Consider the following 72,089-nt stretch of genomic DNA (forward strand, 5'->3'; position numbering starts at 1 on the left):
AGATTCATTGATGTTGTTTATTGTTGCATAGTATTGCATTGTGCGGATATACCATAATTTGTCTACCCATTCATCTTTTTGCTACTGTAAACAGTGCTGCAGTGAACATGGGTGTACATATGTCTATTCCAGTGAAGGCTCTAATTTCTTTAGGATATATTCCAGGGACTGAGATTGCTGGATCGTATGGTAGTTCTACTTCTAGCTTTTTAAGGAAGTGCCAAATCGATTTCCAAAGTGGGTGTACCATTTTACATTCGCATCAGCAGTGTATAAGTGTTCCAGTCTTCCCACAACCCCTCCAATGCTTATTATTTTGTGTTTTTGGATTAATGCCACCCTTGGCATTTGTTCTTCTTTTTCAGTAATGCTTTACTTATCTGGGGCCTCTCCCTTTCCATATGAAGTTGGTGATTTGTTTCTCCATCTCATGAAAAAATGCCATTGGAATTTGGATTGGGATCACACTGTATCTATAGATCGCTTTGAGTAGAATAGACATTTCATAATGTGGAGTCTTCCTATCCATGACCAATGTATGTTTTTCCACTTATGTAGGCCTCTTTTGGTTTCTTGCAGTAGTGTCTTGTAGCTTTCTTTGTATAGGTCTTTTATGTCTCTGGTTAGATTTATTCCTGAGTATTTTATCTTCTTGGGTCCTATTGTAAATGGTATTGAATTGGTGATTTCTTCTCCAATGTTCTCTTTGTTGGTGTAGAGGCATCCAACTGATTTTTGTATGTTTATCTTGTATCCTGATACGTTGCTGAAATCTTCTATCAGTTCTAGTAGTTTTCTTGTGGATTCTTTGGGGGTTTTCTGTGTATAAGATCATATCATCTGCAAGTAGAGACACTTTTACTTCTTCCTTACCAATTTGGATGCCTTGTATTTCTTTTTCTAGCCTAGTTGTTCTGGCTAGGATCTCCAACACAATGTTGAATAAGAGTGGTGGTAAAGGGCATCTTTGTCTGGTTCCTGTTCTCAAGGGGGATGCTTTCAGACTCTCTCCATTTAGGATGATATTGGCTGTTGGCTTCATACAAATGCTCTTCATTATGTTGAGGAATTTCCCTTCTATTCTTATTTTGCTGAGAGTTTTTATTGTGAATGGGTGTTGGACTTTGTCAAATGCCTTTTCTGCATCAATTGATAGGATTATGTGATTCTTTTGCTTTATTTATGTGCTGAATTATATTTTTTCTAACGTTGAACCATCCCTGCATACCTGGCATGAATCCCACTTGGTCATGGCGAATTATTTGTTTGATATGCTGTTGAATTCTATTGGCTAGAATTTTGTTGAGGATTTTTGCATCTAGGTTCGTGAGGGATATTGGTCTGTAATTTTCTTTTTTTTTGTGGTGTCTTTAACTGGTTTTGGTATCAGTGTTATGCTGGCTTCATAGAATGATTGTGGGAGTATTCCGCCCTTTTCTATGCTCTGAAATACCTTTAGTAGTAGTGGTGTTAACTCTTATCTGAAAGTTTGGTAGAATTCTCCAGTGAAAGTGTCAGGGCCAGGGCTTTTTTCTGTTTGTTTGTTTGGAAGATTTTTAATTACCTTTTCGATCACTTCTTTTGTTATAGGTTTATTTAGTTGTTCTACCTCTGTTTGTGTTAGTTTTGGTAGGTAGTGTGTTTCCAGAAATTTGTCCATTTCCTCTAGGTGTTCAAATTTCTTAGAGTACAATTTTTCTTAGAATTCTGCTATTATTTAAATTTCAGTTGCATCTGTTGTGATACCACCCATCTCATTTCCTATTCAGGTTATTTACTTTCTCTCCTGTTTTTCTTTTGTCAGCTTTGCCAGTGGTTTATTGATTTTACTGATCTTTTCAAAGAACTAGCTTTTGGTCTTATTAACTCTTTCAATTGTTTTTCTATTCCAGATTTCATTTAATTCTGCTCTAATTTTTATTTGCTTTCTTCTGGTGCTTGAGCGTTTCTTTTGCTGTTCTCTTTCTATTTGTTTGAGTTCTAGGGTTAATTCTTTGATTTTGGCCCTTTCTTCTTTTTGGATGTGTGCATTTATTGCTATAAATTGACCTCTGAGCAGTGCTTTTGCTGTGTTCCAAAGGTTCTGGTAGGATGTGTTTTCATTCTCATTTTATTCTATGAATTTCTTTATTCTGCCCTTAATTTCTTCTATACTCCAGTAATTTTTGAGCAAGGTGCTGTTCAGTTTTAATGGGTCTGATTTTTTTTTCCTTGCTTTTTCTGTTAATGATTTCTACTTTTATGGCTTTATGGTCAGAAAAGATACTTTGTAACATTTCGATGTTTTGAAATCTGTTAAGGCTTGCTTTATAGCCTCATATGTGGTCTATTCTAGAGAATGTTCCATCTGTGCTGGAAAAGAAAGTATACTTAGCTGCTGTTGGGTGGAGTGTTCTGTATATGTTTTCGAGGTCAAGTTGGTTGATCGTGGCGTTTAGATTTTCTGTGTCTTTATTGAGCTTCTTTCTGGATGTTCTGTCCTTCACTGAGAGTGGTATGTCGAAGTCTCCTACTATTATTGTGGAGCTGTCTATTTCTCTTTTCAAAGCTGTTAGAGTTTTTTAAATGTATTTTGGAGCCCTGTCTTTGGATGCATAAATATTTATTATGGTTATGTCCTCCTGTTTTATTGACCTTTTAATCATTATATAGTGTCCTTCCTTATCCTTTGTGGTAGATTTTACTTTAAAGTCTATTTTGTCAGAAATTAATATTGCCACTCCTGTTCTTTTTTGATTGTTGTTTCCTTGATATATTTTGTCCATCCTTTGAGTTTTAGTTTGTTTGTGTCTTTAAGTCTAAAATGTGTCTTTTGTAGGCAGCATCTGGAGGTTTTTTTTTTTTTTATCCACTGTGCCACTCTCTGTCTCTTTATTGGTGCATTTAGTCCATTTACGTTCAGCATTAATTATTCATAGGTATTAGTTTAGTGCTGTCATTTTCCTGTCTTTTTTGTTTGTTTGATTTGTTGACAGTTTTTTTTTCTTTGTTCCATTTATTTTCTGTGCTGAGTTGTTTTTCTTTATTTCCTTTTCCTCTTTTTCATTGTTGTTGATTTTGTATTTGCTGAGTATGTTTTCCTTGTATTTTATTTTGATGCGTAAGATTGTTAGTCTCCTTTGTGGTTGGAATCAAGATCAAACTTTTATTTCTTTATATCGCCTTGACTTCCTCTCCATATGAAAGATCTATGGCTATATTTTTTAGTGCCTCTTTTTTGTTTTAATGTCATGCTTTACATAATGATGTCTCTGTTTCCCTGTTTTGAGCCTTTTAGCTTTGATTTATTTTTGTGATTTCCCTATCTGGGTTGATATCTGGTTGCTCTGTCCTGTGTTCTACTTTTGGGTTATTGTCTGATGTTGTTGACTTTCTAATTGGAGGAATCCCTTTAGTATTTCTTGTAATTTTGGTCTAGTTTTTGCAAATTCCCTAAACTTCTGTTTGGTAATGTCCTAATTTTGCCATCATATGTGAGAGCTAGTTTTGCTGGATATATAATTCTTGGCTAACAATTTTTTTCCATCAAGGCTTTATATATGTCATCCCATTGCCTTCTTGCCTGCATGGCTTCTGTTGAGTACTCCGAGCTTAGTCTTATTGACTCTCCTTTGCAGGTGAGTTTTTGTTTATCCCTGGCCACTCTTAAAATTCTCTCTTTAGCTTTGGTTTTGGCAAGTTTGATGATAATATGTCTTGGTGACTTTCTTTTGGGATCTACCTTGTGTGGGTTTCGATGAACATCTTGGATGGATATCTTCTCATCTTTCGTGATATCAGGGAAGTTTTCTGCCAGTGAATCTTCAACAATTCTCTCTGTATTTTCTGTTATCCTCCCCCTGTTCTGGAACCCCAATCACTCATAGGTTATTTCTCTTGATAGAGTTCCACATAATTCTTAGGGTTTCTTTATTTTTTTTTTTTAATTATTTTATCTGATTTTTCCTCAAACATCTTGGTATCAAGTGCTTTATCTTCAATCTCACTAATTCTGTCTTCTGTCTCCTCAATTCTGCTCCTCTGACTTTCTATTGAATTGTGTAATTCTGAAATTTTATTGTTAATCTTCTGAATTTCTGTTTGTTCTCTATGGATCTTTGGAGCCTATTAAATTTGTCATTATGCTTTTCTCTAATCTTCTTAAGTTCCTCTAATGCTATATCTGTGCATTCTTTGGCTTGTTCTGCATTTTGCCTGATCTCCTTCCTGAAATTGTACTCTTCCTTGAAGAATTCTGTATATTAATCTTTTGTACTCTACCTCTGGTAGTTTCAGGAAATTTTCTTCATCTGGAAGATTTCTTGATTCCTTGTTTTGGGAGCTTACTGAAGCCATCATGGTTTGCCTTTTTATGTGATTTGATACTGACTGTTGTCTCCCAGCCTTCAATAAGTTATTGTATTTATTTATTTTACGTTTGCTTACTGTGTCCTAGCTTCTTGTTTTGATATGCCCAAATAGGCTGCTCAAGAGAGCTAGTTTGATTATTGGCACCTTTGAAGCTCTAATGTCCTGTCACCAGGTAGTTGGAGCTGCTACTAGGTATATGAGCCCAGGAGTCCATTTACTTTTCTTGTACGGATTCTGCTTAGGTGTCCAAGTATTTGGCCATCAAGTGTGTGGTGCAGGCCTCACCTACAATCTTAGGTGAGCAGAGATGATTGGTGTAGGCACAGGTATCTGGTTGCAGCAGGGAGTTACACACTGAGCAAGGCAGGAGACTGACAACCACCCCTGACTGTCTGTGAGGAAAGTGTGTCCCTGTTCCCTAGAGAACCTAGGTGCGTGTGTTTTGCAGCCGGACTATGGGTACCCAGTGCTGTTGGCTGTACAGACTTGGAGGCATCACTTATCCTTGGACACCTATCGAGGGTGGCTAGGTGGTGTGGGTGAAGCCACTAGTCCTCAGGCTGCTGCTGTTGGTAGGTGAGGACCCTGCTTAATAGACAGAGCAGCATCAAATGTCACAAACCTTTCTCTAGACCATAGAGCCAAAACAGTTGAAGTTAGTCTTCAGGTACGTACCCTGTTGTACTGTGCTACTGAGGGCCTACACTGTTGAAATGGGCACACACAGGTCTATGCAGGGGTGAAGGGCATTCAAAATCTGTGAACCACTTATGCCTGTGCCTAGGCAAAGGAGCTGTTTCTGCCCTGAGTTCCCAGCTTAGGGGAGTGGCAGATTGTTTTCCCCCCGGCTTGTTAATTTGTTCCTTCTCCAAGGCAACGGTCCTACTTCCACTGGAGCTGGCTCGTGAGCTGGTGCAGAGTGGGGAGAGGTCAGTCAAATGGGAGAGATTTTTTTTCCAAAGGGATGTTTTTTGGTCCTTGCAATAGATTAGACACAAGTACTTATCTTTTGCCGATGGAGCGTCACTTTTCACTGATTCTGGAGGTGGGAGTAAACTCTCCACTGCTCGGCCTCTCCTGATGCGTAAAACGCATCCCGAACTCCACTGCTTTCCTCACTGCTCTTGCACCAGTGGATCCAGCCTGTGGGGTGTCAGTTCCTGCTAGGTCAGGTCTGGCAAACCCCTTGCTGCTTCTGAACCATCTCTCCTTACCCCTGCCACTCATTCTAATTCTTCAACTTTGCCTTTGATATTCAGGGCTCCTAGACTGTCATATATCATTGATTCACTTGTTTTTTCAGGTCTTTGCTGTAAGAGGGACCACTGGAAGCATCCGACTACTCTGCCATCTTGGCCCAACCTCCTAAGTGACTCTTTTAGAATGAAGACTGTGCTCATTAAGGTTATGTGTCAGCTTGTCTGGGCCCTGATTCTTGGTGGTTTGGCAATTATGATGTAGTTTGACAGTAGTGTAATGATGTGATCACCTTGATGAGATTTCATATAATGGAATCATCTCTGTGATGGGATCTGCTGTGAGCAGCCAATCAATTGAAAGGGAATTTCCTTGGGGGTGTGGCCTGCATCCAATATAGGTGAACTTTCTGGCAAGTCTCATGGGTTTTTGCTCACTCTGGATCCTGCAGCTGGCTCCTATTCATCTGACCTCTGGTTCTTGGAACTTAAGTTAGCAGCTTACCTGCCATCTTGCCTGCTGATCTTAGAATTCATCTGTCTATGCAGCCTGTGAGCCAGGAGAAACCTCCAGTCTGACCCATGTACTTGGGACTTTCCAGCCTCTGCAACTGTGTGAGTCACTTCCTTGATATAAATCTCTCTGTACATACATTTATACATTTTACTGGATTTGCTTCTCTGGAGAACCCAGCCTAAGACCATGACAAATGCTAAAATATGGAACAGTAGATGTGCACTGGGAGCACCCAGGAGACAGCCTAGAAGGAACCAGTATCTGAAGATGAACCAGTGGAACTCCCTGAACTGATCACTGACCCCACAGACTCAGTGACCCATGTCGTGAAATCATAGTATTGTTTTCAATAGAAAGAGGAAAGGAAAGACAAAAGGAGAAGCTGTTTTTTTATTGAGAACAGTAAACGGAAAATTTCCCTACAGACTGAAACAAAAAGTGAGGGACAGAAGTTAGCAGAAAAGACTAATTTCTTTTAAATAGGAGAGGAACATTTGGGAAGGCTAATCCACCCCTTGATTAATAGGATCAGAGGTCTAAGTGTAGGAGTATGAAGGGGGGGGGGGAAGATGAGGAGGGCGAGTGCAATCCAGACTTTAGAAAGACCCGGCTTCACAGCCTGAGTCTCCACCTCTCTGTAGTCTGGAGCTTGAAGTCCATTGGACTCCTGGTTGTGATACTTATTAGCTTTGCCATTGCAAGCAAGTTAAATGGCCTCTCTGGGCTTTGGTTTTCTCAAATGCAAAACAAGAGGGGTATATCTCCTTAGCAGGAGTTACCTATAAAGTGAGTTTGGAACGTTTGTCACAGTGCTTTAGTGCTCAGTAGGGTCTTCAATTGTCTTTGTGTTTCCCACCTCACTATCCTTCCCAACCCCGCACATAACATACGGTGTGTGAAGCCGAAACGAGGTGATGTATGTAACATTCCTAGTGTTGATGTGGGAGTTGCTCAACATGTGTTTATTCCTGTCTCTTTCTAAGCAAGTCTTTTTCATCCTCTCAGCTCAAGAGAACTTCCTCAGTCACCAGACAATATTGCTTACCTATGGCAGTTATTGTCACTACTGTAAGGTTGTAACTTGCCCATCTTTAATTTACTCTCTTACTGAGTTTCAATTTTTTCATTGCTCTAACTAGACTGAAATGAACGTCTTTGTGTGTAAGCTTCCTCTGCATGATGAAGTCTTTCCTTAGGATTGAATCCCAGAAATATAAAGCATATAAATGTTTTTGACACATCAAATGGACTACCAAGAAGATTTTTACTCATTTTTAAAACTGCCTTTAATACACGAGTGTGCCTGTTACACTGCCACACGGCCAATACCAAGTATTCACATTTTGAAAAAAATGTTAATTTGATAGGCAACATATGTTCTCTGGTTTTTCTAATTTGCATTTGTTTGATTATCTGTGAGGTGATCATCGTTCTTACTCTTTGTAATTTATAAACAATAGTGCTAGCATTTCTCTTATTGATTTGTAAGTGGGAACTACCTTTTCTGAGGTGTTGACAACATTCAGGATTGTGTAACAGGTGGGGAGGGGGAGTGTGGGAAAGCACATGTTCCTGTGTTAATACCATCCCCTACTGGTTCCCAGAGGAAGACGTTTATTGTTTTTAACTGTTGTATTAAGATCGAACTGTCAAAGGTGAAACAAGGAACAGTATCTTTTTCAAATTTATTTTACAGCATCTAAATCATCAAGATAGAAAAGTAACAGATTACCTGCATAAAAAAGAAATCTGTGTCCGTATGTCAGACACTGGTAAGAATGTGCGCTATTTAATCTCCCAATTTACACTGCAAGTTAGGTGTTATTATATCCATTTTATGGGAGAGAAAACTGAGCCTTAGAGAGGTGTATGTCCCAGGGTATATACAATTTGCCCAAGATTTGATGACCGGTATGTGGCAGAATCAAAATCAAGGCCCCGTGAGTCTAAGGGCAGAGCTCAGTCTCTCTTTTAGTCATAATGGGGTTTTGTGGACAGGGCCGGGGGCCAGGACACAGAACTGGGGCCCAGTTCATACCAAGCAGCATCCATTGTATACGTTCTGTATAAAGTAGTAGTCACAAAGTGGGTTAATGTGTGATGATTCATTGTGGTACAAGAAGAAAATAGAAGAATAGATATTGATATATTTATAGTAAGGAAGAAAGAAACCTTTCCTGATTTTTAATATTCAGATTTTCCCTGCCACTCTGACCTGGTCTGGGTTCTCTGGATGAGCAAAACCATATAAATAGTATATAAGCGTATAGTGTGTGTATATATATAGACAGAGTGAGAGAAACTTACTTCAAGGAAATGGCTCATACAATTGTAAGGAAATGGCTCAGACAATTGTGGGGGTTGGCAAGACACAAATACATGGGTCAGGCGACAGGCTGAAGACCTCTACTGGCTCATATGGTTGCAGGGGCTGATGAACCCAAGATCTGCAGGTCAGGAGGCAGGCCAAGACTTCTGCAGGTTTATGTACCAAGAACCAGAGGTCAGGCAATGAGAATAGCACAGGGCCAAGAGAGAGGGAACTTTGCCAGAACATCCATTTATATACCGGAAGCAGGCCCTACCCCCAAGAAACCTTACTTTCAACTGATTGGCTGCTCACATCAGATCCCAAAGTGGAAAGCGATTACATAGTGTCTGCCAAACCACTGAGAATCACAACCTAGCTAAGTTGTCACATAACATCCATCACAAGACCCCTGAGCCTAAAAGCTTATTGAGCCTCGACGTATTAGCTAATGGTGTAGGAACCTGGCATGAACTGCAAGATATTAGAATATTGTTCATTTAATCTTTATCTCAACCTTCTAAAGATTTTGTTATTGGGTGCGTGGTTTAAAATGTACAATTTACAATTTAAAACATGCAATTTACAAATTAATAAATATACATATGGTAGTGTTGCCTGCTTAAAATCTTTTACCTTATTTTGCACACTCCTGCCATAAAAAGTGGCCTACAGACCACTAGTATGGACTTTGCTTTCTCTGTCTCCTAATAATTTTGAAGATAAATATCCTGTTATCAATTTTATTAGTGGTTTCCTTTAAATTAAAAAAGAAAGAGCTTGGAGTTACTGTTATTCTAACAACGGAATGAATAGAATTTGTCAGCTGCTCCTTGGAAACCCTGTGGGGCAGTTCTACTCTGTCTTATTGGGTCACGAGGAGTTGAAATCGGCTGCACAACAACTGGTGGTGTGTGTGTCACTCAGGTATTAAAGTGCTGGGCTGCCAACCAAAAGGTCAGCTGTTTGAAGCCAACACTTGCTCCTTGGGAGAAAGAGGTGGCATTCTGCTTCCGTAAAGATTTACAGCCTGGGAAACCCTATGGGGCAGTCCTATTCTGTCCTATAGGGTCACTAGGAGTCAGAATTGACTTGAGGGCAATGGGTTTGTTTCTTTTGTTATAAATAGAAGGACATCTGTTTACTTCCCCGTTAGATCAGAACTGAGCATTTTTCTTCTCTCTCTCTACCACTTCCCAGTTTTTGTTGATATAATTGGGGTTTTATATACGAATTATGATTACTGAAGCTAGTTTACTTCATGTGTTTAAACTTCCAGAAATTTAAAAATATTTGCATTACAAGTTGGTTCTCCCGCACATTGAGGGGAGTGGGGAATGTGCTGAAGTGGGGTCCAGGTCAAGCTTCTTTAGGAGAAAAAGGGGTCAGTGTAAGGATCCCCATGTACGGGGACTGGAATTGGATCTAGAAAACCTCAGGAAATTGGATGATGGGGACGTTTAGGTTGTTTACATCCTTCCTGTACTTTAAAGAAATATTGCAAGAACCATCTGTGTCAGTAGAATTTGTGTTTGGCAGCTAGTGATTGAGTGACCTAAACAAATTATGGGCTTGTTTTTCCTCTGTGTGCCCTGCCCCTCATCCCAAGTGTCCCAAGAAAAGATTTCACTTATAAGGAAAGTTCAGGATTGGAGGGTGCATGAGCCGTTTCTTGAGCAGATACAGATAGGTCCTGTAACATAGAATCTGAGGAAGAATTGTTTTCCTCTGGAGAGATTCAGTTACAAAGCAGTTGGAAAAGGCCAAGGAAGACCTTACTAATCAGATTCATGAGGGCCAGTTGAGGACAGAGACAGAGAAGTGCTTGTTTTAAATGTTCTGGGAAGTCATTGATTTCACCCCCATATATATGGCTCATAATGATGGGCTCTGTTCAGTTTGCTCTGCTGGCAGGGTGGGGGTGGTGAAGTGGTGATAGTTGAGAAGAGGAAGAACATCAGATCAATCCCTGTCGAGGCTTGACTAATTCATTGTATTACAGACTCATAGAGCCTGAGTAGGGAGGGACCATTTGAATTTCTGCCTCACCCTGACTGCCACCCCCATTGCACCACTGACTAATGGCACCCCTATCACTGAACATTCTCAATGAAGTGATCATCTGGTCTAGCATTTCTTGGAATGTTCATGTTTATGTAACTCAGACATTAATTTCTCATTAGATCTGGTCTGAACCTCACTTTCATAGCCTAGGATGGTCAAATCCACCTACTGTGTTTGGCAATCTTTGAACCCTACATTCTCTTAGTCCCCTCCCTGTACCTTCTCCATTACTAAAGCCCTCCTGTTGTTTCAGATATGCCCTATTTGGGTTTCATTAAATTATCCAGTTGAGCTAATCATCTCACCAGCTTAGTAATTTCACTGAACATCTGGGGGTTGTCACAGGAGGAATTACATTGTGTAGCCTCTGCCATCGGGTTGACACTCCCTCACTGACTGTTTCCTGTCAAACCCTACTTTCCCCTTCAAGTTACTCTTCCCACCATGCTTAGGGCCCTCATAGGGGAGTCCAGTCTCTTCACTCCAATTGCTGGTCTCTTGAAAATTTCCCAGCCAGGCCAGTCGCTCTCCTTCAGCCTCTTCAGAATCTGGGGGAATAAGGTATTCTCCATCTCAATACATCTTCTCAAAAAAATATCTGAAGCTTCCTAGAGATTCTCTCCCAAAAGGGTGGGGAAGACAAATCACCATATTTACTTATAGCACCTGTGTGGTCCTCGAAAAGAACTCTCCTCTAGGTCAATTTTTATGGTACTGAAACTTTACAGTCCTTATGTCTTGGCCCTCTCCTTGGGGCATAAGCTCATTAAATCTGCCTTCATCCGCCCAACCCAGCCCGGCAAACCTCCACCCTAGGGGATTTTAGCCTGGAAATGTGCACGTGTGGTTTGATCAGATTTGGCAGCATATGGAGTAAAGGTGATCTGCTGCCATGACCTCCCTCTTCAGAGCCTGGTGACACAGTCCTGCTCACTGGAGGAGAGCATCATTCGGTGGACATCCTGCCTGCATCAGCCTCTCTCCCCTGGGTCTTTTCCTCTTACAAGAGGAACGAAACAGTTTATATACAAAATTCTTTTACCTCTAAGTCTAGAACTACACACCACTCTGATTCCACTCTCATTTTTTGACCTTAATTTTGGACTCCCAGGGTGGAGTTTGTCTCTGGTCACAGTCTGCCGCAAGATCCCCTTTCTTGCCTTAACTGAAACAATAAGAGGGGATTTTTTTGCCTCCCAAAACCCAGGGTAATGCTTTGGTTTATCTGAATCTACACTACATATACCAGCATTTGCTGGGTCATAATACCTGTTGTGCTGTTGTGTATATGACAACTCTCTGCTGGTCACCACCTGGTGACCCCAGATACCTAAAGATTAATTAAAGATTAATTAGTTGGCAGTTTATATGACAATACTTACACATTTGGTCTAAGGATTCCTCTGTGACTACAACTGGTGAGCTGTTTTGCCCTCCACCCAGACACTTGCTTTTCAGAAACCTAACTTTAGGGGATCATCATAACTAAATTACTTCCCAATTCCTAAACTTGAACTGATATCTCCCACTCCAACCCAGTCATTTTGATCTACTTGAAAAATACCGCCACCATCTCTTCATTCTCCTCAAATAGCTTCACCAAAAACAGTAATATGGAGGGCCACCTGGTGAAATCCAGGACTCTTCAGTAAGGCTTCATTATACATTCTCCTACAATACCATGCTCTAGCCAGCCATCCCCTGGCCACTTCTGGTTCCTCACTGAATAAATTTTTCTAATCTCAATGCATGATGTTGCTCATTGGTCCAGTTGTGAGGATTTTTGTTTTCTTTATGTTGAAGCGCAATCCATACTGAAGGCTGTGGTCTTTGATCTTCATTATTAGTGCTTCAAGACCTCTTCATGATAAACAGAGAAAGATTGAAGTTGTCGAGGATTTCATTTTACTTGGATCCACAATCAACAGCCATGGAAGTAGCAGTCAAGAAATCAAAAGACACATTGCATTGGGTAAATCTGCTGCAAAGGACCTCTTTAAAGTGTTGAAGAGCAAAGATGTCACCTTGAAGACTAAGGTGTGCCTGACACAAGCCATGGTATTTTCAATCGGATCATATGCATGTGAAAGCTGGACAATGAATAAGGAAGACCGAAGAAGAATTGACGCCTTTGAATTGTGGCATTGGCAAAGAATATTGGATATACCATGGACTGCTAAAAGAACGAACAAATCTGTCTTAGAGGAAGTACAACCAGAATGCTCCTTAGAAGCAAGGAGGTTGCAGAGACTGTGTCTTACATACTTTGGACATGTTGTCAGGAGGAATCAGTCGTGGAGAAGGACATCATGCTTGGCAGAGTACAGGGTCAATGGAAAAGAGGAAGATCCTCAACGAGGTGGATTGACACAGTGGCTGCAACAATGAGCTCAAGCATAACAATGATTATAAGGATGGCTCAGGACTGGGCAGTGTATCGTTCTGTTGTGCATAAGGTCACTATGAGTTGGAACTGACTCGACCGCACCTAACAACAACAACAACATGGTTTCTAACACAGGACATTGCAAACTTTCTCCTAATCTTTGTCACTTCTCTTCCTCAAGGCCACACCATGGTGTATCTTCAGTCATTGGCACTGTATTTCTTCTTAATGTCTCTTTTTTCTGGTAACAGATTCCCTTCAACATCGGTTTTAGAGTCTGCTTGGTAGTTGGCCCTACAACAGTAAGAGTCCATCTTCAATAAACTCTGTCTCATCAAGAGAAGACCAACGTCTGTCACAGAACTCTTGCCCTTCCAGGAAAGTTACCAAATTCTTAAGAAATTGTGATTCTAATGGGTTAACACCATTTTCCAGCTGGAAGCTTCATGAGTAATTTGTTGGAATTTACTCATTCAAATATGCTCACATCACAATTTGTATGCTTGGTTCTCCACTAGAAACATCTCATTTCAAATGGCTCATGTCCTCAAAAGCTGTAATGCAAACCTCAGATAACTTTTCATACCTCACCCACAACTTAGAGGAGGTATCTATGGTCCATCAGACCTTGTGCCAAGTCTATCTGTACGTCTTAGCACTGCATACCTAGTAGTTTTGTTGTCGTGGTAGACACACAAATTTATCCTAGTTTGAGTGGCAATGTGAAATGAAGTGCTTAGTAATATGATGTCCTTCTCCAGGGACTGATCCCTTCTGATAACATGTCCAAAATATGTGAGATGTGATCTCGTCTCGCTATCCTTGCTTCTAAGGAGCATTCTGGTTGTACTTCTTCCAAGTCAGATTTGTTCGTTCTTTTGGCAGTCCATGGTATATTCAATATTCTATGCCAACACCATAATTCAAAGGCATCAATTCTTCTTTGGTCTTCCTTATTCATTGCCCACTTTCTCATGCATATAATGTGATTGAAAACAGTATGGGTGACATCTTTGCTTTTCAACACTTTAAAGAGATTTTTTGCAGTCGAGTTGCCCAGTGCAATGCATCTTTTGATATCTTGACTTCTTCTTCCATGGGCGTTGATTGCGTATCCAAGTAAAATGAAATCCCTGAAAGCGTCAATCTTTTCTCTATCATGATGTTGCTTACTGGTCCAGTTGTGAGGACTTTTGTTTTCTTTATGTTGAGGTATAATCCATACTAAGGCTGTAGTCTTTGATCTTCATCTGTAAGTGCTTCAAGTATTCTTCACTTTCAGCAATCAAGGTTGTGTCACATGCATATCACAATCACGGGTTGTTAATGAGTCTTCCTCCAATCCTAATGCCCCATTCTTCTTTATACAGTCCAGCTTCTCGGATAATTTGCTCGACATACAGATTGAATAAGTATGGTGAAAAGATACAACCCTGACACACGTTTCCTGACTTTAAACCATGCAGTATCCCCTTGTTCTGTTTGAATGACTGCCTCTTGACCTAAGTACAGGTTCCTCATGAGCACAATTAAGTGCTGTGGAATTCACATTCTTCACAATGCTGCCCATAATTTATGATCCATAAAGTCAAGTGCCTTTGTATAGTCAATGAAACACAGGTAAACATCTTTCTGGTATTCTCTGCTTTCAGCCATGATGCTTCTGACATTAGCAATAATATCCCTTGTTCCATGTCCTCTTCTGAATCTGGCTTGAATTTCTGGCAGTTCCTTGTCCATGTACTGCTTTAGCTGCTTTTGAATGATCTTCAGCAAAATTTTGCTTGCATGTGATATTAATGATATTGTCCAATAATTTCTGCATCCGGTTGGATCACCTTTCTTAGGAACGGGCATAAATATGGACCTTTTCCAGTTGGTTGGCCAGGAAGCTGTCTTCCAAATTTTGGGGCATATACTAGTGAGCGCTTCCAGTGCTACATTTGTTTGCAGAAACACCTCAGTTGGTATTTTGACAATTCCTGGAGCCTTGGTTTTCACCAATGTCTTCAGTGCAGCTTGGATCTCTTCCTTCAGTACCATCAGTTCCCGATCATACGCTACCTCTTGAAATGCTTGAACATCAACCAATTCTTTTTGATATAGTGACTTTTTTTATTCCTTCCATCTTCTTTTGATGTTTCCTGCATCCTTTAATATTTTCCTGGTACAATCCTTAAATATTGCAACTCAGGGCTTGAATTTTTCCTTCAGTTCTTTCAGCTTGAGAAATGCCGAGTGTTCTTCTCTATCTCCAGGTCTTTGTACGTGTCATTATAATACTTTACTTTGTATCTCTATATATCAACCAAAACCCAAACCAAACCCGTTATCATCGAGTCTATTCAGTTCACTAACTGTTCTTCTTGTGACTCTAACCACCTGGAACTAGGTCAGATCTTATAGGCAAAAGGGAACATTTTTCCAGACTGCCAAGTCTACCCAAGACTTCAGACACCAACCAAAGCTCAGGGGGTCCCCAGAACACCTGCACTTCTGACATGCTGGTTAAAAATTTGGGGGTTCCCACTATGCTCTCAGGTTTGATAATCCTTTACAACAATTTAAAGCACTCAGGGAAGTATTATGATTATATACTTAAGATTTATTATAGAGGAAACAAATCGGGACCAGCATAAATAAGAGACAGTATGTAGGCATGATTGATCGACTCACTGCCCACATTATTGAACTGTCTCTGGAGTTTGCCTCCTCTCCCTCCCCAAAGGTCAGGCTGATGACTGTGTGGGTCTTCTGAGCCCATCTCATTAGCATTAGCTATGATTTGTGGTCTGGAGTCCTCCATGAAAAATAAAAACACTCCAATAACTCAGGAAATTCCAAGATTCCAAGGGGTTCTCTCCCGGGAAGCTAGGACAAAGACCAAATTCTTTGGGTAAAATAATTCTTTGCCCCAAACCTTCTAAACCTACTAAGGCCTCTTTACTCAGTGTAGTCCGAGGACCAGCAGCATCGGTATCACCTGAGAGCTTGTTAGAAATGCAGAATCTCAGGATCCACCCAGATCCCTTGAATCAGAATCTGCATTTTAATAAGATGCTAAGTGATCCATAAACACACTAAAGTCTGAGAAGACCTCCATGTTAACGAGCAGAGCCTTTCTAACCCAAACTCCTTCTCTTAGTTTATTTCTTCCACTGGGAAGAGGGGAGTACTTCCTGGATTTCCTCAGAAGCCCACTGGATAGGATTCCAGTTTTAGGTTAAGAATGACTTATAATTACCCATAGTGTCTTCCTCATTCATTCATTCATCTCTTCATTCTTTCATTCAATCAATCAATCGTGATTGAGCAACTTCTAAATTCCAATACGTTTTCCACCTACATCCTTAGTCCTCCTGGCTATGACTTTTTTTTGTTACTTCTGGCATGATGGGCAGGATCTGGGACCTGGGTGTGACAGCCACCTACTTGGGCAGGTAGATATAGGCACATGGGCAGGAGAGATGATAACCTGGTGTCAGGTGCTAACCTTAGAGTTTCAAGCAGGTGGGGGAGTGTGAAGTACAGTCCAACTGTGGGGAGGCCCATAACAAGTCCAGTGTATGTGTCTCTGTGGGCGTGTGATGCCCCACTTGACAGAGCACCTCAGTAACCTCACCGGGATGATGGCAGTTGAGAAATCCACCTGCTGAAAGCGGGACATCCATGTTGGAGTTCAGGAGCCATCCTCCCCATGAGGAATGCTGGGATGTGTATGGAAGCAGGACTGAGAATAGTGGCCAAAGTCGCCTAAGAAAGCCAGGAGACCTGGTGGGGCCCTGGGTTGACAGCAATGTGTCATTAGACAAAAAGACTGCTAAGGCAGGGCTGTAAGTTGGAAAATAGGTGAGAGTCCAGAGGGGCCCTGAGTTCTGATCAGACTGAGAGTGTGAGCAACTTGACACCAAGGCTGCTGGAAGGAGCCCTGAGCAGTTTAAATCTTCCCACTTCAGTGCCTTTCCTCCCCAAGGATGGTGTTGGGGGTTAGAGGTTGAGACAGCAACTGGGGAGATGTGTAGATCTATCTGTGAGCAGCTGAGGACCCCGGAGTTGATACCACTTTCACCAAGGAGTAGATGACAGAGGAGTCCTAGGGGGAAAGAGGACATGGGTGAGGACGAGAGGATGGTGGATGTGGGAGAGGGCCTGCAAGTCATCAGACTCACCTGGTCCTCAAGAAGTCTTGGTGCAGAGGGCACTGTGGAAAGAAGGGAAACATTTGGCTGTGAAAGGCTCACTCAGAGACAGCCCTTCCCCTTGCATGTGGCTGTTGGTCTTGTCACAGCTCTGTCCTTGGAGCCCTCCCTCACTTGTGTGAAATTAGTTCAGTCATTCCTTTTGATCCTCTCCCTGCACTGCAACTGCTGTGTCTCCCTAAAATACTCAGCCTCTCATCTCTGACCAACCTCTTAATGTCACTTTCTACTCTGTTTCCCACTCTGAGCTGTCTAGGGGCTTTCAAAAGAAAGAAATCTACCTTTTTTTTTGTTGTTAGTTCTTTGATTATAGATTCATACTATGTGTTATAGAGAGGCAGTGTGGCTTGGAGCAGCAGCAGTGTGGTGGTTTAGAGAGCAGACTGCAGATCCAGACCACCTCAGACTGAACCCTGGGTCCACCTTGCCACCTGTGTGGTCTTGGGCAAGTCACTCAACGTCCCCTGCCTTGGTTTCCTCATCTAGATGAAGGGTTTCAAATTATCTACCTATAGAATTATTGAAAGGGGTATAGGGCTTTTATGTGTGCGTGTGTGTATGATTTCTAACAACCATCAGAGCCCTGGTAGCATAGTGATTAAGAGCTATGGCTGCTAACCAAAAGGTCGACAGCTTGAATTCACCAGCTGTTCCTTGGAAACTCTATGGGGCAGTTAGTTCTACTTTGTCCTATAGGGTGGCTATGAGTTCGAATCGACCTGACGGCAATGGATTTTTTTCCAGTGGGTTATCATGTAGTACGGTTCTGAGTGCTACAAATAAATAAATTGTAAATACACACACACATGCTACAAATATATACATTTATAGCACTTAGAACTGTAGCTGGCACAGAGGAACTGCTCAACACAAGATGTTAGAAATGATTATTATTCTACTATCTTAAAACTGGGGTGAAATGTGGCATTCTCCATACAGGGCTCTCTCCTTTTGACTTGGAATAAGCATCAAGCCTACCTGGAATTGTACTGAGAAGTAGAGAAGTGCAGTGGTTCAGAGCTTGGACTCTGGAGACAGACGGTCTGTGATTTACTAGCTATGTGATTTCAGGCAAGTCATTTAAGCTCTCTATGCCTCAGTTTCTTCATCTATAAAATGGGGATAATAACAGTGTTTACCTCAGAAGGATGAGTGTGAATGAACCGGTATGTGCAAAACACACAGTTCCTGACACATAGAGCATGCTCATTGTTAGGTATTATTATTGTTGTTGACCATCCTTGATGAGGAAGTCAATCTCGTCACAAGTTTGTAGAATATTGTATCTTTTTGCTTGGTCTTTTGCTTAGTGTGTTAGAGGTAGGTCATAGAACCAAAAATGGGGCACAAGCATAGTTCACTTGACTTTATACAAGAGAAACTGGAAACCCAGAGAAGGAAACAGAATGGCTAAAATTACAGCACTTTTTATAGAGCAAAGTCAGAAAGAAGAGTCTGCCCCAAAGAAACTTGCTTCCTTTTCTTGCTTCAAGAGAGAGGAAGGCAAGCAGGGGACCCCTCATTGTAGACCACCTACCATGAGTGAAGACCAATAACACAGCCAGGCCAGCATGTGCTCATCCTCACTATTGCTTAACACTTGCTGTTATAACAACAGCAGTTTCAGATCCATTTTCTCATTTGGTCCTCATATTAATTCTATGAAATAGTGTGGGCAGAGTAATGGCCCCTTAAAGATGACTTGAAACACTTACTGATGACGGTCAAAGACTACAGCCTTCTATATGGACTACACTTGTGCATGAAGAAAACGAAAATCCTTACAACTGAACCTAAAACATTGAAGTTGTCAATAGTTTCATTCTACTAGGATCAACAATCAATGTCCGTGGGAGGAGCAGTCAAGAAATCAAATGACACATTGCTTTAGGCAAATCTACTACAAAAGACCTCTTTAAAGTTCTAAAAAAGTAAAGATGTCCCCTTGATAACTACGGTATGCTGGACCCAAGTCTTGGTCTTTTCAAATGCCTCATATGAAGGTGAAAGCTGGACAATGAAAAGAGAAGACAGAAGAAGAATTGATACATTCAGATTGTGGTGTTGTTGAAGAATATTGCATATACTGAAACCCTGGTTGCACAGTGGTTAAGTGCTCAGCTGCTAACTGAAAGGTCAGTGGTTCGAACCCCCCAGCCATTCTAAGGGAGAAAGATATGGTAATCTGCTGCTTAAAGATTATGTCTTTGGAAACCCTATGGGGCAATTCTACTCTGTCCTATAGGGCCTCTCTGAGTCAGAATAGACTTGATGGCAATGAGTTTGTTTTCTTGATGGACTACCAGAAGAAGGAACAAATTAGTGTTAGAAAAAATACAACCAGAATGCTCCTTAGAAGTGAAGATGGTGAGACTTCGGCTCACTTACTTTGGACACGTCATTGGAAAAGACCAATTGCTAGAAAAAGGCAGCACGTTTGGTAAAACAGAGGGTCAGAGAAAATGAAGGAAACCCTCAGTAAGATGCATTAACACAAAAGCTACAGCAGTGAACTCAAACATATCAATGATCATGAAGATGCCACAGGGCCGGGCAACATCTTGTTCTGTTATACATAAGGTTGTCATGAATTGACTCAATGGCAACTAGCAACAACAACAACAAATACGTCCACATCCTAGATGGAAAAGAGGACTTTGTAAATGTGATTAAGGGAGATTATCCTGGATTATCTGGGTGAGCCCAACCAAATAATATGAATCCTTAATGTTGGAGAATCTTTCCTGGTTGTGGCCAGGGGGAGATGTGACTGGAAGAAAGATAGGAGGGGGTGAAACACTGCTGGCTTTGAAGATAGTGGGAGGGAGCCACAAAACAAAGGAAGCTGGTGGCCTCTAGAAGCTGAAAAAGGCAAGGAAGCAGATTTTCCCCTAGAGCTTCTCGAAGGCACACAGCACAGCTGACACCTTAATTTTATCCCAGTGAAACCTGTGTTGGACTTCTCATCTACAGAGCTGTAAGATAATAAATTTATATTGTTTAAGTCACCAAGTTTGTGGTAATTTGTTACAGCGGCACTAGGAAACTAGTATAAGTAGGTAAGGCATGATAGTACTATCCCATTTTACAGATGAGGACACTGAAGCTCTGAGAGGTTACGTGACTGCCCACAGGGATGATTCTGTTATTCAGGTGATACTGAGGCCATTTGTGGAGAACGGAGAAAGCTGGACTGTGTTGCAGGCTTGGGTTAAAACCGTGCAGCTCAGGTGGGTACAAGTTGAGAATCCTGAGTGACCAGTGTGAGTGGCAGCTATGTGTCTGGTTGGCCTAGTCCCGTTGAGGGGTTGGAGACTGAGACACCCACAGCAATAGGGTATCAAAGCCAAGACTTGGCCAGAACAGAGACCTCCTTGGCTCTTACCTGCATAGGTCTTTTTTCCTCTGCTGTTCCGGACTTCTGAGTAAATCACGTCTTCTCCTTTCAAATTTACTTGAAAAGAAGTTGAAGTTTCAGAAGACTCTAAGATTCTTGCCTCCTGTCTGGGCTACTTCCTGCTCCCCAAGGACAGCTTGTTCTCTGGAGTGACTAGAGCCCCCCAGGCCTCCATGTGGCCCCTTCCTCATCTCCTCCCCCTACCCTGTCTCCTGGACCAACCTTGGGGCCCCTGCTCAAATGGAGGCTCTCAGTTCTCACCATTGCTGTACACTGGCTGCAGTTCTATCCAGGTTGGTACATTGTGGTAGGTGGGCTCTTGGAGGTCCGAGGTAGAAGGAGTCCTGTGAGATACAGAAATGCCAATAGTTTCCAGGAAGCCTGGCAAAGTAGGCAGAATGATCACTCCCTCACAGTTAGTGAGTCATTATCACAGGATAGCTACCAAGCATGGAAACATACAAAACAAATAGCCTATGGCTATTACATTACAAATCATGATAGAATAATATTATCTGTGTTTCCAGACTTTATGGTGGCCTGGTATGTACCAGGCACTTCACTAATGTTTATAACAATATTATGGAGTTAGTTCTATTACTATCCCCACTTTATAGATGCTAAAATGAAGATTCTAAGAGGTGAAGAGACTTGTTCAAGACCATACAATCACAAAAGGGTAGAACCAAGATTTGATCCTGGCTCAAAAGCCTACACTCTCAGAGAGAGTAGGGTCTCAGAGAAATTAGTAATCAGAAGGGCTCAGAGGAATCCTGGATGGTTTTTACACTGCTACCACAGTGCCAAAGGCAGTTTGTGAACTGTGATGTGGTTCTTAAAGTGTGACTTTGGGATCTAAGATGGCAGCCCCTTCTTTACAGACACCACCTCCTCCCCTCTGCAGGCCAAATTGCGTGGTTCCATTTTCTCTGCTGTTGCCACCACAGGTGTTGGTTAGGTTGGGCTATGCCCAGAGCTTTGCAGTCTGATTAAACTAAGGTCATCTTAGGACATGGACAGATTCAGTGGTCATCAGACAACCAAAGCAATTAGAATGTGAGTTAATAAATAAAAAGCAATTAACACTTGATATGGGAAGAAAGTCTATACAGTTAAAGCAGTGGGTGAGAAGGTCCCGGGAACTGCCTTGAGATATCCCAAAGGACGAGGCAACATGAAGTGAGCACATCCCATCTCAGAGACATACAGTAGAAACTGGACTCTTGGCAGTAACTGGTCTCAACTCCATATTTCTACCCTGTGGGCGTTTTATTAACTGCACATGAAAAGTCAGTTGTAGGGGTACAGGCCACACCTTACCTGGTAGGGTCAGAGGTGGATTTTTCTCCTGTAAAGGAAAGCAGAGGGGCATTGAATCCAGGAGAAAGCCCTTTACGAGAAGCACAGCTTGTAAAGGCTCACTTAGAAACTGCCGGTCACTAAGGTTGGAATCCTTCTTTGTAACGTCTAATGGAGGTGGCAGATTGGGCAAAAACTATTGACCCTGGTCTCCAGAGGGTTATAATTATAAAGTGAAAAGGGAATCAACAATTCATAATCCTTTAACCTGGAATTTGTGAAGAACAATGGCCAATAACTGCAGGCAGGGAAATACATTTGATCGACTATGAAAATGCTATACATTTAAAAACTCAGAAAATTACCAACTCCTATTTGGTTTCTGGAAACCCTGGTGGCATAGTGGTTAAGTGCTACAGCTGCTAACCAAGAGGTCAGCAGTTCAGATCCGCCAGGTGCTCCTTGGAAACTCTATGGGGCAGTTCTACTCTGTCCTATAGGGTCGCTATGAGTTGGAATCGACTCGACAGCAGTGGGTTTTTTTTTTTTTTTTTAATTTATTTGGTTTCTATTTTTGCCCCAATTTTTTCAAATTCTTTCTCCTCTTCTTGACATTCTTTGGGAGCTGTATACAGCAGATGGGGAGATATACTGGAGTTTCTGATGTTGGATAAACTTCACCTCATCAAGACATCTTCTACCCACGGGGGTGGTTTGGAAAATTTTGCATTTAGTAAAGAGGAATTTGGGGGACCTAGTTTTTTTTAGAAGGGGAGGTGGGGGGCTGTGGGAGTGAGGCGGCTGGGAAGAGGTTGATGAGAGCCTGAGGGTGGTTACAAGGTCAGCACTAGACTAAGAGAATAGAGGCAGGATGGGCACGGACTCCAGCAAAGGGAGGCTGGGGAGTCACCCACCTGCTTTTGTCGGGAGCCAGTAATAGAACAGCAGTGCCACAGCAGCCAGGCCCATCATGCTGAGCAGCCCCCCGGTGACTCCTGTGGCCACAGAGCCACTTCTGCTTCCTGTTAGCCCTGAGGGGAAACCTGTGCATGAGCCAGGAAGAGAGGCTTGTGGTTTTGAATTGCCCTGACCCCTGAAGCTGATGCCTGGGCTTGGAAGAGAGGATGAATGTAGGGGACTAGGACTCCTGAGGGGTCTGTGGGCTAGGCAGTGGATCAGAAAGTCTCCTCTGGCTAAGCAGGTGCTGATGCCACACAGGAAATGACCCCTGTCTTTATGAGGGAGATTATTTCTGCGTCTGAGGCAAGGGTGAGCATTACTGTGGGCTGTGGCCAGTGAGAGAAGAGGCAGATAGCCAAGAGCTCCATATTTAGTGCTCCTTATTGGCCCCCACCCCACTCTCCAAATACCATCACTTCAGAAAATAACAGTTTAGAAAATGCCCGACTGTAAAAATGGCATGGAGGCATCATCCGACTTCCTTGTCTAACTTCACAAGAGGATCAGATGAACCCCCACATTGTTTTTACAGTTGGTGACAGGAGTGAGATTCATTGCAATGACTCCAGACTTATGGAAGCATTGGACTTTGTAAGAGAAAGAACGAAGTGGGGTGGGGGAGGGGGGGTGGGGAGAATGAGAAGTGGAAATTCTGATTCTTAGATGGTTACTTTGGTTGTTGTTACCTGTAATGGCCGAAGGGAAAGTAAGAGATGTTATGCTGCAGCTGAGGGGAGAAAAGCCACACCTGGAGCGGCATAAGGCAAAAGCCAAGTTGATTAAACAAGATGATGGATAGGGCATCAGGGTCTACTGGTTCCACCCAGCCAGAGACCCAAAGCCATATGAATATGAATGGGAAGAGAGCCACAGGTAGAGAACATGAAACTGGAATGTTTTAAAAAATGGTTATGTGTGTTTGAATGTGCTATAGATATTGAATATTTCTCCTATCTAGCATGGAAAAACAGACCTACATGTATGATGGAAATGAATATTGGGTATTATAGATTACAGAGAGCATGTAACTCTGCCCTCAGCCAATACTCGATTGGATATGCTAAAAGGGGAACTAGAATTTGCCTGAAAGAAACACCAGCTGATGGTTTGAATGCAGTAGCCCTGTGTATAGAGTATGGGTGGCTTAGGTGGAAAATTTAAGCCTCACTCAAAATCTTTCCAGTCAGGAAATTTGCATTTGAAAATACATGCAGACCCACCCAGAACTACTGAGAGAGCAGGAAATTTGCATTTGAAGGAAGGACATGCAGCAAAAAAATTAGTTTTCCTTTATGAATTTTGAGCAAAGGTTTGCTTGCATTTGGATGTATTGAGGCAGGAAAAGTCAGTAGCCATCAGAAGAACTCCCTTCTAGGACTGGAAGTTAAAGGGAGTCAGTGAGTACACAGCCTGGTATGCTCACTTGTGGTGACCACCTGGGTCCCCCCAGTGAGTGGAAGTGGGGGAAGTGCAGAAATGAAGAGATGGACTGAGCTTAGACATGTTCCATTGGCACCCATTGACCCAGCCCACTGGGGCAAGGGATGAAAGAGAGAAGGCCCTGGCTGGTCAGAAATTCAGGGAAGTGCATGGAGTCCTGAGTGTACTGGTGGTACCCACTGGCCTAGCCCACAGAGCCCAACCAAATGAAGAAAGAGATGTTTGACATTGCGTGGTGGTATAGATTGCTGCAATTTGATGGGTTGCTCTGGACTGGATTTTGCTTATGTATGTACTCAAAGTTCCAACAGGAACAGAAGATTCTTCAGATAAAGGAACATGCTTGTCTCCTCAGAGTACTGGTTTGATAAGAATGGGCAATTTAGAAATTTGCTATCTACAACAGGGGAAGATAAAGGCATGAAATGGCTGGCTTACATGCTTTCATGAGAGTGCTGGCAGTCAAAATGAAGGGGACAAGCGAGATACCCACTTAATAGTTTCCTCTTTTCCTGGTAGGTCTGGGGAAGATGCTGATACGATTATATGATTCAGCTGTGAAGTTTGATTGTTAACAGGGTTAATCGTGATTATAAAAACTATAATTTTAGAAGCTGTAACTGTGAAAGAGTGGACTAAGGTGGAGGAACTTCTGGACTGGAGTACAGTGACCAAACTTAAATTTCCTTAAAGGCTTTGCAATGCTTATACCTAGAGTGGCTCAGAGCAAGGGAATAATATTCTCTCAGTTAAATTTTATCAGATGCCAGAAAGGGGGAAGCCAAGATAACTTTTGAAGAACCTGACCAGATCAGATGGACACCTGGGGCAGACCTGAATGGCTGGTACCTGAGTAACCTCACCACAAGGACTCGTTGCCCTTCTGAAGGACTAATTGTTAATGACTGTTTTGGAATGATAGAATGATTGGGAGGGGGAACTTATCCTCTAAGTATGAAAGAGCCATGGCTAGAAATGACTGGGGGTGGCCTGCAGTGCAATGAATTGCTTTCATATGGCCTTTCACACCATGATCTTACAATTCCTACCAAATGATTGGGTGGGGCAATGAAAATATGGCACTTGTGGTTCACCAAGTACTTGGACAGCTTGCTAATAATGAAAGTAATGTGCATGGCACCCTTGTGGGTGTGGAACCATGTAAATAAGGTATATGGAACCCTAATGATGGGATTAGTGAGTTTTGCCATCCTGCTAAGCTTAAAATGAGCCATTCCAGAGGCAGAAAGGAGAGAACTCACTACTACCAAGAAGAAGAGATGAGAGCAGAGTGCGCCCTTTGAACCCAGGTCCATGAGCTGAGAACTTCCTAGACTCAGGAGACAGACAGAGAGAGCTGTAAGACCAGAGAAATGGCAGCAGCAGAACCAAAAGACAAGTGCAAGATGGTGCAACAGGCTTCCCAGCCCACAAAGCAAGGCATCTAAAATGGGCGTGCCAATCCATGGAGTAAGAGAGCTGACTGCCTGCGGGAAGGAGGCTTCCTGGCAGAGTGGGGTGCCTCTGGGCATTTGTCAGTGGGGCTAGGCTTGCTGATTCACAGAGCAAGAGAACTGAAAGCCTTCTAGCTGAGGCTTACTGGTGGAATAGGATGCCTCCAGACACTTACTGGAGGAGCTGAAGAGCTTTGTAACACTTGCAGAGCAGGGCAGGGGCCAAGAAGCCAAGGGAACAAAGGGCCGAGGGGCAGAGGGGCAGAGGGCCAGAGAGAGTCCCGTCTGCAGTCACGGCTGTAAAGAAGCGGTGCTGATCGAATAACTGTACATCCTAAATTGTTCCTAATTCTGAATTGTAACCTGTTACTTCCCTAATAAACCCCATAATTGTATCTATTGCAACAAATTATCAAACCCAGCAGGGAAACAGAGTGTTATGGGAGGGACAGCTGGTGTCAGAATTGGTAAAAATGTTGGAGGGTGGAGGTATGTTTGACCTCCACCTCATAGCTGATACTGACGGTGATTCTATGTTTTTAAGCCTAGTGGAGTGGCAAAACTGACCAATCCCCTTTGTTAGAGTTCCATACACCTTACTTGCATGGTCCCACCCAATCATGTGGTGGGAATTACAGGCCATGCTGAGAAAGGCCATATAAAAGTGATCTATCCCATTATGCCAACTATGTGTATCTGTCTTTGAAAAGCACTGTCTTGGCCAATTACTTTGGGGATTGTCATAGTGTCCTTGGAGGAAATCATTTGTCCACATCTGTAGCCTGCATATAAGAAACTTACCTCTGATGGAGAGTGTCACTGCCTCACTGCGCTGGGCCCCCAGGCCATTGTCAGCCTCACAGGAGAAGTTTCCAGAATGTTCTACGGTCACAGAGAGGTTGAAGGACACTCCTCCTCTAAAGGAGACAGAGCTGTTCCCCAGGATAACATCCTCATGATAGAACCGGTACAGGATTGGGGGAGAGCCTCTCCAGGCTTCGCAGTAAAACTCCACCATGTCCCCCACCACAGCCTGGGCCCCTGGAGCCCTGAGGATGAGGACTGGGGCAGACACTGGAACTGTGGAGGGAAACAGTCAGTAGTGGTTTCTACTTCTAATATATGGATAAAGGAACAAAAAATATTATATGCAAATGACAAATGTAAGATCTCAATCTTGGAAAAATATGTTGAAATACATAAGACAGGTAAAGCTAATTGCCATCATCTACAAATAACTTTCAATGCACTAAAAAAAAAAAAAAATCCAGTAGAAACATGGGAAAAGGGCATGAACAACCGAAAAATCTAAATAACCAATAAATACATAAAAAAGATACTCATCTTCATTGCTAATTAAATATATACAAATGAAAACAACTATAAGATACCATTTCTCCCATCTATCGGGTTGGCAAAGCTTAAAAAGATGGATAATAGTGATGAATTTGTAGATAAAACAGGCACTCTGAATTACTCTAGATGGGAATGCAAATTCAAGACATTTCCTTGAATGGCAATTTGGCAGGTGCAGATGGTTAATACAGTTGGCTGCTAACTGAAAGGTTGGAGGTTGGACTCCACCCAGAGGTGTCTTGGAAGAAAGATCTGGTGATCTAATTCCGAAAAATCAGCCACCGAAAACCCTGTGGAGCACAGTTCTCCTTGGTCACCCATGGGTCACCATGAGTTGGAATCCACTTGACGGCAACCAGTGTTTACCAAATTTAAATTGCACATAAACCTTGACCCAGCAAAAGTACTAGGAATATCTCTTCTAAGAATACTGACATAAGATATGCAAAGATACATGTACAAGAAACTCTGTTGTAGCATTTTTATAATATCAAAAATGAGAAGCAACCTAGTTGACTGGTAAATGAAATATGAAAGATGCACAAGATGTGTTTGTTAAAACTAAAGTCAAGATGATTTTTTAAGTGAAAACAGCAAGTTGCATAACAACATGAGACTCTAATTTTGTAAAAAAAAAATTCTGTGCTTTTATGTTTATAAGATATTTCCAGAAGAATACACGTAAATCTATTAACAGTGGTTATGTCTGGGAAATGTGTGGATGTGAATTTGTGAAGTAGCTGGTAGAAAATGTCCTTTTGTAGTATTTTTTTTTTTTAATCATGAAGATAAATTATAAAAAATTTAAAAGTTGTTTTAAAATGTGGGCAGAAGGGATAAAGGAAATGTCATAATGTAGACTAATGTTAAGAGTTGGATATGCCGTCTGGGGTCTTAAACGCTAGCAAGTGGCCATTTAAGTGGCCATCTAAGATGCATCAACTGGTCTCAACCTACCTGGACCAAAGGAGAATGAAGAACGCCGAGGACACAAGGTAATTACAAGCCCAAGAGACAGAAAGGGCCACATAAACCAGAGACTACATCAGCCTGAGACCAAAAGAGCTAGATGGTGCCCGGCTACAACCGATGACTGCCCTGACAGGGAACACAACAGAGAACTCCCGAGGGAGCAGGAGAGCAGTGGGATGCAGACCTCAAATTCTCGTAAAAAGACCAGACTTAATGGTCTGACTGAGACTAGAAGGACCCTGGTGGTCATGGTCCCCAGAGCTTCTGTTAGCCCAAGACAGGAAACCATTCCCAAAGTCAACTCTTCAGACAGGGATTGGACTGGACAATGGGAGAGAAAAAGATGCTGGTGAAGAATGAGCTTCTTGGGTCAAGTACACACTAGAGACTACGTTGGCATCTCCTATCTGGAGGGGAGATGAGAGGGCAGGGGGGTTAGAAGCTGGCAGAACAGACACGAAAAAGAGAAAGTGGAGGGAAAGAGGGGGCTGTCTCATTAGCGGGAGAGCAGTTAGGAGTATACAGCAAGGTGTATATAAATTTTAGTATGAGAGACTGACTTGATTTGTAAACTTTCACTTAAAGCACAATAAAAATTAAAAACAAAACAAAAAAGAGTTGGATATGCCGATGTTTCAAACCCGGCTTTACCATTGCAAGCTGTGTGACTGTAAGTTAGTTACACATCTCTCTGAGCCTCATTTTCCTCTCCTGTAAATTGGAGATAAAATATTGCCAATCTAATAGATGTATCTTAAATATTAAATGAGATATCTCATGTAAAGCACTAACTAGGTACAGGTCTGGTACCTGGTGAGGGCTCAGTTAAGTGTTAATGATGTTGGTGGCGATGATGATAATGATAAATGTCCCTTTCCTGGCAGTTCCTGATCTCCATGACCTATGTCCTAGTTCCAGAACTCAGACACAATTCATTCAGGCTGGACAAGAAGCCCTTTAGATGCACTAATAACAGTGGCAGAAATAACATGCATTTGTCTTTGGAAGTCATAGAGAGAAGGGAGTGGGGATGAACAGAGAATTATGAATAGAGCATAGAATTTATGGTGTGCTAGTTGGCTGTGTTGAAGGATATATGGAGCAGCACTAGATCAGCAGAACATGCCTGTGTGGTAGATCTAAGAGGCAGTGGTGTATCTACAGAAATTAGTTCCTATGGCAATTAGTTTTAAATTGCTGAATGATCTCTCACACCTGGCGATGGGAACTGTGAGGGACAATAGAAACTGTTCATTGGTGCCCCTGCCCCTCAAGCGGCACCCAGGGCATGCACCCTACCTGCTTTACCTTAGATACACCTCTGCTAAGAGGCAAGAGCCCTCAGGAATCTCAGAGGAAAGCTGGCTGAGGCAGGTGCTGCTGGAGGGGAAAGGAGAATGGGCTGGTTGAATGGGAAATATCAAAGCTGAAATCATCATCTCGTGGATGCCAACAAGATGGCTGTGCTGGACAGCTGATGAGATGCTGAATCCCAGGTTTGCATTCACAAATCAACATGCTCATGTGACTTCGTTTCTATTCCTTATGATACCCCGGGACCCAGGATACAACCAAGAGGGACGAGGATATCAGTCCTTATCTTGCTTTAGGCATCTCAGGGGGTGTTTTTGGACCATTTCGTGGTCTTCCATTTCACTGGGACATATCCTGGGAACAGTGATTTCCAGCTTCTCTTTTTTGCACTCCTCCTTCTAAAAACCCTTGAATCCTGGTACTCCATGTTCCCTCTCCACCAAAATCATAGACTTTAGGGCTAGGGATTTCCACGATTTTCATCTAGTCTGATTTTCACACTTTCTCTTTATAGGTGAGCAAATTGAGGTCAATACAGGGCAAGATGCTTTGCCAAGGCCATATAGCTAGTTATCTTCAGAACCAAGTCTAGAATGGTTATCTCAATAGCCCTCAGCATGCTTCTGCTAGACTGCCAAAAAAGAAAGAAAAACCCAAACTAGTTGCCACTGCCCAGTCAGTTCCTACTCACGGCAACCCCATGTGTTCAGAGTAGAACTGATCCATCGGGTTTTTAAGGCCGTGATCTTCTGGAAGCAGATTATTGGACCTTTCTTCTCAGGCATCCCTGGGTGGGTTCAAACCACCAGGCTTTTGTTAATAGTAGAATGCTTATCCATTTGCACCACCCAGGAACTCTGCGCTATACCACCTGTAAACTGGTTGCCGTTGAGTCAATTCTGACTCACAGTGACCAGATAGGATGGAGTAAAACTGCCCCCATAGGGTTTCCAAGGAGTGGATGGTGGATTTGAATTGCTGACCTTTTTGATTAGCAGCCAAGCTCTTAACCACTGTGTCAACAGGGCTCTTTGTTATACTACACACACACATACCCGTTGCCGTTTGGTCAATTCCAACTCATAGCGACTTTATAGGAGAAAGTAGAACTGCCCCATAGGGTTTTCAAGGAGTGGCTGGTGAATTCGAACTGTTCACCTTTTGGTTAGCAACCAAGTTCTTAACCACTGGGCCACCAGAGCTCCTTGCTATACCACAGGCCTCCCTAAAAAGGGATTTGGAGGTTTGGCTTATAGAGGTGTCATCCGCAAACAGATTCAGAGCATACCAGAAATTTTGCTTCAGAGAGTAAATTAATGGCAAGAAGTAAATGACAGCCTGGACAATGGAGGGATTAGATTCATTTCCAGCCCATGTTATCCTGCTACCCCCTTCCCTGCCCTGGCCCATTTCCCCATTGCTTTAAGGATCAATTTGTAATAACAGTGATCCTTGGACTGGCTGTCTCTCCTGAAAAGCTGTGCATATAATTCATGTTAATATAGGAGTTTAACGTGGAAATATGGGGCACATTTGTAACCCTGGTAATGAAAGAAGCTCAAGAGTAGATGCTTGTTGGGAGTTAGTAAGAATCCAGGCAAGGAATGGCTTGAACTGTTTTTGGACAGAGGAACCCTCACTCTGAATTCTTTGGTTTCTCTTTTGTATCATAATTGCAGATCAGAATATAGTTTGTATTTTAAAAAGTCTTTGCATTTTTAATGAGGGAAGACTGCTTGAGCTATACTCCTGGAAAGACCCCATTTCCTGAAAGTATAACCACAGGAAGGATCCCAGACCTCCAAATGGAGGTTACATTGGCAGGAACTATGCTCGATGTCACACCAGCAAAGAGCCACAGGAAGGATCCCAGACCTCCAAATGGAAGTTACATTGGCAGGAACTATGCTGGATGTCACACCAGCAAAGAGCCCTAAGGAATCCTGTAGCTCCACTTTTAGCTAGTAGAGAGAGAAGATGGGGCTACCTTACCTTTGACATTGAGTGTCACCACCTGACTGAGCTGAGCCCCCAGGCTATTGCTGGCTTCACAGGAATAATTCCCAGAATGTTCTTCGGTCAGAGACAGATTGAAGAATGCACCTCTTCCAGAAAGGACTGAGTTATTCCCCAGGGTGACATCCTCATGGTAAAACTGATATAAGATCGGGAGAGAGCCGTTCTGAGCCTCACAGTGAAGCTTCACCAAGTCGCCTACCACAGACTGGGTCCTAGGAGTCCAGAGAGTAAGGACAGGGCGAGACACTGGAACTGAAGGAGGAAAAACAGTTTACTGTCAGTTTCTACTATTTAAATATATTCCTTCTGTTAGAGGCATTTCTACTAGGAAAATGCTTTTCTCTGTTTTCAATGACCTGCTGACATCACTCAGAACTCCGATAAAATTTCTTCAAATCTGGAGAAACAATGACATTTGTGTAGTGCTGTGTATAGTTAGGAGTACTTAGATATACAATCTCAAATGTGTTTGGGGAATCTAAAAACAAAGATTAAATTAGAACTGACGCATTTGAGAAGTCAAAGGACAATTGGAGAATAGGAGCAATGTATTCAAAGGAAAGTGAGGAATAGGAGAGAACTTTTGCTTACATAGCCAGGGATGTAACTGAGCCTGGGCACATTGGGAGTGGAGTCCACAAAAGAATGAGTATTGAACAATTTATCTACTTCTTTTTTCATCAAAAATCAATTGAGCAATTTGTAAGACCCAGAAATTACGTTATATGCTGGGGATTCAATGGTGAGAAAGACAAGTCCCTGCTCTCAAGAAGCTAGAGGAACAATTAAATAATTATACAAATATAGAATTAATACATTTATAATCTATACGAAGTGAAGAACAAGGTGCTATAAAATGTGTAACACTGGGACCTGATCTAGGATGGGTTAGTCAGGGAAAGCTTCTTTATGTTAACCAGGAGAGAAGGGACGTAAAGAGTGTACCAGGTGAGCAAACAGCATGTGCATAGGTCCTGAGTTGGGAGGAAGTTGGGCACGTTTGAATTATTGAAACAAGATGGCAGGAGCTCCAAAAGCAGGGTCCAGAGAGTACCACGAAATGAGAGGCTGGAGAACTAGGCAGAGCTTCACGAGCGTGATAAGGGTTTTGATCCTTCTCTAAAGAGCAATGGGGTTCAATAAATGTATCTATACAGGGGTGTAAGATGACCAAATTTATCTTTTTAAAAGACCATTCTGACCTCAGTTTTAAAAGTAGCCTGTAGTGGGTCACAGTGGAGTGGATAGATAGGCAGGTAGGTAGCAATACAGTGGTCAAAATGATGGTGGATTTGACTAGTTAGTGGTGGTATAAATGGAAAGAAAAGATCCAAAAAATATTTAGGAAGTAAAATCAACAAGACTTAGTGATTAACTGGCCATGAGGGGTGAGGGAGAGAGACACAAAGGAAGAGAATGCCTTGGCCTTTTTATTACTTGACAGGTAGGGGAAACCACAACTAAAACTCTTTTCAGACGAGACACATGGAACTTTATAACTTCCTTTCTTTCTGATCATTGTTGAGCAGGATATAGTTAGTGTTTTGAAAAACCTACACTCCTACATTAGGGGAATGTGGGTTACAATGGCTGGAGAGTGTTGCTACAAGGAAAGGCAGAGCAAGCAAAGAGCAGGTCCAACTTCCTGAAAATGTACAACCCAGAACTCCCAGATGGAGGCTCTGGAAGCACAGGCCTGCCATGATGTCACACAGCGGATAGCCCTGTGGAGCCCTGTCGCTCCAGGTTCTGCTACGGTGGGAAGGTGGGAAAGATAGTGCTGCTGGTTGGGAAGGCCAACTTACCTCTGACATTGAGTGACATTGTATAACTGCTTTTGGCCCCCAGGCCATTGTCAGCTGTGCAGTGGTAGCTCCCAGAATGCTCTGCGGTCAGAGAAAGTTTAAAGGACACTCCTCCTCCAGAGCTGGCTGAGCTGTTCCCCAGGGTGACATTATTGTGATAGAATCGGTACAGGATTGGGGGAGAGCCTCTCTCAGCCTCACAGTGAAGCTCCACCATGTCGCCTACCACAGCCTGGGCCCTGGGGGCCCTGAGGGTAAGGACTGGGTGAGACACTGGAACTGAAAGAGGAAACGGGTTAGCAGATATCAGCATTTTTTTTTAATTAAAAAAACTTAGAAGCACCTCATTAAAAAAAAAAAAGTCAAAATCAAACTCTATAGAGTTGCACAACATAAAAATGAAAAGTTCTCCCATCTCCTTTATTTCCATTTTCCAGAGATCACGTCTGTTGAGTATTCGGTGGTACTTTCTAGATCTTTTTAATGTATATACACACACACACATCTCTACTCATAGCTAAATAGATAAAAAAAAAAAAAAAAACCCACATACATGGCGTCACAATACACACACTGATCTACAAGCTGCTTTTTCCTCTTTGCAACATATCATAGACATTTTTCTACAGCCTTACTTAGAGATCTATACCATTTGTTTTTTAAATTAACTTTATTGTAATTTACATACAATAAAATACAGTGCTTTTCAATGTACAAATTGATGATTTTTGGTGAAATTTATCCAATTATTTTTAACAACAGCAAAGCATTCCATTGCATGGATTTACCATAAAACATTTAGCCAATTCCTTATTAATGGAAGTTTAGGTTGATTTTTAAAATAATATCAAATAATACTGCATTAAATAACCCTATAGATATATCATTGTGTATGTGTACATGCATTTTTAGGATAAATTCATAGAAGTGGAATTTCTGGAATAAGGAATATAAGCATTTTAAATCATGATATACAATGCCAAATTGTTCCTCAGAAAGGACGAACCAATTTACACTTGCACTAACAGTATATAAGAGTTCCTATTTCCCTAGTCCCTGGTCAATTACAGTCCTATAAATGCAGTGTTTTAATTGAATTACCCTCTTTCCCTGGTTTTGGCCTCTATACTTGCTCCATCTGAACTATTCACTCACTCTATTTTATGTGACCTTACAGCCTACTAGTCCATTTTTCATGGGCTGTTAGTTACCTATAATCTATTAATGTTGAGTTACTGTCTGTAGAGTACTCAAATAATTTACAGATGAAAATGCTGAAATTTGTCATTATTTTAAAAAAAAAATTATCAAATCAATTCTTTATTCTCCAGAAAGATGTGACAGTCTGCTTCTGTAAAGATTTACAGTCTTGCATAGACACATCCAAACTCTCTGAGGGACCCAATTACTGGGCTGAGAGCTGGGGACCATGGTCTCTGGGCATCTAGCTCAATTGGTATAACATAGTTTATAAAGAAAATGGTCTAAATTCTACTTTGGTGAGTAGTGCCTGGGGTCTTAAAAGCTTGTAAGCAGCCATCTAAGATACATCTACTGGTCCCACCCCATCTGGAGCAAGAGAGAATGAAGAAAATCATAGACACAAGGGAAAGATTGGTTCAGAGAACTAATGGACCACAACTACCACAGCCTCCACCAGACTGAGCCCAGCACAACTAGATGGTGTTTGACTACCACTATTGACTGTGCAGACAGGGATTACAATAGAGGGTCCCAGACAGAGCTGGAGAAAAATGTAGAACAAAATTCAAACTTACACAAAAAAGATTAGACTTACTGGCCTGACAGGGACTGGAGAAAGACCAGATAGTATGGCCCCGGGACACTTTTTAACTCAAGTCATTCCTGAGGCTGACCCACAGTGGTTAAGTGTTCTACTGCTAACCAAAAGGGTGGCAGTTTGAATATATCGGCCACTCCTTGAAAACCCTGTGGGCAGTTCCACTCTGTCCTGTAGGGTTGCTATGAGTCGTAATCGACTCGACGGCAGTGGGTTGGTTGGTTGGTATGATAGTTACTTTCTATTCTATAACCATAATTCTTATGGTTGATTAGCTTCTGTTTCTATATCAAAATTAGTGGTTTTTAACCTGATTTGTACAATATTCTTACCTGAGGAAATGCTAAAACATACTGATTCTGGACCCTCCCTGAGAGACTTATCCGTGGCCTAGGAGGTATCTTAGAGGCTAGGCTGCCCAACTAGTCAGAATCACTGCTTTGGAAGTGAGTCACATAGCATTGGCAGTTGAGGCAGATGATGAGACAGTGAGAAGTTAGTATCCAGAATCCCAAGGCAGTGGATGCCGGGGTTAGCAGAAGTTATGAGTAAATAAAAGTCATGAGATTGAGGAAAGGAGAGTGGAAAGCTGTTAGGAAGGACACGGGAACAGGAGCAGGAAGACAGAGAAAGAAAATAATCGGCAGACATAGTAGTAGGAGTTGGTAGACACAGGACATAGTTCATTGGTGTCAAGATAACCTGCTTTAGAAATGCTACACTCTCAGAGATCTCTCAGTTCTTCATCTGTGAATCTGGCTATGCTGTTTTTCTTGTTCTTATTCCTTGGATAGTCTTACAGCAGGCCCACATCCACTGGGGACACCTGTGTGGGTCTCTGCTTTCTTGTAATGTAAAACAGCTGATGGACCAGACTCAAGATTTTTCTCTCCTTCCTTTTCAGTTTTCTATAAAGAAAATTGAGCATTCACTCCCTACTAAATGAAGGTCAGAGTAAACCAAAGCAATTTCTCTCTTAAAATGACACTTTTGGCATGGTTACATGGGTAACCATGAGCTGCACACTTAGGACTGTATACTTTCCTAAATGTGTATCATACTTCAACAAAAAGTTAAGAAAACATAATACAGTAAAATGACAATTATTTTAACAAGTTAGAAGACAGGGAATCAAGGAAACCCCATGCAAACTGAGGAGCTGGTTCCGAGGGAGCCGTCTCTTGCATTCCTTCTACCTCTGGTCCTTTCCAAGCTTACTATGAGGGCACTTACTGCTTGAGAACTCTTTGAAGAGTTTTTGCCCATATGACTGTGCTTGTAGCTAAGTTAATATGTAAGTACTAGTGCATAAAAGGAGCCCTGATGGCGCAGTAGTTAAGAGCTCAGCTGTTAACCAAAAGGCCAGCAATTCAAATCCACCAGTTGCTCCTTGGAAACTTAAGGGGGCAGTTCTACTCCGTCTAGCAGGGTCGCTATGAGTCGGAATTGACTCTATGGCAACAGGTAGCAGGTAAAATGAGAAACTTCCATGTATCTAGTTAAGAAAAACTGGCTTGGGGATTAAATATCTCCTCGCATACAAGGCATGAAAAGACAGCTTGAGAAAATAAATTCATTCAGTAAAAGCTGGGAGTTTATGGAGCTTTCTTAGGGATTTGGCTGAGCCAGGGCTAAAAAGGACTGAAGTCCGTAAGTAGTTGGTTTGCTGAGAAGTGGAAACAAGAAAGTGATTACGTTAACGAGGGCAGGAAACTAGAAAGCACATGCAGACTTCTGAAGAGGTCATTGGGAGAGAGATTTGGATGAGGGATGCCTGAGTGGTAGGAACCCAGGACTTACTAGTGACAAGGATGCTCACAGCCTCACTGGGCTGGGCACCAAAGCCATTTTCAGCTGTGCAGTAGTACTTCCCAGAATTCTTTGTGGTCAGAGGGAGCACGAAGGACGCTCCTTCTCCATCGGATTAGAGTTCCTCTTCAGGACGACACCCTCATGATAAAACTTGTACAGGATATTGGGAGTTCCTTTGTGGGCTTTACAGTAAAGTGATATTATGTCTCCCTCGAGAGCCTGTGCCCCAGGAGAACTGAGAGTGAGGACAGGCCGAGACACAGGTACTGAGAAAACAAAAAAAATTAGACAACAGTTGCATCATCTTTTTACTGTAGGTTTCCCTCAGTGGCCAGCGAATGTTCACATTCTCCAGCCACCACTAGGCCCTCAGGGTGGCCCTGGACCCTATATCTCTCTCTCTCTCCTGTGCTCCATGCTGATATTCTGTCTTTCCTCTCAGACCTCTGGCCCCTCCTCCTCTCCTGCGACCCCTTGTTAGATGACCTCAACCCCCCCGCCCCTATTTCTTGAGAAGAAGCCCCTTATGTTGTTGCCATCAGACTCACACCCTTCCCTGCATCAGCTCTTTCCTCCTACTCACTGACCTGTGACTGTGGAACAGCTGCCCCTCCTCCTGCCAGAGGTTAACTTCAGTGGGTATGACTTAGTTCTTATCATCCTGCCTTACCTGATTTGGTCCACTAGTTTTTGCTTAAAACATGCTCTTCCCTTGGTTTCTGTGGTACACACTCTCTGAGTTTCTTGTCGTCTCTCAGTGATGTCTTTCTTGGTGCCCTTCTCCCTCAGCTGGGACTGGGCTTGGGGTTCTATCGGACTAGACTCTCTCTTCCTGGGCTTTTGCCTCTGTTCCCAGCTGTTCTCCAGGCTGGCTCTTCTACAGTTCGTTCTTCACTCTACAGCTCCATTGATCTTCCCCAGCATTAAAACTTTTTCAGGCATCCCAGTTAACTTTTGGAATAAAGCCCAAACCCTGACCAGTGCTTCCAAAGATTGTATAACCTGGCCTTGCCTCCCTCCCCAACCTCATTCTTGCTGTCCCAAACATTTCACTCTATGCTGCAGTCAACTGGAACTGGCTTCCTTCCAGGTCCTGCACATGACCTCTTATCTTCATTTTAAGATTTTAGCATAAACCTCTCTCTGGACACAGCCTCTTTCTCCCCTCCCACTTGTTGTTAGCTGCCCTGGAGTCACCCTCACTCTCCCCACCCGGATTCACGGTGACACCACGCACAATGGAGTGAAAAGGGTGGAGGCCTGGAGGAGGCAGACAGTTGGCTCAGTGAATGGGGAAGCTGTAAAGGACATTGGGTTGATCCAAGGAAGAAACAGAGGAAACTGGAAGGTGAGCCAACATTTCTGAAGGGGTCGTTGTGAGAGGGATCTGGCCAGAGATGGGTGATGGAAAGAGAAATCCACTGTGTTACTGTGCTGGACCCCCGGCCATTGTCAGCTGAGCAGTGGTATTTCCCAGAACCTTCTGTGGTCAGAAAGAGTGTGACGGACGCTGTTGCCCTCCAATGGACTTCCATCTTCTTCAGGATGACATCCTTGTGATAAAACTTGTACAGGATTGGGAGAAAGCCTCTAGAGGCTTCACAGTAAAATGTTATCATGCCTTCCACAACAGCCTGGGCCTCAGAAGGCCTGAGGGTGAGGATAGGCTGAGACACAGGAACTGAGAAGAGAATAAAATTGCTTCTGTTTCCTACCGTAGGTTTCAATCAGTGGCCAGTGCCAATTCACAGTCTCTAGTCCCCACTGGACCCTCATGGTGTTCTAGCCACCTCCCAGGCTTTTCTCACCAGCTGTCTCTCCTAGGCTACATGCCGGCCATTTTGTCTTTTCCTTTACCATCAGGTCTCTGGCCCTTTCTCCTCTTCTGTCTCCTTTTTAAGATGACCTCAGCACCCTGTTTCTCAGAGAAAATGAGACCCCCGGGGCAAATGCCCCTCATCTTGCTGCTACCAGTCCCACATCCTTACCTGCATCAGGTCCTTCCTCCTTACCTCTTATCTGTGACCATGAAAGAACTTTCCCTCCTCTTGCCTAAGTCAGTTTGTATCTTTTTGCCAGTCCTACTTCTCCATTTCCCCCTTTACTGGGGTTGGTCTCAGGGCTCTGCCCTTGACCCTTCTCTCTTTCAGATTCTTCCAGGGCCTTCTCCTCTGCTCCTATACTCTCTCTGCATCCAACCTCTCTAGTTACAATTGAGACAACTGAGTCAAAGCTGGGCTAGGAGACTTGCCTATTGCTACTCTGTAGGCTCTTTCCAGGGCCAGCCTGTACCTGGGCTTATCTCCTGACTCTTGGTCCAATGCTGAATCATTGTCTCCTTAAAAGTGATCCTGGTATTTTTCTTGAGTGTAGGGGATGGCACTGAGCAGAGATTCAAGACTCCACAGAGCTGTTTACCCTCAACTACCACAACTACAACAGTTTGGGGGCAAGATGGCATTGAATTCTGGTAAAGGAGGCGATATTGTCTCAGTTTCTACCACCCTCACAGTTACATCTTTGGAGTAACTATGATATTGCTACTTGTCTCTGTATCCTACATGGATTTGCACGTTGCTTTTTTTTTTTTATTGCTAAGAATTAACTGTTAATTGAGACACAGATACCTCTGTATCACTGGGAAAGGTAAATGATTTTGGAAGCTACTGAGAACAGTAGATTGGTTAGGAACTTAAGCATCTGAGAATCTAGGGGGAAGGAGGAAAACATTTAATTCTACAGAAGCTGGGAACCAGAACAGAAAGAGAGATGTGAAGAAACATTTACGGGTGTGATGACATCTGGGTTGGTCAAGGAATGAGGTACATAAGGGGCAGATGCTTGTTTGGAGAACTGGGGGGCCTAGAAAGACATTAGGATGGCTTGGAGATGAAGCAGGAAGAGGGTAATTTGTTGGGTGCCAGTGAGAGAAGAGCCATAACCAGGAATAGCTGGACTTCTGTTTATTGACAGGCGAATCAAGAGCTGAGTATTATCTTAGCCAAGTAATGCTGAAATCCGTAATTTTTCTTTGGCCAGAGATTGCTGATCTGCCCTGAATTTGGATCCCTGCCTCCCCCCGCCCCCGCCAATCAAAAAAGTGTGAACACCAGGCTATGAGTTCCCTCCTAATGATCAAGAAGATTTCCTAGGGGGACAGATCATATTTAATCAGAGGAGGCATTCAGGCAATGGTTGGCAGTCACGCTTGAGTATCTACACAGTTTTAGAGACTTAGGCAAAAGCAATAGTGGATACAGCACCATCCCTAGTGACACCAAGCTGTAATCTAGCTTATTCCCAAAGCTTTGTCCTGTGGTTTTCTTGTTTTTAGGTGCTCTGCTCCAGGGATCTAGCACTCTAGGACTCTGTCCCTCTGACTGAGCAGTCCACTCAATCCAGTCAGAGGGGCTTGGTTCTTTGCCATAGCCCACAGCTTATGGCTACAGGCCTAGCAGAAAATATATAGTGTCAGGGAAGAGAGCTTTCAGAAGGAAAAGAAAGAACTGTATCTCATGGCATGGAAAGAAAAAAGTAAATCCTGTCTCTCTTTTCTTGGACTTTCTGGTCACAACCTCTTTTCAGGTGACCAGAAGAGTTGAGATCTCATCTCTAGTAGAGCTCCCATTCTCACAGGCAGGAACCAGCGGCCCACGTTCATGTGCAGCTCTGCCTGCCCTTCCCTGCCCAAGCCCCAGCCCCATCCGCAGCCTCAGCAAACCTCAGACACTCACTGCGTACATGTATCTGGACTCCCCGACTCTGTTTCGACACATTGGAAGTCACTGTCTTTGCATTGCACGAGTAAGAGCCTGTTTTCCACACCTCAGAGATCTGGAATTCCGGGGAATGACTCCAGCCTGACCCCAGGACTTGTCCATCTCTGAAGAAGCGGAACTGGAGCTGGGTGTCTGACCTCTGTGGAGGGAGTTGTACCTCACAGGTCAGGGTCACCAGGGTCCCCTCAGTGAGCTGGGAGTATCGGGATGTCAGCACAGGAGGTGGAAACAATTCTAGAGGGAAGGATCACAACAGCCCCCAGAGCAGTAAGACTGGGAACTGCTCTGGAGAAAAACACAATTCATCCTCAACACGAGCAAACAGAATATACAGGAGCAGGCAAACAGAGGGATGACATTACGGCTTAACATCCTTCAGTCCAAAGCCCTGTTGCACTCTCTGTCCCTTGTACGAATGCGCCCTGTGGTTCCATAGTATTCCAGTCTACCATTCTCTTCCTATTCCACTTCTCTAATCCCAGGAACCCTCCTGTGACTAACCCATTTCCCAAACCAATGAAGACTTTACCTTCAACTTGGATTTTCACTGTGTTTGAAGAAACGCGTGTCCCAGATCCCTTAACTCCTTTACAAATATATTCACCATTGTCCTTCAGACTTGCTTGATGAATGTGGAATTTTGTGCTGGTGTTAAGGGCTGTCAGCATTTTTCTATTCTTGTAGATTTTCAGATTACCCAGCACTACATCCACGTTTGTCTGGCATCTCAAAACCACGGAGTCTCCTTGAAACACAGAGACCGGAGCCTGTAGGATTAGTGGTGCTGTAGAAAACACAAGACCAGTTATTTGGCTCATCCTCTTGTTTCTCCCACTTTTTCATTATTATTCCAAGGAGATCCTATAGGAATGGGGACTGGAAAAAAAGGATTCTTAAGGAAATTAGCATTTCTTTTTTTTCTGATTTTAAAATGAGCTCATGTTTCTTAAGAAGATTTGGAAAGCAAAAATGTAAACAAAAATCACCTATCATCTTACCACCCACATTTTGTCATCCAGTTTTCCAGTGTTCTTTTCTATGTGCATGTATTCCAAGTACAAAAGAGTCTGTCTGTACTTTCTTCTTTTTATGGAATTGGGATAACATTTATATATTTGATAACTTGCTTTTCACTTACTGTGCTATGAACAGTTTCCTATGTCATTAACATCATTACTGAACCTGGTTTAACCTGGCTTTCAATAGCTGCTAACTTTCCATTCAACGGAAGGACAGAATTTATTTCATGAGTCTTCTTAACCATTTAGGTTCTCCATTTTTTGATGTGTATCTCTATAACTGGAAACCCTGGTGACGTAGTGGTTAAGTGCTATGGCTGCTAACCAAAGGATCGGCAGTTCGAATCCGCCAGGTGCTCCTTGGAAACTCTATGGGGCAGTTCTACTCTGTCCTATAGGGTCGCTATGAATCGGAGTTGACTCGACGGCACTGGGTCTGGGTTATCTCCATAATTGTTCTAGTAGGTGAAATGTTAAAGGAGAATTATCAGGTCAAAGAGCACGAGCATTAATAAAGTTTATTTTATTTTTTTAAATGTGTTGCCAAGGTATACTCTTGCTAGGCATACTCTTGATTTGGGATTAATCTGTTTTGACTGGAACTTTCATGAGTCCTCTGTGTTATCCTCCAGACCCAGAATTCTGATCTGACCTCTTTTTCTCTCCAGGAATGGAATTCTCTCTGGCTTGCTTCTTTAAATCAATTGCTCACATATCTACTGAAAAATATGAGGACAGGCTGAAAATATGATCCTGAAAGGAGAATATGGTTAAACTTTTATGAACTGATGAAAGATTTGGATGGAATAACATCAGCTAACATGTATTAAGTACTTGACATACGTGGTGGCAATGTACCTTGCATGCATTACTTCATTGAACCAATTCCACACAAAACTCCTATAATGTAGGTTATTATTACCTCGTTTATGTATGGAGAAAATGAATTTCAGAGGACTCAAATAACTTCCCAAGAACATTATTAGCAACTGGTGAGGATGGTATTTTAACCTAGGGAGTATGACTCCAGGGTCCATGCTCTTTGCTACTACACTTCTTTCTTGTTCACCAAATTAAAGAGCATTATAGCTAGGAAGATACTACTTCAAATTCTCAAAATAGGTGGTTTTAGGACAAAAAAGGAAATGCTTCTTCCTTTCTCCCTCTCTCTCTCTTCATATATCGATGTATCTTCCTAGTGTGTTTATATATATATATATATATATATATATATACACACACCCACGCATATCCCTGGGTGGCACAAATGGTTTGTGCTTAACTACTAACCAAAAGTTAGCAATTCAAGCCCAAGTAATGGCACCAGGAAGAAAGGCCTGGAGATTTACTTGCATAAGGATTACAGTTAAGAAAACCCTATGGACCAGTTCTACCCTCCAACATATGTGGTTGCTGTGAATTAGAATCCACTCAAAGGTAAGGGACTTAAAAATATATATATATAGAGAGAGATAAATATATATATAATATAAATATGAAAAAACCTCATGCTACTTATCATCCCAAGAAGATTTTATAGGCTTAAAATTATAGAAGATTCAAGAATCGTTTAAATAAATTACCTCTCAAATTTCCTTTTGCCTGAGCAACTTGTAAAAAATATATACAAATTCCTGAGCCTCCCTCCTGCAGATTTCGATTCAGTAAACATAGGGTAGATCCTGGGTACCTGTATGTATACAAGCTGCCCAGGCAATTCCTGACTCAAATCGAAATTTAAGAACATAGGTTTAGAGACAGTTGTCTGTTCAGTAGAAATGATAGTGTTTGTAGGGTTCACCGATAACCTTTAGCTATTACGTGTGATGAATATGTCCTTCCAGATATGGCTATTTGGTATGACTGCCCATTGGACTGAATGAACTATGAGTGATTCAAATAATTTAGAATTTCTTAATTTTATATTTAAAATTAAGAAGCAAATTACATTCCCTATCTGGTGGTATACAGAGAGCTTTTTGAGTCTCTCCTTGTCTGTCTAACCATGGTGTCGAGCAAAACTATTCCTCACAGGTTGTCCAAATTGAATGGTACCAGTTAGAGAGAAAGATTGAATGAAATGATTTCTGAAGTTTTAGTTTTTTTCACTTATTTCTCACCTTTTGGAAATTCCAAATTCACAGGCTTACTGGTGGCTGAGTTCTGGATCTGGCACTGGTACTCTCCAGGTAAATTAACACTGATGGTGTTTCCCGTGGCTTCATGCTTTCTGTTCTTATAGTACCATGTTATTTTCCCTGGTGTGTTTAAGTCAGATACATTGCAAGTCAGAAGCACTGTTTCTCCTTCGAAGACTGGGCTCCACGGAGGCTGGAGGGAAATCACAGGCCTGGGAAGTGTTGCTGAGGACAAAGAGAGAAGAGTGTGAGGCAGAGGTGCTGCAGTCCCAGCGCTGTGATTCCTCCAGAGTAGCCCAGAGGAGCCTGGTTTGGAGACTCCCTAAGAAGGGCCCTGGGGAGGGTCACTGCTTGTTCAAGGCTGCATGTCAGCCAGCAGCATTCACCTCCCCTGAGGGAGAATGATTGCTCAGGGAGTGGCAATGAACAAAAAGGTCTCAAGACAGCAACACCGGCAGGATCCACTAACTGTCAAATGTGAATGGGGGAAAAATTGTTGGTTAGCCTGTTGTGGAATTGGATCCAAGAGAAAGTCACTCCCACCCTGCTACTTCATCATGCTCAGAAATTCAAAAGACCTATTCAAGGAGTTAATAAAATGACAACTTTGCACTTTTCCTAAAAGGATAAATCCTATTATCGTAAGATTTTGGCACTGAGAGTATCTTGAGAGATTAACTTATCCAACGCTTTTCATACATGGAGGTCTGTTTCACCAAGCTAAAATCCAATAAACCCAGTGCCATCGAGTCAATTCCGACTCATAGTGACCCTATAGGACAGAGTAGAACTGCCCCATAGAGTTTCCAGGGAGCACCTGGCAGATTCGAACTGCCGACCCTTTGGTTAGAAGCCATAGCACTTAACCATTATGCCACCAGGGTTTCCATTCGCCATGCTAGATAAGAGAAACATTCAATATCCATACCCAGTACCCAGTGCTGTGGAGTCGATTTGGACTCATAATAGCACCTAAAATATTCCAGTCTCATCTTCTCCACCCCTTGACTGTCTTCCCACTCAGATGCATATGGTTTCGGACTTCTGGTCTGTGGACTCCGACTGCCTATCTATCTTGTTTAATCAACCTGGCTTTTGCTCCAAGCCATTCCAGGTGTGGCTTTTCTCCCCTCAGCTGCAGCAAAACATCTCTTACTTTCAGCCATTACAGGTAACAACAACCAAAGTAACCACCTAAGAATCAAAAATTTCACTTGCCATGCCTTTGTTCTTTCTCTTACAAAGCCCCACGCTTCCATTGCAACAAATGCCACTTCTGAAGGCCAACTGTAATCGTAGGCTGGCGGCAGCATCTGACTTCCTCTAACTTCAGGAGGGGTGAGAGAATCATTATCAGCACCCGCAGCCCAAGGCTGATTACTCTGAGGCAGAGGTCAGACATGCTTCCATCCTGCAGCCCTTTTACCAATTCTGACACTAACCGTCCTTCCCATGGCACTCTCTACTTCTCTGCTAAAAAAAATAATTTGTTCCAATGGCCACACAGAACTCACAGACAATACTTACGATTATGGGGTTTATCAGGGAAGTTACAGGTTACAATTCAGGCTCAGGAACATTCAGGATACAGTTCTTCAATGAGGACAGCCTCTTCTCAGCTGTGCCAATAGACAGGCTTCTCTCTTGCCCTCAGCCCCTCGCCTGGCCTCTACCCTGCTTGGGCAAGTGTTACAAAGCTCTTAACTCTGCCGATAAGTGCCCAGAGGCAACCCACTCTGCCAGTGAGCCTTGGTCAGAAGGTGCTCAGCTTTAGCTCCGTGGGTCAGCAAACCTAGCTCAACCAAGTACCCAGAGGCACCCTACTCTGCCAGCAAGCCTACTGCCCAAAGGCACTCAGCATTCTGCTCTGGGAGCCAGAAAGCCCACCATGCCATCTGCTGTCAGTCTCCTGCCAGTCTCCTGATTCTGCTGCTTCTGAGGCTCCCATTTCCCTGCCGCTGCTTCTTGCTGTCTCTTACCATCTCCGGTGTTAATAGCTCTCTCTCAGTCTCTTGGTCCTGCTGCCTCTGCTGCCTTTCTGTCTTCCACGTTATAGCTTCTTTCTCTCTTGCTCCATGTCTCGTTTTAAGCAGAGTGGGATGGCAAAACTGACCAATCCCCTCATTAGGGTTTCATATACCTTATTTGCATGGCCCCACCCCCAAAAGAGTGCCATGGGCCGTATTTACATTATTGGCAAGCTATTCAATCCCCTGATGGGCCACAAGCTCCTCATTTGCATAGTTTTCACCCAGTCATTTGGTGGGAGTTACAAAGACTATGGCAGAAAGGGCCATATTTAGTAGTTCACTGCACCGCAACCATCAACCTTTCCGCTAGTAGCCAAGCGCTTAGCAACTTGCACCACCCAGGTTTCCTCATCTGTAAACAAGGATAACAGCAATATTCATCCCAGAAGGTTGTTGAGATGATTAAATGAGTTAACAAATATAATGTGCTTAGTCTTTGGCACATAGTAATGCTAGCTAGTATTATTACTCTCAGGAATTTGACAGAAATTTTTCATGTTTGACAATCACTCATCTGCTGGAATGTGCGTGGCATTGGAGATAGGCTATTTAAGCCCTGGCTCTACTGTGAACCATGCAAATCGCTTACCTGTTTGTTTTTTTATCTGTGAAATGAGGCCTTACGCAAGACAATCTCTAAGTGTGTTATAGCTCCAAAATTATTTGATTCTATGAGTTGCTGGACTAGTGAGTAGGGAGAGGCAATTGGCTGGCCTGGAAAATTTTCCTCTGTGCTGCAGTCATGTGATCTCAGAGATGGTCCATTGCATCTACAGGCCAGCTAGACGTGGTGCCTGCACAAAGGGTGAAGAATCCTGGAGAAGCACAAATGGCCAGAGCCCAGGGAGGGATCCTTCCGCTCCCCACACATTTCTTGGAGGATTTTACTCCTGACACTGCAGGGGATGCAATATCCCTGCTGGCTCCTCCAGGGTGTGATGACCTGAGAGTGGTGTTCCCGGCTTGTTGACTGGAGAGCATTCTATCCCTAGTCCTGCTTGCTTGCCATGGAGTTGAAGATTTCCTGCCTGGTTAAGTGAGGTCCATTTGCAACAGGGGCAAGTGCAGAGGCTAGCGAAAGCCAAGGGCTGCTTATGCAGCCACCCTGTCATCTATGGAGGGCCAGAGGCTGACGATGAAGCCATACTGATCCTTGGGCAATGCCAACAGACCCTTTCTGGCCTCAGCAAGAAAAGTAGGCAATATTAAGGACCCCTATCTATTAGGGAGACACTCTTAGCCAGAGACACTGAAGAGCAAAAGAAAGGGGAACTCACCAAATCTTCCACTGATGAGAGCTGCAAAAAATAAATACACAAATAAATAAGTGAACAAAATAAAGAGCCAGAAATGAGCACAAAGTAAGGATTTTTGACTTTTCAGTGGCCATGCCTATTTTTTCCATTCATATTATTTCTTTCGTTAAGCCATATTTAAAAATTGAACAGGCATTCATTGAATGCCTAGTATATCCGAAGTATTGTGCTTGGACTTCTAAGATGAAAGAAAAATGGAATCTGCTTTAAGAAGTTGCCAGGTGGGGGAAACGTGAAGCAGCGATATAACTATAATACAGGGTGTAAGTGCAACAATAGAAATATGCATGAGGTATTTTGGGGCAGAAGGGCTACCCACCCAGTGTGTGTGTGGTGAAAAGGGTGGGGTGGACCATGGAAGGTACCTGAAGAAGGCCATGCCTGAGAAAGCTGTGAATGGGAAGATAGGAGTCAGCCAGGCAAAGGTTAGTGTTTGTATATGGCAAGAGGTGGTGCAGACCAGACCAGACCAGACCAGTTGCTGTCAAGTCAATTATGACTCATAACGACCCCAGGTGTGTAGGATAAATGTGATGCTACAAAAGGGAGAGGTGGGTAAACCCCATCTTTATCATTAACTGCATGGAAAGAATCAGCGTGAATTCAATTTCCATCTGAAAATGGATCCAGGCTTCACCTTCCCATATCTCCATACCTTGTTGCCAGCCACTTTCATGTCTCTTCCTCTCTGACCCTAACCACCCAGAGTTAGGTCAAACTTCATCCCTGGCCACCCAGGGCCAGGTCATCAGGCACCAGCTGTAGGCTCAGGAGTCTGCATAACTCCTTGCGTTTCATACCAGGAGGTCTCTTTCTCTCTCTCTCTCATCCTCTGGGACTAGGTCACAAGCTAGAAGGACTCTATCCTTCTTCATCGACTGCGGTGCAGTCTTTCTTTGTTACCAAGCTACCCAGAACTAGGCCTTCACAAATCAACTCTGTCCTGCCAGCCCCTGCTGCCTTATTGCCTCCTGTGGATTCATTAATTCTCTCTAACAGCTCACAAAATTCACCAGATTATTCTTGGTGGTGCAGTGGTTAAGTGCTCTACTGCTAATGGACAGGTCAGTTATTCTAACCCACCAGCCACTCTTGGAGAAAGATGTGGCAGTCTGCTTTCATAAAGATTATAGCCCCTTGAAAACTTTATGGGGCTGTTCTATTCATCTTATGGGGTGGCTATGAGTCAGATTCAACTCGACGGCAATGGGTTTTATTACCTATACTTATGAAAAATAGTTACCCGTTTATTATAACCAGAAAGGATGTAAGTGAAGAGACGCATCAGGCAAGGTCTGGGAAAGGTCCTAGCAGCATGAAGCTTCCATTGACCCCAGGGACTTGCTGTACCTTCTTCCAAGCATGGGTGTTCTCACCAGTCTGGGAAGGTCCAAGGACAGCTCCAAGATCCAGAGTCCCTTAGTTGTTGGAACCTCAGTGAATGTGCATGACCAGGGCCTTAATGCATAGCTATGGCCAATCCAATCAATTAATTTGCATGATTGTGTGTATCATGCCCCCCCTTTCCTGAGGCCTCCAGCACTGTCTGGCACTGGTCTCCTGGTTCTGCTGCTGCTGGTTATCTGTCACTGCCGCTTCTCTGCCACTGAAGGTCCTTGCTGCTGCTGGCCTTCTGTGGCTGCTGCTTCTTTATCCATTCACAGCTTCAAAACCACTTCTACATTTTAGGTATCTGTTAGAGCAGGACCCCTCTCTCGGTACCAAATTCTGTCTTAGTCATCTAGTGCTGCTATAACAGAAATACCACAAGTGGATGGCTTTAACAAAGACAAGTTTATTCTCTCACAGTCCAGTAGGCTAGAAGTCTGAATTCAGGGCACTGGCTCCAGGGGAGGGCTTTCTCTCTTTGTCGGCTGGGGAGGAAGGTCCTTGTCATCAATCTTCCCTTGCTCTGGGAGCAGCTCAGGGCAGAAACCTCAGGTCCAGAGGATGCACTCTCCTTCCGGCACTGCTTTATTGGTGGTATGAGGTTTCCACTCTCTGTTAGTTTCCCTTCCCTTTTTAACCTCTTGAGAGATAAAAGGCACGGTGCAGGCCACACTCCACGGAAACTTCCTTTACATTGGATCAGGGATGTGACCTGAGTAAGGCTGGTGTTACAATCCCACCCCAACCCTCTTTCATATAAAATTACAATCACAAAATGGAGGACACCCACACACTACTGGGAATCATGGCCTAACCAAGTCAACACATACTTGGGGAGACACAATTCAACCCATGACACCTCTCTAACCTTATCTTTACCTATCCAGCTCCTATTCGCCCTCTATGTTTAACGAAGGCTTTACCAACTACTTGGCACATAGTGTATTATCTTCCTGAACCATCAATTGGTAGTTTCATGAAATAAAAATATAAAATAAAAACCCATTGCCAGTGACTGGATTTTGGCTCACGGTGACCCTGTTTGTTATAGGGTAGAACTGAGTTCCACAGAGTTTTCTTGGCTGTAATCTTTATGGAAGCAGATCACCAGCCTTTTCTTCAGTAGAGTTGCTGGATGGGTTAGAACCGCCAACCTGTCAGTTAGCAGCCGAGCTCAAACCATTTGAGCCACAGATGGCTATTTAACCGGCCTTTTGTTACATAGCTATTTCTTGGACATTGACCTTGCTGAGGTCCTTCTATATTATGACCTTCCTGAGCACAGAAATGCTGCCTCTCACTCTTCCCATCATTCTTAGCACCTAGTACAGGGCAGTGCATAGATAAAATCCATTGCTGTTGAGTCGATTTCAACTTACAGCGACTCTATAGGACAGAATAGAACTGCCCCATAGGGTTTCCAAGGAGAAGCTGGTGGATTCCAATAGCCAACCTTTTTGGTTAGCAGCTGACTGCTAACCTCTGTGCCACCAGGGCTCCGTGCACAGATAGTACTCAATAAATACTTGTTGAATAAATGAAAGAACATATTTAACTAAAATATTTTAACCTTTGGTAAAAATCAGTTTGTATGTATGAATTGATAGGCACTTATGCACGCTCCCAGGCACAGTTAGGATGTCACATTCCTTGTTTTTCCTTGCCTTCCCCTCCACTGCCATGCTCTTAAGGTGCCAGTCACTACTGTGGCTTGCACTTTTGTGCAGAGGAAGTGGCATGCTTCATGTTAGAAACCTTGCCCTGCCATGCCCAGGACCCGGGTCTGGGCCTCTTGCACAAGGAGTAATTGCTCTCCTTTGCAGAGATGAGTCTTCTCTGTATAACACAAAACAAACAAACATAACACATTTTCTGGACTTCATGAAGTATTTGTTGGGGAAAAAAATGGATGAAAACTTAATCATTGTCATAACTATGGTTTCCTTCTCTGCACAGTTTAAGGCTTTTTTCTCCGGCTCTGACCACATCCTTAAGCCTCAAAAAACGAAGCCCTGGGCTATACAGAGTAACATGAGAATACAGTCTTTCCAAGCAAGAGACAATCTCTGAGCAGCAGCTGAGCCCCAAGAAAGGCTCAGGCTTATGGGCAGGGGGCCACCGTACACATCCCCTAGCCTCCCAGAACCTGTATTGAACCGTCAACTCACCCAGAACCAGCAGTGACGCCCACAGCAGCATGAAGACCTAGCCCAGGATTGAGACCAGAGAGAGGTTTGCTCAGGATAAAAAGTTTGGTTTTGATCACACCAGCCTGAAGGAGCAGCTTCGAGAAACTGTCTTTTGAAAAGAGCAGGATGTATCACTAAATGAGAAAAAGGGAAGTGGGAGTACCCTTCTTTAACTACGAATCAAATTTTCCTGCCCTATGAGCAAATTGAGAAAATATATGCCAGGGTGTTAAAAAACACATGCCCCGTGTTGCTGCTACTGGGAAATTACCGTAACCAAAGGATGTGAAGGTAGTCATACAAGGGTGTTCACTGAAGCATCATTCATACTTGCCGAAACACTGGAAGCAACACAAAAGAAAGTAGATATGGGACTGTTTAAAAATATTCCAATACATCCATATGACGATACTCAATACAGCCATTAAGAAGAATGAGGTAAACCTGCACATGAGTTGCCAGCGAGTCAGCTCTGACTCATAGTGACACCATGCATGTCAGAGCAGAACTGTGCTCTGTAAGGTTTTTAATGGCTGTGATTTTTTGGAAAGCAGATTGACAGGCCTTTCTTCTGGGATGTCTCTGGGTGGATTTGAGCCTCTAATCTTTTGGTTAGTAACTGAGAAGTTAACCATTTGTACCACTCAGACCACCTTGATTAATATGAAGAGAAAAAAAGTGGGTTGTAGATTGGTATTTGTAGTGTTATTTTATTGGGGTATATATTGAAGCCCTGGTGGTTCAGGGGTTAAGAACTCGGCTGCAAACCAAAAGCTGGGTAGCTTGAAACCACCAGCTGCTCCTCGGACCCTTTGGGCAGTTCTACTCTGTCCTGTAGGGTCACTTTGAGCTGGAATCCACTCAATGGCAGTGGGTTTCTGGGGTATATATAAAAAATAGAATATACATGTGTATATAAACTGATTTTATATATATATATATATATATATTTTTTTTTTTTCCTGGCAACTACACAAGAAATAGTGGTCATATCTGAGGGACTGCAGGTGGAAAGGAGACATTTCTTTCCATTTTATGCCTTTCTACATTGTCTGTTTTTTTTTAAATTACCATGTGCATATATGACTTTGGTAATTTTTTAAAAGCCAAGTTTCCATTCTGATGTACTGATAAGTAAAAGTCCCTAAGATGCTAGTTACTAGGAAGAGTGCCAGTTTCTTTCTTTCAAATAATTTTTCCCACCCGTTCTCTCTGGGTCCAGATCTTGGTCTTGTGAAGGAAACATTTGATTTCATAACAAATGCATATGGTCTTAGGTGTATTATGTCTCAGCTACCCCCATGCCCTGCACCCTAAGACAAGGAAAAAAAGTTTGACACAGGCTTCTCTCAGAATGGGAGGCAAAGAGGAGTAAATAGAGATTAATCCAACTCAGCCCAGCAGAAGGACCCCAAAGGGAAAAGAAAGCCTCTAGTACATGCCTTTTGGAGCCAATACAAGCAATGCTGCCGTGAACATTCTCATCCATGTCTTGGTGCATATGTGCAGTGTTTCTGCGGCGTATATTCCTGGGAGTGCAATTCCTGGGTTATAAAATATGCACGTATTCAGTATGGAATGTCCTGCTAAATTACTTTCCAAAATGGTTGCACCAATTCACACTCCCACTAACCAGTGTGTGACCATTCTCATTGGCTCTGAAGTTCTTGCTGCTGCTGCTGCTATTGTCATCTCATAAATTTTAGCCATTCTGTTAGGATTACCTCAGTGGGCTTCTAATTTTCATTTTCCTGTAGGATTTTGCGACTAAACTCCTTTTTATATTCTAATGGATGATTTAGACATCCATTTTAATATGAAATGTCTGCTTAAATCTTTATTCGTTTTTCTACTGGGTTTTCAGTCTTTCTGTTTTGTGGTTCTTTTAAAATCTGGATATGAGTGGGTTTTTTTGGATATATGTATTGCAGATGTCTTCCCCCAGTCTGTGACTAGCCTTTTCGCTCATTAATAGTACCCTTGATGAACAATCATATCCTAATTTTAATGTAGATCAATTACCAAACTTTTCCTTTATGAATAGAGCTTTTTATGCCCCTTCTAAGAAATCTTACTCCAAGGTCATGAAGTTGTTCTCCTAGGTTATCTTCTAGAAATGTTATTTATTTATTTTACCTTTTATTTTATAATATCCTTGGAATTGATTTTTGTGTAGAATGTAAGTAAGGGTTGATATTCACTTTTAAAGTACACATAGATAGCCAATTTACCCAGCCATATTTATTGAAAGCTGGAGCCCTGTGACACAGTGGTTAAGAACTACAGCTGCTAACTGAAAGGTCAGCAGTTCGAATCTACCAGCTGCTCCTTGGAAACACTATGGGACAGTTCTACTCTGTCCTGTAGGGTCGCTATGAGTCGGAATAGACTCCATGGCAACAGGTTATTTACTGGAAATCAATTCTTTTCACAGCATAGTGCAATTTTGCATTTGTCATAAAACAAGAAACCATGTGGGTCTGTTCCTGGAAACTCTGTTCTGTTCCATTAGTCTATTTGCCTACCCTCATGCCAATAGCACACTGCCTTAATTGTTGTTGCATTGTAATAAATCTTATTATCTAGTACTTTAAGTCATTCAGTGTTGTTCTATGTCAAAACTGTTTTGGTTATTCTTGGCTCTGTAGTTTTCCTTACATTTAAAAATCAGCTTGTCGATTCCCCCCAAAAGAACTTGCTGGATTTTTTATAATTAGGATTGTATTGAATCTATAAATTAATTTATATACGTTAATATGGATTGAGTCTTCTAGTTTGTAAACAGGGATGTCTGCCCACTTATTTAGGACAGCTTGAATGTCTTTCGATTTTCTGTAGCTTCCTCTATAGAAGCTAAATCTTTTGTTAGGCTTATTTTTAGGTATTTAATGTGGTTTTTGATGCTATTGTAAGTGGCATCATGGAAATTTTTTTTTCTAAGTGTTTATTATTAGTAAATTAAATTATAACATAGTATAAAATAATATAATATACTATATTATAATATAGTATATTATAATGTAGTAAATTCAATTTGTAAATTAAATAATAAATTAGTAAAATAATAATAATATTAGTAGTAGTAAATAGAAACACAATGAAATTTTTTTGTACCTTGACCTTTTACCTAACATCATTGTTCAAACTACTTAATAGTTCCGATAGTTTATCTTTAGGTTCTTTGGATTTTATGCATAAACACAATTATATTGTCTGTGAATAATGATAGTTGTATTTCTTTCTTTTTAATCTTTAAGTGTTTTCTTTCTTTTCCCTGATTTATTGCACCAGGTAGTGTCTCTGCCATGATGTTGAATAGAAGTGGTGATAGCAGGTGTCTTTGTCTTAATCCCAATCTCAGGAGGAAAGCCCCTTAATATTTCATCACTATTTTTTTTTTTTTAAGTATGGTATTTTCTGTAAGTTTTTTTTAGTAGATACTGTTCATCAGACAAAGTTTTTTTTTTGTATTTCTGATTTGCTAAGAGTTTTTCTTTTTCCTAAAAAACAGATGTTGAGTTTTATTAAATATCTTTTTTGCATCTATTCACCTGATCATGGGTCTTGTCTTTTATTCCATTAATAAGACAAATTACACTGATTATTTTACAAATGTAAAACCAACTTGCAGTCCAACTTGGTCATGATGCTATTATCGTTTTTATACATTACTGGATTTGGTTTGCTAATTTAGTTTTGGATTTTTGTATCTATGTGCATGAGAAAGATGGGCTAATAATTTTTCTTTCTTGTTGGATTTTAGTATCCAAGTTATATTGGTCTCAGAAAACAAGTTTTCTCTTTTTTTATTCTCCTCAAGAGCTTGGGTAAGATTAATGCTATTTCTCCCTTAAATATTTGGAAGACTTTTGCTGGTGAAATCTTTTGGGCCTGAAGTTTTCTCTGTGGGGAGTGAGGACTGATTAATTCTAGCTTTGACTTTTTAAATGAATATTAAATTATTCAGATACTTCATTTCTTTTTGGGTCAGTGTTGGTATGTTGTATATTTCTAGGAATTCATACAGCTGCATTTCCAAACCTATTGACACAACACATTATTTAAATTGTCTTCATATTCTTTTTTTAAAAAATATCCGTGGGTTCTGCAGTAACGTTCCCATTTTCATTCCTAGTACTGATAGTTCATGCCTTCTCTTTTTCTTTTTAAATTCTTTATCAGTCTTTCTAGGGATTCGTTAGTTAGCCTTTTCAAAGATCCTTTTGGCTCTGTTGATTTTCTCTAATACATGTTCATTTTCTATTTCGTTAATTTCTGCTCTAAACCCTGGTGGCGTAATGATTAAGAGCTACGGCTGCTAACCGAAATGTTGGCAGTTCACATCCACCAGGTGCTCCTTGGAAACTCTATGGGGCAATTCTACTCTGTCCTAGCCGGTCACTATGAGTCGGAATTGATTCGATGGCGATGGGTTTGGTTTTCTTTGAATTTAATTTGTTTTTTAGAAACTTCTTTAAGTGGATACTTAGATCTTTGATTTTTACATATTTTTCTTTTCTAATGTATTGTAATCATACTATACATTTTTGTCTAAGTGTGGTATTACTTAAACGTACGAATTTTGATATGTCAAATTTTGGTGATTATTTTATTCAAAATATTATGTAATTGTTAATCAATAATTCCATTTAATAATTAATCAAAATATTATTAAGATTTCTTTATTTGGCCCATGGGTTATTTTGAAGTGTATTGTTTCACTTACTAACATTTAGAGATTTCCTTTCCCTTTGTTATCACTTTCTAGTCCAATTCCAGTGTCGTCCGATAACGTTTTATGATTTTAATCTTTTGAAATTTGTTGAAATTTGCTTTATGGACTAGCACACAGTCAAGTTTCGTAAATATCCCGTGTTTTCCTTTAAAAAACGTGTATTCTGAAAGTGCTAATACAGTGTTTCATTTATGTCAATTATGTTAGGTTTTTTATTTGTGTTATTCAAATATTCTGCCTTTACTTTTTTTGTGTGATTTTTCTGTCAGTTACTAGGAGAAGTATGTTAAAGTTTCCCACTATGATTGTGAATTTGTCCATTTCTTCTTTATCTCTGTCAATTTTTGTTTTATATTTGAGAGTTCTTTTGTGGGGGGCATACAAATTGAGAATTGTTATCTCCTCCTGGTGATATGACACACTTACCGTCAGTAAACGTCTCTGTTTATTATGTCTCTTACCTTAAAGCCACATTGGAGGGGCCCCATCGGCATTTGGATCTGACTTAGATGTTTGGATCTTATACTCAAAATTTGAGTCTGATACTGTTATTGGATGAGCCTTTGGGGGGTCTCTGGAAGTGGTGGTTTTATTTTTCACGTCAGAGTGATGTAAATATTTGTGGTCAGAGGGTGGCCTGTCTTCTAAGATGATCACCAGCAATTCCTCTAGTACCTATACGCACATGGTGTTCCCCTCATCAAGAAGTAAAGGCTGTTTCCTTTGTCCTTGAATCCAGCTGGCCTTGTGATTTGCTTTGATCAATAGAATGTAGCAGAAGTGAAGCTGTACCAGTTTTGGACCTAGCCCTTAAGAGGCTTGACGATGATTGCTTTTGTTTTCTTGGAGCTCCGAACTACCAAGTAAGAAGTCGGACTGCCCTGCTGGAGAGAGTACCAGCCAGCCCCGAGCTGTTCCAGGCACTCAAGATAAAGAGTCAGACGTGTGTTAGGCCATGTTCCCACCCTGGTCTCATTCCCCAGGGAATGCAGCCACATGAGTGACCCCAGCTGACCCAGGCGCCCAGTCGAACATGGCCAGTCCACAGAATCATTGTTATTTTAAGCCCCAAAATGTTGGGGTTTTCTTATGCAGCAGTAGATAACTGATTTGGGCTTATTCTTTAGAAATATTCTTTTTACCATTAAGTAATAATCAATTTATCCCTAGCAATCCTATTGTCTTAAAGTTTATTTTTCTAATTAGATCTTGTTAATCATGTTACAAAAATCTACTTCCTTACTAATTATAGTCTATCTCATGTCTCAATTTCTGTTTTTGTATGTGTGTATATTTTAGTTTTACTTCATTTTTTCCAATTTTTAGGACCTTTTCTTCTCTTGACTATGGCTAGTACTTCGATGGCTAGTACTATGTGGCAGAGACTGTTATGGCTCCCTAATACCCGTATAGGTGTCACTGGGTAGTGCAAATGGTTAAATGCTAGGCTACCAACGTAAAGGCTACGTAGGAATCTCCAGTTCGAATCCACCCAGAGGCTCCTGGCAGAGGTTTATTGGGAGAAAGGCCTGGTGATCTACTTCTGAAAGATCACAGACGTTGAAAATCCTGTGGAAACATATGGGCATGCCGTGAGTTGGAATCGACTTACAACAACTGGTTTGAATTGTTTTTTTTTAAGGGAGGGCCATGTGACTAGATCTGTCCAAGAGGCTGTGACTGGAAGCGGTGTGTGTCATTTCCAGGTTGAAGCATATATGAGCAGGTGTGAGTTGTCCTAAATGGACAACTTCACTTGCTGCAGGCAGGGACGACATCGTCCATGTGTTCCAGATAGGACAGCTTCAAAATGGTGGTGCCTCTGTCAGCCTGGGTCTCTGTGTGACTGAAGCAGAGTCTCCTACTCACACACGTTGGACACGTAGCTTGAAGTAAAACTAAACTTTTACGAGTTGAGTCACTCAGTGTTTGGGGTTATTTGTTACCACAGCACAAACTAGCCTCTCATGACTGAAACAATTCTACCAGAACAATTATAAATAATTGAGGTTTTTTTTTTCCCCCAGTCTTATTGGAAATTATTTTAGTAGTCTTCATTAAATGTAAATTTAATTTTGGCTTAAAACATAATTATGATCATATTAAGGAAGGATCTTTCTGTTTGTGTGTGTGTGCTCCAGACCATTTAAATAATTTTGAAAGAAAGATGTAGCTGTAAAGCTTGTACTGTGTATCTTGTAGTCACTGTTTTTTTTACGGGGTTGACTCTTGGCAACTGTCTAAATTTTTACCATGATAATTGATCTGCTGAGATTCTCTTTCTTATTCCAGCTCAATTCTGGCTTTTATTTCCTGGCATTTATTTATCTCTCTATCTCAAAAGAACTAACTCTTTAAATTACCAGCTATTTTTATGTTTTCTAATTTATAGATTTCTACTTTTCTTGGGGGTATTTTGTTGCGTTTTTCTAACTTCTTGAATTGAATGTGTATTTTTTTCTCCCCATTTAGTGGTAAATTTTTCTCTGTTCCTAGCCATATTCTCCAAATTCTGATTTATAATCTTTTCATTATAGTTATGTTCTAGATAGTTTACAATTCCAGTTTTAATTTCTTTTTTTTGACACAAGACTTTTTAAAGAATTTTCAAATATATAAGGTGGTAGGATTTTCTTTTTCTATATTTGTTAGTAGTAATGACATTTTATTATTCATTGAATTTTAGTCCAAGAATGTGGTGTGTGCATTTTCCGCTTTTGGAATTTATTGAGATTTTCTTTGCGGTTTAATACAATTTTTTTGTAAATATTTCTTTGAAAAGAAGGTGTGTTCTTTACCTTCAGGATAGACAGTTTACATATATTTCTTATAGCTGGCTTATTGACTATATTAAGTATATTTTCTATATGTTTATATAATTATTTTGGGTTGATTTATGAATTTTAAAGCTATGCAATTTGATGCATGGAAATTCATTGTCATTCTTTGTTCTGGATTATACTCTATTGTATATAACATAATGACTGTTTTGGTCTGATTTAATTTTTTTTTTTTTTTTTTAACTTAGACTTGTTGGATATCAATGCCGTGATTCCTGTTTCTGTGTTTGACTTCCTGGTATACCTTTGTCATTGTTTTACCTTTAACTCTTAGGCCACTTTAGTTTAGAAGTGTCTCTTGCATATAATATGTGATGGGATTTTGCTTTCAGCTCCAGTATCTATTTATTTTATGGGATTATTTATCACATTTATATGTTCACATGACAAGTACAGTAGGTCTTAACTTTCATATTGAATTTCATGTTATAAAACTTTATCTTTTAAGCCCTTTATTTTCTTTCAATCTCTGATCTGTATTTCCTTTTGGGGGTGTATTGCATTGCTCATATTTTGAAAGGGTTAGAGTGTATTTTTACTTTTTCTAGTGGTTAACTTTGTAACTCTAGTACTCTTACTGCTCTTTTTGCTTATCAGTTTCTGACAATATTCATTTCTTTCCTGCTCAAAAGGGAAAAATCAGCCTAGTCTTACTTCCTCTGGTTTGTTTTTATGTATTCCATTGACTTTTATTAGTAAAAATACAACTTCTATATTTTCAAGCCTTACAATATTTATCCTGTGTACTGTAACCATAATTACCACAATTTCTTAATTTTAGTGCTATACTTAAATACTCATCACCAATTCTAATATGTATATACAATTATAATATAAGGAGCCCTGTGGTGCTGGTTACATGCTTGTCTGCTAACCAAAAGGTCAGTGGTTTGAACCCACCATCCGCTCTGTGGGAGAAAGATGTGGCAGTCTGCTTTCATAAAGATCACAGCCTTGGAAATCCTGTGGGGCAGTTTTACTCTGTCCTGTAGGATAGCTATGAGTCAGAATTTTTGGTTTCAGGTTTATATATTATATGTATATATATATATGTAGGAAGAGCTCATAGATGCTAAAGTCGTTGAGTTCTTGCATGCTAGAAAGATTTTATCTTTGCCTTTATTCTTTCAAGATGTCTAGATTTAAAATTATTGGGTTAAACTTTCTTTCCCTGAGGACCTTTAAACAGTGGTCCTTTGTCTTCCACTTTTGAATGTGGCTATGGCTAAGTTTGAAGCCAGCTTTTTTCCCCCTCCAGGTGACTTGATTTTTCATGGTTGCCCACTGAATTCTTTGTCTTTGAAGTGCAATAACTTCATCTAAATATATCTTGATACCGCAAATTCTGAACCAATTTTTTTCTTTATGTTTTTTCTATTATATTCTTAAATATTTGTCATTTGCATTTATTCTGTTGGGTTTTTTTTTTTTTTTTCTTTTCTCAGAATACCACTTACGAGTATGGATAAAATTTGGGTAGCTTTTATCAAAATGTCATCCATATCAGCATTTTCCCTGAAATAGTTTAACCTTTTTTCTCTCCCATTTTATTTTCCTTAGTTTTCTCAAATCTATCCTTCATCACTGATTACTTTCAGTGGTTTTTATTCTTTTTATTTTGTTATTCTGATTTTAACATGGCTTCTTTTTTTGAACTCTGTTAATTTACCTTCAATCTTTTTCTGTTTCTTTTCATCTATTTTTCTCAATCCTAATGCATCTCTTATTTGAACTCATTTCAAAGAGATCATATTTTTCTTTAATTTCTTTGATATCATGGAGAAGAGATTATTATTTTTTTTTCTTTTAGGGGAATAGTGGTCTGGCTTTCTTCTGAAATATGCTCTTTTGCTGTCTTTTTTTTTTCTTTTGCATTTGTGCTTGAATCCCATGCTAGTATCATTCTGATTATAGCTCATCTTTGAATGAGGGCCATGTTTTCCAAGCTATTAGATGAATAACAGGGTGAGAGAATGATCAGTGGATGTGAGCTGGGGCAGCAGAGAGCATAGACTTATTGTCTCACCATCTCTGCTATGTTCTGTTTTGGGGATGAAGGAAAGGTCTGCCTGGCTTGAAGTGAAGCCTGTATTTCACAGGTGATTTGAGTCCCTGAGTGGTGCAAATCGTTAACATACTCAGTTGCAAACTGAAAGATTGGAGGTTCGAGTCCACCCAGAGGCACCTTGGAAGAAAGGCCTGGCAATCTACATCTGAAAAATCAGCCATTGAAAAACCCTATGGAGGAGGGGGTGGAGCCTATATGGCAATATAAACAGAAGCACCATGCCATCCCTCCACAGCAAAGACTCAAAAAACTAAGTAAAACAAAAACAGCCATCTATCCTGGAACCCTAAGTGTCAAATGAAAGAATAAAGAAATTAACCAAGCAACGAATGGAATACATTTTCAAATAAACAAAAATTAAGAGAATACATAAAAACCAAACAAAACTTATGAGAATTATTAAAGGGAATCCTTCAGTTAGAGAACTAGCAACATCAGATGACAGCCTGAATCTAGAATGCAAGACTGCATCAGCCAGGTATCAATATAGGTAATGAACTCTCAAGTATAAATCAAAACTAAAAGATTTACAAAAGAGAACCAGAGAGGTTAATCTGTAAAAGACAAGATCAGAACAATAAAAGAGGGAATAAACGGTGTAGGTATAGAACTTTCAAATGGAGAGCAAGTCAAGGCAATACCAAGTAATAAAAGACTGATTCAAACTTAAGATGATTAGGGTAAAATTCAAGATAGCCACAAAGAAAGTTAACACACCAAGTCATCAGAATAAAGAAGAAAAACATAAAGTCTCAGTAAACATGAAATCTACAAAAACAAAAGAAAAGAAAAAAAATCCACATACAAAAGGAATTCAGCACAGAAGAGTAAGAGGAATAAAGAAAATGTCAGCACCACAAAGAAAACCACTACAAAATGACAGCAATAAATTCATACCTATCAATAATTACACTGGATGTAAATGGCCTAAATGCAGCCATTAAGAGACAGAGAGTGACAGCATCAATATGCTGTCTACAAGAGACACATCTTAGAAACAAAGACATGAATTTATTAAAAATCAAAGAATGGAAAAAAATATATCAAGCAAACAGCTACCGAAAAAGAGCAGGAGTGGCACGACTAATCTCAGATAAAATAGACCTTAAAAAAAATCCTCCATAAAAGACAAAGAAGAGCATTATATAATGATTAAAAGGACAATCCATCATGAAGACATAACCAAAATAAATATCTATGCACCCAATGACAGCGTTCTAAAATATATAATACAAACATTAACAGCACTGGAAAGAGAAATTGACAGTTCCAGAACAATAGTAGGAGACTTAAAACCACTTCAACACACCACTCTTGGTAAAGGACAGAACATCTAGAAAGAAACTCAACAAAGATATGGAAGAGCTAAAGAGCACAATCAGCCAACTTGACCTCATAGGCATATATAGAACACTCCACCCAACAGCTGCAAAGTACACATTCTTTTTTAACACACATGGAACATTCTCCAGAATAGACCACATCTTAGGCCACAAGGCAACCCTCGATAAAATCTAAAACATTGAGATAATACAATGTATTTTCTCTGATCATAAGGTGACCAAAGCAGAAATGAACAATAGGAAGAGCAAGGGAAAAAAATCGAATACATGGAAACTGAACAACACCCTGCTTAAAAACTACTGGGTAATAGAAGAAATCAAAGATAGAATAAAAAAAATTCCTACAATCAAAAGAGAATTAAAACACATCATACCAAAACATTTCGAACACAGCAAAGGCAGTGCTCAGAGGTCGATTTACGGCAATAGATCCAGACATCAAAAAAGAAGAAAGGGACGAAATCAAAGCCTGAACAAACAGAAAGAGAAGAGCAAAGGAAGACCACAGCCACCAGAAGAAAGGAAACAATAAAGATCAGAGCAGAAATGAATGAAATAGAGAATAGAAAAACAATAGAAAGAATCAAGACCAAAAGTTGGTTCTTTGAAAAAATCAACAAAATCAATAAACCATTGGCCAAATCAACAACAACAACAAAAAAGGAGAGGACACAAATAACCCAAATAAGAAGTGAAATGGGGGCCATTACAACAGACCCAAATGAAATAAAAAGAATCATAAGACAGTACTATGAAAAACTGTACTCCAACAAGTTTGAAAACCTAGAGGATATGCACAAATTTCTTAGAAACATACTGCCTACCCAAACTAACACAAAATGATGTTAAAAATCTGAACAGACCCATAACAAGAGAAGAGACTGAAAAGTAATTTAAAAACAAACAAACAAAAACTCCCAACAACAACAAAAAAATTCCTGGCCCAGATGGCTTCACTAGAGAATTCTACTGAACAGTCACAGAAGAGTTTACGCCAGTACTACTCAAACTATTTCAGAACATAGAAAAGGAAGGGATACTTCCAAATTCATTCTATGAAGCCAGCATAACCCTAATACTGAAACCAGGCAAAGACATCACAATAAAAGAAAATTATGGACCAATATGTCTCATGAATACAGATGCAAAAATTCTCAACAAAACTGTAGCCAATAGAATTCAGCATCATATCAAAAAAATTTTACACCATGCCAATTGGGATTCATACCAGATATGCAAGGATAGCTCAACATTAGAAAATCAATCAACATAATCTACCACATAAATAAAAGAAAAAAAATCACATGATCATCCCAATCAATGAAGAAAAGGCATTTGACGAAGTCCAACACCCATTCCTGATAAAAGCTCTCAATAAAACAGGTATAGAAGGGAAGTCCCTCAATATAATAAAGAGCATCTATACTAAATCAACAGCCAACATCACTCTTAATGGAGAGAGGCTGAAAACATTCCCCTTGAGAACAGGAACAAGAGAAGGATGTCCTTTATCACTATTGCACTGGGAGTCCTAGCTAGAGCAATAAGGCAAGAAAAAGAAACAAAGGGCATCCAAATTGGTAAGTAAAACTGTCCCTATTTGTGGATGATATGCTACTACACAGAAAACCAAAAAGACTCCATGAGAAAACTACTGGAACTAATAGAAAGATTCAGCAAAAGAGCAGGATATAAGATAAACATACAAAAATCAGTTGGATTCCTATACACCAATAAAGAGAATGATGAAAAGGAAATCAGGAAAACAATACCATTTATAATACCCCCTAAAAAAATAAAATACTTAGGAATAAATCTAAGCAGGAATGTAAAAGACCTATACAAAGAAAACTACAAAACACTATTGCAAGAAACCATAAGAGATCTACGTAAATGGGAAAACATACCATGCTCATGGTTAGGTAGACTCGACATTGTGAAAATGTCAACTCTTGCCAAACCCGTTGCTCTTGAGTGGATTCTGACTCATAGCAACCCTATAGGATGGAGTAGAACTGTCGCATAGAATTTCCAAGAGAAATGCAAATCAAAACCACAATGAGATACCATCTCACCCCGGCATTACCGGGAGAAATAAAAAAAACCCCAGAAAATAATAAATGTTGGAGAGTTTCGGGAAGATTGGAACTCTTATGCACTGCTGGTGGGAACGAAAAATGGAACAACCATTTTGGAAAATGATAAGGCACTTCCTTAAAAAGCTAGAAATAAAAATACCGTATGATCCAGCAATTCCACTGCTAGAAATATATCCTAGAGAAATAAGAGTCATCACATGAATAGACATATGCACACTCATGTTCATTGCAGCATTATTCACAAGTACAAAAAGATGGAAACAACCTAGATGCTCATCAACAGATGAATGGATAAATAAACCATGGTACAGACACCCAATGGAATACTAAGCGAAGATAAAGAACAACAATCAAGATGTTTTGCAGGTGCAAAACATCTCACAACATGGATGAATGTGGACGGCATTATGCTGAATGAAATAAGTCAATCACAAAAGAACAAATATTGTATGAGACCACTAGTACAAAAACTCATAAAAAGATTTACACACAAAAAAAGAAACTTTCTTTGATGGTTAGGAGGCAGAGGAGGGGTGGGAGGGAAAAACACTAAATAGATAATAGGTAAGTGATACCTTTGGTGAAGGGAAAGACAGTACACAATACTGGAGAAGCCAGCACAACTTGACAAAGGCAAAGCCATGAAAGCTCCATCCCCACCATCCAAATTCCCTGAGGGACTGAATTACTGGGCTGAGGACAGTGGGGACCATGGTCTCGAGGAACATCTAGCTCAGTTGGCATAACATAGTTTATAAAGAAAATATTCTACATTCTACTTTGGTAAGTACAGTCTGGGGTCTTAAAAGCTTGTGAGTGGCCATCTAAGATATTCCACTGGTGTCACCCATCTGGAGCAAGGGAGAATGAAGAAAACCAAAGACACAAGGGAAAGATTAGTACAAAGGGCTAATGGACAACAACTACCGCAGCTCCACCAGACTGAGTCTAGCACAACTAGATGGTGCCCAGCTACCACCACTGACTGCTCTGACAGGGATCACGATAGAGGGTCCCAGACAGAGCTGGAGAAAAATGTAGAACAAAATCCTAATGCAAAATAAATAAATAAATAAAACCAGACTTATTCTTCTGACAGAGACTGGAGAAACCCCGAAAGTATGACCTCCCTGGGCACCATTTTAACTCAGTAATGAAGTCACTCCTGAGGTTCACATTCAGCCAAAGATTAGACAGGCCCATAAAACAAAATGAGACTAAATGGGCACACCAGCCCAGGGGGAAGGATGAGAAGGCAGGAGGGCATAGGAAAGCTGGTAATGGAGAATTCAAGTTTGAGAAGGGGAAAGTGTTGACATGTCGTGGAGTTGGCAACCAATGACATAAATGGGTATTGTTTAATGAGAACCTAGTTTGCTCTCTTTGTGTAAAGTGTAATAAAAAATAAATAAATAAAAAAGAAAAACCCTATGGAGCATGGTTCTACTCTGACACACATAGGGTCACCATGACTTAGAATCAACTCAACTGGTTTTCTTGTTGGTTGACAAAGATCACACCTATAGAGCCCCTCCTGCCCGCCATCTTTCTCTGTCTGCCTAGTGTCTCACTACACTTTGAGGAGCTCCGTGGAACTCTAGGATTCTCCTGAAGCCTCTCCCCAAACGTTGCTCTTCTGAATAAGAGTTCACTGGTTTGGACCTTCAGAACTTTGCCACTTACTTTTGGAGAATTTGAAGCTTTTCCCAGAGTTGTTTATAGGGGTCTGTGTTCACTGTCACCTTCTTCTCTTGATCTGGTTTGAATTCAACTGTGCTTAGAAGCTGTTCTTTATAGTTTATGAGTTGGGGATGTGGCTTTTCAAAAGTTTCATTGAAGATGGAGTTTCGTTTCTTCATTCTTTTTATCATTGTGGTTGGTTTCAGAAAGTAAAATGTGGCAGATATGCTTTTATTTTGATTTTAAAGAGAACCTCATCCTAATAATAGTTGTTGTTGTTGTTAGTTGCCATCAAGTCAGCTCTGACTCTTGACAGTCCCATGTACGACAGAACGAAAAGTTGCCCAGCTCTGTGCCATCTTCACAATCGTTGGTATGTTTGAGTCCATTGCTGTGGCTGTTATGTCAATCCATCTCAGTGAGGTTTTCCCTCATTTTTAACACGCAAGCCACCACAGTATGACAAACTGACGGATGGGCCATGGTAATAATAGCTACCATTTACTGAATCCTTACTGTGATCCAACATTACACCACGCGCTTTACTATCTTATTTAATCTTTACATCAACACCAAAACAGTTGAACAGTGGAAACTCACAGGCAAGTGTTATTATCCTCATTTTCTAGAACTTAAATTACCTTGGCCAAAGACACACAGGTGGAGCCAGTGCTGGGATTCAGATCTTTCTGAGCATAAGCCTAACAAGTTTGACAAAGGGTTGTCACCAGTCACAGAGTTTTGACCAGAAACCTAGATGCAACACTGTCTTCAAACCAGCAGTAGTCGTCTCAGTTTCTGTGGTTAACTCTCAAGAGCCATTGGGGGCCTATTCTGGTCCCAGGTGGCAGGAAATGGAAACTGGGTGTTCAAAAGTTTATAAATAAACAATGAACTATTTACAACACTCACGTAGCAAATGGAGGGCAAAGCAAGAGATCTATTTAAAGTAGGGAGTGGGGAATTAACCGCAGGAATCTCTTGGTCACTGGGTGGGCCAGGAGTGATTCTCTGTGCTCTGCCAATCCATCTGTGAAAAGGGTGGAGCATCTCAGGAGCATTTGAGTAACTGGGAGAATTTTGCATACTGAAGGGACGCAACTGGGGGGAAGTTTCACATTATATGGTGGGGAAAGATGGTTGACATGGGTGGAGTAGAAGTCTTGTCAGCTAAAGCAGTGAATAAATTGTCTTTTAAATGAATAAATGAAAAGGATTTAATTCTGTAAATGTTACTACTGGCTCATCTTCCTGGGGGAACCAGTGACACAGTGAAATCTCAGAGGTGGTGTCCTGTTGAGTCTCAGGGGTGTAGGTGAAGAGGAAGGGGCACAGGCTCAGGCACCAGAGAAACTCAGGGCTCTGCCACATACCAGCTGTGTGACCTGGAACAAATTATTAAACTTTCCTCAACCCAAGATTCATCAACTATAAAGTGGGGACGACAATGCCCACCTCATTAGTTTGTTGAGAAAAATCAAAGGAAATAGTGTATACGTGGCATATTCTAAAACTAATGATACCAAAGCCTGTAGCTCTTTCAAAGTTTTACTCACTTTCTACGCTCTAATCTTTCTACCAAGTTACTTCACTTGGGATAAAAAATGGTTAATAAAAATCATTGGGTGAACGCGGAGGTATACTTTACAATGATAAAATTCACTTCTTTTACCATCATCACGACCTAATTTTAGAATATTTCTATCACCCCAAAAAGAAACCTGATGCCCATTTCTAGTCATTCTCTATTTCTACTCCCAGACCCAGGAAACCACTCATTTATTTACTTTCTGTCTCTATAGATTTAACTATCCTGGACATTTCAAACACTATGTGATCTTTTGTGTCTGTCTCCTTTCCCGTAGCCTAATGTTTCTGAGGTTCATCCATGTTGCAGCATTCATCCGTATTTTGTGAACGCGTTTCGTACTTTGAATCTTCTTGATCAGGATAACAAGCTTTATTAAGAATCTACTGGGGTATTTCACAGTTTCATTTAAGGTAACACCTACATCAACCTGAGTTTGATAAACAAGGGCAACGGCCAGAGATAATGAAGAAAAGAAAATGCCTGATCGCCACCATCAGAGCTGCTCAGACTGTCTGGAGTTCTGAGACAAGTAACTTACTGATGCTTGCTAGTGTTTTCCTGTCTATATTCAGGTGGGATATTAGGGCAGTGCAAATAGCCCTTGGTTCTGTCCTTGAGTGCTGCTGGCCATACTCTTTTTGCGTGCCATGGCTCTTGAGTCCTAGATCAGGGCTCCAGGAATAAAAGTTCCCTGCCTTCAGATTCTTTACTAGTTTCTCCAGCCTATGCCCATTTCTCCCAGCTAATTCAACTCCTAGATACCCCCTATTAGTATGATCATATTGATTTTCTTTCTTATTAATTCAGCTTATTTTTAGGAAAAAAAAATAATTAAAACAGGCACCCAGCGTTAGGTTTGTTAAGCAAATCTCCCATCATCTCAGGATATGTGCTGGATTTGCCAAAGACCCTTCTTTTCCGTGGTTCTCTTCCAGCATGATCATCTTAATGCAGTATCCACTCATTTATTCAGACTCTGACCCTTAGCTAGGGGAGAAGCTTGTGGTGTGGGAAGAACATGGATGTTGGAATTAGACAGACGTGAAAATGAATCTTAGATTTGCTAATATCTCGGTGACTTTGAAAAAAACGACAAGATTTACAGCTCATTTGATTTATAAAGCAGACATAATTTTATTTACCTTATAGTTGTCAAGATTAAATAAGATGTTCGTAAAGTATATATCACAAAGCACGTAGTAGATACTGAATAAATGGCAGTAAGGTGAGTGGTTCAAACCCATCAGCCACTTCACGGGAGAAAAACACCTGACAATCTGCTCCTGTGAAGACCACAGTCTAGGAAACCCTACAGGACAGCTCTACTCTGTTACATAAGGCCACTAGGAGTTGGACTCTACTCAAGGGTATACAACAAAAACAATGGTGTGTTGTTGGAGTCCCTGGGTGGCACAAATGTTTCAGCGCTGTGTTACTTACCAAAGTTGAAGGTTGTGGCTCAGAAGAAAGGACTGGTGACCTACCTCTGAACGTCACAGCCGTGAAAACCGTACGGAGCAGTTCTCCTCTATACACACGGGGTTACCGTGAGTCAGGATCAACTCCAGAGCAACTGGTTTGTTTTTTTTGTTTATTATGTTTCTTAGCTTGCCTCCCTGAACTCTGACCTCAGCTCTTCTTTCTGTTTCTGGGGTAACCTCTTTCACCAAGTTCACTCTCAGTCCAGGACCTTCAGGTCCAGTTGCTTTTCTATGCCCCGTACTAGTTTAGTTAGAAATTATAACGGTTGGCTCAAATAGTTACAGGGAATTTAGAAAAATAGAGTTAGAACTTGTTTCAGGCCTATTTGATTCTAGAAGGTTAGTTCTCCACTGGAGAAGGCCATTTGATGGGCCTTCAGGGGCATGTGACTTATGTAGTGACAGAGAACCCCACACTCAGGATTAATGCTGTGCTGTCAATGTCTTCAAATTTCTGATAATTTATCTTTGAACTTGTGTTTTGTAAGTGAAGTGAGATGGGACGATGAAGTCTGTGCATGAGCAGGGGAGAACATGCAATATACATATTCACTTTCCTTGTCACTCATTTGCATAGAGCATTCGAAGTGCTCCAGGAGCACAGAGTTCTGGTGGACCCACGATGCATAGGAGTTTAGGGAGACTCAGAGAGAGTACAAGGTAAGTGTGTCATATCATGACTGCACAGGTGGGAACTGTCAGCCTGCAGAAGCAATGCTTTTCATTTGAAGCAGAACTTGCTTTGAACAAAGAAAGAGGGCAATGGTGTTTGTCTTAGTTATCTAGTGCTACAACTGTAATAGAAATACCACAAGTGGATGGCTTTAACAAACAGAAGTTTATTCTTTCACAGTTTAGGAGGCTAGAAGTCTGAATTCAGGGCACAGGCTCAAAGGGAAGGCTTTCTCTCTGTGTTGGCTCTGGGGGCAGGTCTTTGTCATCTATCTATCCTTCGTCTAGGAACTTCTCAGCACAGGGACTCCAGGTCCAAAGATGCTCTCTGCTCTCAGCACTTCTTTCTCAGTGGTATGAGGTCCCTTTCTCTCTGCTCACTTCTCTTTTTATTTCCTGTAAGATAAAAAGGTGATGCAGGCAACACCCCAGGGAGGATCCGCTTACATAGCATCATCTGTGACATGGATAAGAGTATAGCATCTCATCCTTATCCTCTGACATAACCTAATCTTGCCTCATTAACCACAGGCAGAGATTAGGATTTACAACACAGGAACATTACATCAGATCACAAAATGGAGGACAACTACACAATACTGGGAATCATGGCCAGCCAAGTTGACATGTATTTTGGGGGTACACAATTCAATGCATGACAGTGTTCTAAGAAACACGAATGACTAAGGAACCTATTGTATCCTTCCTTTGTGTTACTTGCCTGAATTAATCAACCAGTTATGCTGAAAATGATAACATAGAAAGTACCAGTAACCAGTTGCCATCCAGTCAACTCTGACTCGTGGTGACTCCAATTCATGGTAACCTATGTGTCAGAGTAGAACTGTGCTCCATAAGGTTTTAGTAGGGCAAACTGTAGCTCATTTTTCCTTTCAGGCCTTTCTTAATGAGTAAGCCAAAAGTAGAATGTGTTAGTACAAAGTGCACATATCAGGAAATGAAATAGGTGAGTAGCATCTGGGATCTTAAAAGCCTGTGAATGGCCATCTAGGATACTCCACTGGTCTCACCCCTTTGGGAGCAAGGAATAATGAAGAAAACTAAAGATACAAGGGAAAGATTAGTCCAAAGGACTAATGGACCACATTTATCACAGCCTCCACCAGACTGAGTTCAGTACAACTAGATGGTGCCCAGCTACCACCACTGACTACTCTGACAGGGATCACAACAGAGGGTTCCAGACAGTGCTGGAGAAAAATGTAGAACAAAATTCTAACCCAAAAAGAAATACCAGACTTGCTGGCCTGACAGAGACTGGAGAAACACTGAGAGTACCGCCCCCGGACACCATTTCAGCTCAGTATCGAAGTCACTCCTGAGGTTCACCCTTCAGCTAAAGATTGGACAGGCCCATAAAACAAAATGAGACTAAAAAGGCACACCAGCCCAGGGGCAAGGACTACAAGGCAGGAGGGAACAGGAAAGCTGGGAATAGGGAACCCAAGGTCGAGAAGGGAGAGTGTTGACATATCTTGGGTTGTTAAACAATGCCATAAAACAATATGTGTACTAATTGTTTAATGAGATACTGGTTTGTTTTGTAAACCCTCATCTAAAGTACAATAAAAAAAATTTTTTTAATGAAATAAAAGCAGTCAAGCTAGTTTTTTATAGTGTTGCCTTTTTTCTGGTAGGAACAAAATAGCACGTAGGAGCCATGAAATACAAATTGTGCAATTTTGATTATTCCACATAAGCTAAATGCTCATACATTGAACAATATAAAGATGAATGGGAAAATTTGTGCCCATAATTTAAATTTTTATTTTGTCTTTACTTAGAACAACATTATATGTAGAAAAAAAAAAAAAAACCCTTTGCTGTTGCGTTGATCCTGACCCATAGCGACCCTACACGACAGAGTAGAGCTGCCCCATAGGGTTTCCAAGGAGCAGCTGGTGGATATGAATTGCAGACCTTTTGGTTAGCTGCCGAGCTCTTAACCACTGCACCACCAGGGCTCCAGAACAATATTACATAGCAGATAAAAACCACGAAAAGTCAAGAAAGAGAGACTGTGGAAGAGGAGAAAAAGCTTTACATTAAAACCTTTAATGACACTTTTTGAACAGGAGCCTTGCATTTTCATTTTACACTGGTTCCTGGAAACTATGTAGTGGGATCTTCATCTAACTCTTTCTGCTCCTTTCTGCAGTCCCCCAGCAGCTTCCTGGGGAGGACCTTGGCTTCTTGAATAGATACGCTCTCAGGGAAAGGGCCCTGTGCAGGTGAGCTGACTTCCTTTCATAATGAAAACTCTCATTTTTTAACCAGAAAATAATAGAGGCCAACTAGTTCCAGGCCTTCCTTTTGCCCTTCCAGCTTACGTAAATGTTTGAGGTATTATTTTTGCACGCTACTGGGAAGTCCAATGACACAGCTTACTTTTGCATAAACATGAACGATATATTTATCTTGGGGTTCCTCTTTCTGAGGCTCTTGAACTGACATTGGGTAGGGGCTGTTTTACATCTTATCTCAACCTCACACTTTGCTTTAGAGATTTTATTCAGTGTAGTAAGCAAGAACCTGGGGTGGGACTGATATGAACTGCAGGCTGACGGTGCCCAGAAGCATCATCGAATGTGCAAGCTGGAAGCATTGTAGAGGTTACCCAGATAAACTTTTAACCCAACTCGTGAATAAAGGCAAGGAATTGTCCAAAGTTCTCAAAATTCTTGGGGGGAAAAATGTTAGATATCAAGTGATTGTCCAGGGGGAAAAGAAAACAATGTAAATCTCAACCTTCTGCGAAATTGTTTTGGGAGCAAATTTGGAAAGTTAAACTCGGGCACATAAAATGCTGCATTGAGAGGAACTGGGTGGGACTGGTGTGGCTGAGGAGTAGTGCTTGGATTGTGCTTCAGTTTATGGCACCATTGTTCCCCTGGTTGCCCAAGCCACATTTCTTAAAGTTGTCCTAGATGCTCTCCTTCACCTCCAATCAATCAACTACTTTTACCGAATTGTCTACAAAACAAATTTGCACCCCTTCCTTCTGCCACATCTGCGGTTCTGGCCCTCTTTGTCTAACCCAGATGATAGTA

At 41.3% G+C, this 72,089-nt stretch overlaps 1 protein-coding gene across 1 annotated transcript; it reads right to left on the bottom strand.

The window, feature by feature from the left end:
- Positions 1 to 7,031: 7,031 nt before the first annotated feature.
- FCRL5 (Fc receptor like 5) lies at positions 7,032 to 50,769 on the bottom strand. The gene is given in 16 exon segments (XM_064283017.1): positions 7,032 to 16,914; positions 16,991 to 17,022; positions 20,406 to 20,474; positions 20,679 to 20,761; positions 21,738 to 21,765; positions 22,631 to 22,759; positions 26,372 to 26,650; positions 31,205 to 31,483; positions 33,037 to 33,315; positions 36,638 to 36,763; positions 36,766 to 36,915; positions 40,384 to 40,662; positions 40,958 to 41,212; positions 43,568 to 43,810; positions 46,893 to 46,913; positions 50,489 to 50,769. Coding segments are annotated over 16 exon segments (2,352 nt in total). The 5' UTR covers positions 50,520 to 50,769; the 3' UTR covers positions 7,032 to 16,845.
- Between the last annotated feature and the right edge of the window lie 21,320 nt (positions 50,770 to 72,089).

The sequence above is a fragment of the Loxodonta africana genome, chromosome 3, assembly GCF_030014295.1.
Source record: "Loxodonta africana isolate mLoxAfr1 chromosome 3, mLoxAfr1.hap2, whole genome shotgun sequence".
Taxonomy (NCBI): Eukaryota; Metazoa; Chordata; class Mammalia; order Proboscidea; family Elephantidae; genus Loxodonta; species Loxodonta africana.